Below are 72089 nucleotides of genomic sequence, written 5' to 3' on the forward strand. Positions count from 1 at the left end.
GCAAGAAGTTTCTAATCAACAGAAAAAAAAATTGCTCACTTTCACTCAGATATCAACTTGTCCAATAAACTTGAAACAGTTAACAATGGAATGTGAACTCAGCAAAATTATTTTTCATGATCCTGGGATTTGGTGAAGTTCTCCCTCGTATATCTTCTATACCTTCAACTTGATGTTTTCAAGACTTCATGTCTCACCTCTCATTTCAAACTGAAGTTAAAAATTCAGTACTAGAAGCTATCATAGTCATAGTTATGGCAAAAAATTATTCATAGCTAAATATTAAACTCTGAATAATATGAGGCTGAGGTTAGGACCTGCAGTGAGCTAGATTTAAGCAACTGCACTGAGTAAGAACTAGGATATATTATTAAATTGGGGGTAATTCTTCAACCATCCAGTTTGCAAGGCAAGCAGGAACATAGAAGATGGGTATTATCTGCAAAATCCTGAATCAGAGGCAGTCCCAGACTGCCACACAGTTGATCAGAAAATACATAAACATTTGATTCCTACCATCTCTGACCTCCCTATAAAAGGAGATTTAGAGCACAATGATGAAGAACATGGGAAGTGGAGCCAATTGGACCAACGAATCCTGAACCCTCAAATTTTGGTTGTGGAACAAAAGACAGGTCTTTTGTCTCTCTGAATTTCATCTTCTCCATCAGTGAATCCAGGACAGCATGTTAGCTTTCTGTCACTATAACAAACACCTGAGATAATCAACTTATAAAGCAAAAAGGTTTATTGTGGCTTATTGTTTCAGAAGTTCTAGTCCATGCTTTATTAGCCAGCCCCATTGTTTTTGGCCTGTGGTGAGGCAGCACATCTTGATGAAAATGCCTGGCATAGCAAAACCATTGATCTCAGGGTCAGACTGCAAAAGAGTAAAAGAGAAAGAGACCATGATTTCATAATCCCTTTCAAGGGCATGTGCCCAGTGACAGGAAATCCTCTCAGTAGGCCCTACCTCTTCAAGTTTTCACCACCTCCCAATGCCACCAAGTTGGGACCAAGCCTTTGACACATGCGCCTTTGCACTCCAGATCCCAATTATAACAGATAGTAATAGTGCCTATTTTCTATTAGAGCTGGGTGACAACTTCTGAATCACTGTTGGAAGGTTAAATAAAATCCAGGACGTGCAGAATCAAACAAGTTCCTAGAAGTTGAGCAATGTTGGATTGTGGTTCTTCTGTATCATCTAGTGTAACTCCTACAAATAATCTGCTCCGCATTGTCTATCTGCTTGTTTGGCTACTGTTGCTTTGAATACTTTCTTTCCAGTCTCACAAATTCCCTAGCTCTTCCTGTTCTTCCCTTAAACTCACTTCTTCTATGAAACTTACCCACATTTGTGTTTCCATTATGTGCATCTCTATCTTGACTACCAAATTTGGACATATCATGAGGATAAACAATACCATAGCTTTATTTTAATGACCTTTCACAAGCAGTTCATGAATATTTGTGGTCTTAAGTCCTTAAATGAGGTAGCATTTATGTAGTCTTAAGACTTTACAGAGGAGGCCTCTTTGATTCATAATTCAGAAGTATAAAGTTCAACAAAATTATAAATAATAAGGAATCAAGGAGCAAATGATTTTTATTCAAGTGAAGATTATTTATTTGCAAAGACATGAAAATAGATGATGCCCTGTGGAGATAATTGCTAGATCCATATGAACTTGACTTTCAGAGAAATGGTGTGTGATGTTCTGCTTTTCAGTTTGTAAGTCAATCATCCAAAGCCCAGGAGCATCTAGATAAGTAAAGAGAAGAGGTAAAATGTAATCAAAGCAGGTTACCGTAGCCTGCTTATTCAGCTGTGAAGACATGCAGTAAAATGGATAGTTTTAAATAAAAAGTATGCATTCATTATAACATAAAATGAATATTTTAATTAAAACATGGGTCTTTAGAGCAATAAACTGAGCATTAAGAAATAGAATGCAGTGATATAATTAAGACAAAATGAATATGATCCTTTTAGTCATCTCTAGTTCACTGTAGCCCTCCTACAGATTTCTGTGGTTCACAGAACCTATTGATAAAACAGACCTGCCTCTAATGAAACAAGGAAACAAGAAGGAATGAATCCTTCCTTAGCAAAGAGAAGCATAAAGAATCTGCACTAGGAGACAGGGGTGTAACTCAGTGGGAGAGCATTCACCTATCATGTGCAAGGTCTTAGATCTGATCCCAGCACCCCCAAAATATCTGCAGTCAAGGTCAGAAAATAGAAGCCGTAAATCTGCTTCTGGCCCGGCATGGTGGCGCTCCTATCTAATCCCAGTAGTTTAGGAGGCTGAGGCAGGAGGATTGTGAGTTCAAAGCCAGCCTCATCAACAGTGAGGCACTAAGCAACTGAGACCCTGTCTCTAAATAAATTACAAAAGAGAGCTGGGGATGTGGCTCAGGGGTTGAGTGTCCCTGAGTTCAATCCCTGAATCCACATAACAAAAATTTTTAAAAAATCTACTTCTGATCCTGTAGGGGAGTTTGGGAAAGTACAGCCTTCATGAACTTCATTTCACTAAAATGCAAATGAAGGGGTTGAATTTGATGTCCAATAAGTTCCCTTCTTCCTTCTTCTCAAACATTTAACACAATACTAGCTTAGCCTTGGAAGGGTAAATTCCTAGTATACTATATGTTCAGTTCTAAATTATGAATATTAAGATTACTACATCCTTAAAACATTCTCATTTCATGCATCTATAATGGTTTGACTGATCTCTAGCCTGCTGTAGGTGGGGTTTCACTTTAATCATGACTAAAATCACACTATAGACGATAAAAGTTCTGCAATTAACTTGGAAACAGGCTCTTTGCTAGACTAGAAAATGAACAGAAGCTTCAGAGAAATTAGGGAGTTTGAATAGAAGTTCATTGACCTTGTCTGGGAGACAGGATTCTGAGACTCCACTTGAATAGTGAGAAAGAAGACTGTATTCCTCAGGACATAAGCACAGAACTGGGAGGAAATTAAGGCAAGCAAGTTGTATGAAGGTATATTTACCTGGGTTTTTCAATATTTCATATACACAAATCCCTTTTCTTCATCATATGTAAAATTTTACTTTAGGCAGACTTACTGTTGTTTGACACTTTTCTATAATTGTCAGAATTCCAGTTTGCATATAAGCAACCCTTGAGTCATTCCTATTAAGAACAATTAGAAAAAGAAAGATCTGGATCTAGAGAAGAGGAACAAGAAACATTTTTAAAGAGAAGTAGAATTTTTTTCTGTGTTATCTAGGGAAAAAATATGAATGAACAAATGAAAATGAAATAGTCTTTCTCCAAAACATAAATGTTTATATTTTTAAAAACACCTGACTTAATTTTTAGTTCTGGTCATGATGAAGTTTCAAATATCAGACTCACCCAACAAAATACAGAAACAACAAAACAGGATAAAATACCCAAAGCAACTCTTTTCAGGCAGTAGACCACAGAGAGCATGTGATCTTTGAGGGAAAGGGAACAGTCCATTCACTGTGACATCTTACCTAGCAGCAGCTTCCAAAATGTGGCACAGGAAAATAAAGCCTACACAGATAGCAGTGGTCTTACTGAGCTGAGGAAATAGATTGGTTAAAGACTATTAAGGCAGTTAGATTTGGGGGTGAGGGGGATTAAGACACTGTAAAACAAAGGAGTTTCTCAGAGAAGGACCACCAAAATCTTGGATTCCTAGAATGCCTTAAATCCTTGAGTCTTTGGTTGAAGACTAAGCTCTGCATGTGCAAGGTGAGATCCTCTGAGACAGTGAACAGCTCCTGGAGGTGTCTGAGCAGAATGGAGTTCTCAGAGGTCATGCGGGGCTGGGAGATGTTGGAGTTTCCAACCTGCCAGAGTGGACGGAACTTGCTGAACAACTCAGGCACTTGCTGAACAATTCAGGCATTCCGTTATGAACCAAGAAAGGGCGTACCTAGAACAAAGCCTACTTAAGTCCTACCCTAACAAAACCTAAAATAATTCTCAGGAAATTCAAATTGATCAATCAGTAAATTTACCAAACAGCAGAAGTAAATGTAACGTTCTTTAAAGAAAAAACATCAAAATTCAGCACTAAGTAGCATTCTCGAAGACCAGCATAGAATAAAAAATTGTTAGATGTGACAAGAAGCAGGAAAACAGTGCCCAGAACCAGGAAGAAAGAAAGTTCATAGAAATGGACTCAGTGATGACACAGGCTAGAATGATTAGGCAGAACTTTAAGACAGTATTATAAATTTATTCAAGGATATTAAAGAAAAAATGAACATAAGGAGTTAACATCTCAATCAAGAAATGAAACATAAAATATGAAACCAAATGGAAATTATATATATATCTTGAAAATTAAAATGTATAAAATTAAAAATTTCAGCCAGTTACAGTGGTGCATGCCTGTAATTCCAGCAGCTTGGGAGGCTGAGGCAGGAGGATCAGGAGTTCAAAGCCAGCCTCAGTAACAGTGAGGTGCTAAGCAACTCAGTGAGACCCTGTCTCTAAATAAAATACAAACTAGGGCTGTGGATGTGGCTCAATGGTAGAGTGCTCTTGAGTTCAATCCCTGGTACCAAAAAAAAAAAAAAAAAAATCACTGTATTGGTTTAGCAGCAGATTAGACACTGCACCAAAAATAGGCCAGTGAACTTGAAAATAGAATAATAAAAACTATCAAAACCAGAGCACAGAGAAAAAAAAAGAACTTTGAAACAGACAGAGCCTCAATACCCTGTGGAACAGCTTCAAGTAATCTAATGAACATGTAATTAGAGTCACAGAAGAGAAAGAGAGAGAAAGATAGAAGCAGAAAAAAGTACTTAAAGAAAATAATGGCTGAAAATTTCCAAACTTGTGAAAAAAATTCAACCCACAGATCCAGGAATCTCAGCAAACCTCAAGTAGAATAAACTTCCTGATAACGACATCAAGGATGTCATGTCAAAGGGCTAAAAACCAAACATTAAAATCAGCCAATGGGAAGGGGAGAGGATCTCATTATGACATGTAGTTGAACAAGATAATTGTTGACTTCTCAGAAGACACAATGCCGGCCAGAAGTCAGTGGAGTGACCAGCTTAAAGGTGCTGGAAGGGGCAAAGGGTGGAGCAGGGGACTTGTCCACCTATAATTCAATAACAAATAGAAACATCTATCAAAAATGAAAGTGGAGAGAGACATTTGAAAAAAAGAATGCAAAAACAAAAGCAGAGAGAGAGAGAGAGAGAGAGAGAGAGAGAGAGAGAGAGAGAGAGAGAGAGATTCTGTTTCCAGAAGTCCTGCAACAATAAATGTTACAGAATGTTATTCAGACTAAAAGGAAACAATACCAGTTGAAAATACAAGTCTACACAATGAAATGAACATCAGAAACAGTAAATATATGGGCAAATATAAAAACATTTTTTTTTCTTATGCTGGGGATTGAAGCCAGGGCCTCATGCATGGTAGCATGCCCTCTGCCACTGAGTGACACACCTAGTCCCTAAAAGACATTTTTGTTGTTGTTAAAAAATTTTTTTTACAGGTAAGTTAACTGTTTAAAGCAAAAATAAAGCACTGTATTGTAGGGTTTATAGTACATATTGAAGATGTGTAACACAAAAACACAAAGATGAGAGGGTAGTAAATGGGGGATAGGGTCTAAGATTTTATTGGGAAGTGGTAGAACAGGATGACAAGTTAAGGATGTAATGGTAATCTCTAGAGCATCCATTAAAAATGAAAACAAACAGGAATTACTCAAAAATCTTATAGAGTAGGAAAATGGAATACTAAAAAACAAAAAATTTAATTAAAAAATTAAAGAAGGAGATAAAACTAAAAATACCCAGGTGGAACAAATGGAACACCAATAGCAAATAAACTCCTGAGCCAAATGTAACAACTCCTGAGGGAATTCAGTTCATGTGGGAAAATCCCTTACAAGAACTGTTATATTCACCAAATATCACAATCATGGCAGTGCACAAACTCTGCAGTAATATATATGATAATTCATACCTATTAAGTTAGTCTGAGTTATTAATAATTTCTATTTACTATCTTGTACTCAAGAGAAAATTTTAGAAATTCTACACTCACCAGTTTCAACAAGAGGCTTGGAAAGTCTGCATTGTCACATATAAAATCCATTTTGAGGCTAAGAATTATTTCCCCAGTGATTGAGGTACTTCCAACTCTATGACTGAGAGTTTTACTGTGGCTGCTTGATACAAAAAAGTTTGGGTGTCTCCTTTTATGCATGTCACCTCACCAGGAAATCTGAGGATCTGATACCCAAGGCTCTAAAGGGGACAGTGGAAGAGCTTAGACTTTGGAGTCAAAAAGACTTGCAGTTAGAGTGTTGAGCAACCCCCCCCCCCCCCCCCCGCAAGAACTGTGAGGTGCTTGGAGAGAGAGGGGATGAATAAGCCAGGTGCAAATGTCCTCACTGAATGTGGGAGTGACCTGAAGATTAATGGATGGCAGGACTGAGAAGTGGGTCATGAATACCATACACATGGGTAACCTGATCCTCAAAGCTGCAGGCTGTGGTCCAACAGGTGTTCCAGCAGGCATTCTGGAAAAGGTGATGTGGAAGAGCAGCCATGGGAGGAAGGGTGAATCTGGGGTAAAAAGAAGTCACATTATAAAACAGGACAGATGAATGGAGAAGGCTTGATCCTCTGTTTATTTCTTTTCCCATTTTCTTTTTGCCTTTATTCGAGTATTTTAGGAATTGTTAATCTTTCTGGTCAGTAAATTCGGTGGTTGTCATTGACAACACAGTAGGGGACTGACCACCAGTTTCTCTAAGGGAAAAGGCAAACCCCCATGGGACAGAATTAAACAGGCACATGTGGGCTCCCTCACCCTCTCCAGTCTTGGGTGAAGTGGCACCCCCTTTCTACACTGAAAAGTCTTAACTGGGCCTCTCCAGAAATCTTCACCCAGACTGATTTTAGGACTGTCAGCAAAAGAGTCTCTGCAAAAGAGTTCAATGTAGATAAACTTCCTATTTTAGTGTTGCCCTGTTTTACTTGGCTACTAACAGAGAAGATACCAGCTCTCCAGGTGCTGGGCACCCCCCTTACTAGTTTTTTACAAATGTATCCAGTAGAGTTCTTTGAAGAAATGTGCAAACAAGGCCTCTGGCCTTGAGCTGGGCTTCACAGAGATGTCTACATTTTTAAGATAAGAGAATTTACCAATTGGGTTTTATGGTACAGCTGGCAGGGGGAGAACAGAAAGAGGAGAAGAAGCTCTCCCCTTCTCATGTTAACTTGAAGGGTTAACATGCCCAGAACAATGAAAGAAAAAGCTGCTTTTATGTGAACTTTCGCAGACTGTGAACTTCTGAGCCCCTCCCCTTACATGCTGGGTATAAAATTCTGAAACTCTCTGAACTCAGGGTTCAGGAGATTAATCGATTACAGCGAAAGCTGTGCCCTCTGAACCTGGCTGCAGCCAAATAAAACTGTTTCCTGCTGTCTTTGGTGCCTTGCCTCATTTGTCCCTACAACATGGGGATGTCCTTTCCAGAGCTTCTGTCTGCAAAACACACTTGGAAGGCTCTGGGTGGAGGCAGCTTCTTCTTTTAAAAATAATGTCTCCAATTTAATTCCACTGCTGTTGCTATAATGTGAACAGGAACATCTTAACCGCCACATGGTTCGTTTTCTCCATCTCTAAACATGGAAGAGGGTATTTACAATATACCCAGCTGATGGGGAATCTCATAAAACAAAGTAATTACAAAGACTTTCATGTTGCATGTGATAAAATAGAATTGACTCCATTTCTCCAGCCTTTAAAACAATGTGTAATGAAGTCAATGTGCCATTTTACAATGACTAATGAAATCGAATTTAAATACAAACTTTAGTCACTTGTAAAATTGAAAAAAAATGCAAAGGATTTACTAAATTCTTTAGTCATACCAAATGAATACTATTTTCTTGACCTTGAATGACCTCTTGAAAGTCATAAAAGCCAAGATATTTATACATTGTTCCTTTAGAAATATTTGCTTCATTATCACTGGAACTAGAAGTCAATCAAATAGGCAAAGGCAAGTCCAGTTGTGAGATTGTTTCCTAAACCCCATGCTTCAATGCTTTGTCCTACTTTTAAAAGTGACCAATTCCAAACACCTCTGAGCTCACGAGTAACATTAAAACAAATATGCACACTGAGGGAGAGTGGCAGCAACCCTTCACTAAGAAACAGAACAACTCAATCAAACAACTCAGCTGTTCACATGGCAAAGATCCTGAAAGAGAGACTGCACAAAGCTTTTGAGATCAAGGAACCCAAGGCTATGTAGAAAAATTCATTCTTACTCCCCCACCCATAGTTCTGGTTTTTAAGTGTAAGGGATTGCTCATTGCCTGTAGCTCATTAATCAGCATAACTTTTGATTGCGGAAAGTGCAGTCCAAAAGATAGTACTCTGAGGACTTGGCAGGGAGATTCCATGCCCGTCCCTTAAATGTGCCAGAACACCCTGAACTCTGCCAGCTATGATTGCACTTGGCATTAATTGAAGATGCTGAGAGATATAAGCCTTCCTGAGTTTAGCCACCTGGAGCAGATTAAAATCTGGGTCCTGCCGGTAAGGAGGTCTGAGAGATTGGGAATACAAGGCTGTTTTAATCTTTTCCAAGTCAGGCTGTTTAGAAATATCCATACATCAAATGTTTATGGATCTCATACAATTTCCTTCTCAGGGGAGAATTCAATTACCAGCAACATGAAGTGGGATTAACTTGTTGTGGAGAGCCATCTGGAGAGAAAGACTCACCATTCCCTGTAAATATGTTCAGAGATTTGCCACCATGATTTTGAAGAAGTTGTGGAAAGTTGGTGCTCAAAGCCACAAATAATGTTTCCTCCAAAATTCTGTTCGGTTGACCTGGTAAAATTAAAATGAAACTAGGGGAAAATCTAGACCTCCTCTGTACTGAAATATTCCTGCTAAGAGAGGGTAATGTTCGAGTTTCAAGGAGGAGACATAACCAAATGGCCATTGGAAAGGGTCCTGAAACTGTTGTGATAAGTGAGCAGAAAGGTTCATGGAAAGGCAAATAGGTTGGAGTGGAGACTACAAGGGAAATGACTGAATCAGAATTCGGCTTTCTAGATATATTCTAGAGTGCTAGATAAGGGCTAGCTCTCTTGAGGAATAAAGAAACAAATGTAAATGAACCTCAGAAAGCAGAGGACCCAGAGAAGCACTAGAGATAGAGAAAGCCTTCATATTTTAATGGAAGAAACCCAATTGGCAAAATCTGCAGATAAACACAAGAGAGCCCAGACATGAGCCGAGCTGATGAACAGTCAAAGTCAGGTCAAAGCCAGAGTTTCAGGTCATTCTGAAATGAAGCCAAACTTTAAAGCAATAAAGATGCCAATCTAGAGGGGAACTAACTGCTACTAAAAAGCCTGTACCGATCATATCCATTTGGCCAGGAACCTCTGTGATGTGGGGGCAGAAACAGATCAGAAAAATGATTATTTAAAAATTGGTTACGTTAAATATCTACAATCTTTAAGTTAAAATTACTCACAAACTGTACACCAAGTATCTTCTTTTACTTGAGAATAAATGATGGTACATCCAAGCAAGGCTTCTAGGACATTTGGTGAGGTTAGTATATACTTGATATTAAAACCAGGCAATGGCACTATGAACAAGGAGAGTTACAAACTAAACTCAGTTTTGAACATAAATACAAAAATCCTAATTAAGATATTGACAAACCCAATCTAAAAATTTGTAAAAATAACCCACACACCATGACCAACCAGGGTTGATCTCAAGATTCAATGGTGGTTTAACATTAGTAGAAAATCTATTAATAAAATACGCAATATTGATGTAATAAAAGAAAAAAATCATACAATCATTGCATGGGATGCAGAAAAGGTGACAAATAAAATCCAATATTCAAAAACTCTTGATAAACTAGGAATAGAAGGGAGCTTCTTTAGTATGTTAAAATTAACTTCCAGAAATCTTCATCAAAACATTATATGTATTGGGGAACTGTTTAAAGCATTACTCTGTCAGGAACAAAACTGGTATCACTACTTCTATTCAATGTTTATTAGATGTCCAAGTTAGCACAGTAAGAAATTAAAGGAATACCACAAAAAGGAAGAAACTTAATGTGATGATAAGATTGTTTCCATAAAAAAAATTTCCATAAACTCTTCAAGACAAACTATTGAATGTCAGAAGAGAGTTTGGTATGATTATTAGATGAAAATATGTTGCATTCAAATACACACACAACACACAATTAGAAATCAAATTGTGTGTTATGCTTTAGATATGAGATTCCCCCCCCCCCTCATTTTTCATGGGTGAGACAATATAAGAAAGTTTAGAGGTGAAATGATTGGGTTATGTGAGCTTTAATCTAATCAGTACATTAATCTGCTGATAGGGATTAACTGGGTGGTAACTATTGTTATAGTTAAAGCTTCGTCCCAGGGTTTCATAAACTGACTTCCAGACCACTCATGTATAATCGAATCAAGCCTTTATTAAAGCACACTGGTGGTGGCTGACCAGAACATAAAGCTGTTCCCTTGATCAGCCCCGAACAATTGCAAGGGCACTCCTTATAAGCCTGAAAACTGCAAAAGGGATGTTCGGGGGTCTAGCCAATGCAAGCAAGCCAGGTTACAGAAGCGGGAGAGTGCAGTCAAGCGGAGGGAAACCTAACCAATCACAGTTAGCCCAGTCACCCCAGTTACAGAAACAGAGCCCTGTTACCCTAGTTACAGAAACAATACCCCATTAGGTAGTTTTGTGTTCCTAAAGGTTTCTATAGCAAAAGGAAAAGAACATCTTGCTCCAGTCATGACCCTTCTACTTGGCATGGTTGTTTTACAGGATGAAGTCATAAAACAAAATGGAGTCACATTTGCTCCTACTATCACACTATAAGCAGGTAGGGTGTGTCTGAAGGAGGTGAGTCATTGGAGGTGAGCCTTTAGAATATATATTTTGTCCCTGGTGAATCAAGCTTAGTTAGTCTCTGTCTGCTTTCTGATTGTCCTGTCCTGAGCTGCTTCCCTCCACCACACCCTTCACCATGATGTTCTGCCTCACCTTGGCCCATAGTAATGGAATCAGCTGCCTATGGACTGAGACCTCTGAAATCTTGAGCCCCAGAGTAACTTTTCCTCATCCACATTGTTATTGTCAGGTCTTTTGGTCACAGAGGCAAAAAAAAAAAGTTGACTAAAACATTGCATAATTAAACGCACACACACACACACACACACACACACACACCACACAAAACTTACAAGCAACAAAACTTACAACAAAACTCTATCAATACATCTAACAAAAGATGTGCAAGTCATTTATGGATAATAGCATAAAACTATAGAAAAACATAAATGAAAACACACAAATGAAAGTATTGCTTATTAACTTATTATTTTTATAATAAAAATATAAGAAATAGCAACTGTGTGCCTATTAATACATAAATTCAGTGAAAGTTCAATCAACATTTCAATAGTTATTTTTATGGTAGTAAATTTTATTGAAAGGTGATTCTATGCTTAATTTGATGAATGAAGAGCCAAGAATATTCAGTAAATTTTTGAAGAAAAGAGACTTACGTTACTTACTTACTTACATTATATTGGTAAGTACCAAGGCTTTCAACAATGAAACAATGTAGTTTGGGACAGATACAAATTAGGGCAATGGAACAGAATATACACTTTAAAAATGGTTTAATAAATGGACATATAAGAAGTGGTTCTGAAAACTGGATCTCAAGGTAGAAAAAGGCAAAATTAGATTCTTACCTCCCACTGCACACAAAAATCAGTTTCAAGTAAACTAAAAATTAAAATGTGAAAAGCAGAATTGTAAAACTTCAGAAGACAACGTAAAAAAAATATAACATTAAGATCTATTAAAATTAATAAAATAAAATTTTAAAACAAAATATTAAATTAGAAAAGGAAGTAGGAAAAAGATACATGCAGAATGGTGTTAATAGCGTGTACTATTTGTGGAAAAATTATACATAAACATGGGGATAAACACAATAAATGGGCATAAATTAAAGGTATTATAGATAAAATTGACTCCTTAAAAATTAAAAATTTAAAGCTGTGGCTCAGTGGTAGACATTTACCTCATGTGCTCTGGGCCCTGAGTTCAACCCTCAGCATGAAAAAAATATATAAAATATTTCTACAAAAGATATCAAGATCAAGATAAAAATCCAATGCACATAATGGGTGAGAATAATTAAAACCCATATAATCAACAACTAATTGGATACATAACAATTAAGAATTCCAGCAAGACTACGATAAAAGAAAAAAAACCCCGAAAGAAAAGACATGATGCCCATAATTCACAGAAAAACTTTAGTGGCAAGTAAATGAAAAGATCCTCAATTACATTAATGATCAGAGAAATGAAAATTAAAAATCAAGGAAACACTATTTAGTACCTATCATATTGGCCAAAAGTAACATTGCATACTGGTAAAACCGTGGAGTTGGTGAGCTCACCAGTGGGGAAAGCATTGGGGGAACCCTAGGAAAACTGAAGAGCATTATTCTTTGATCCACTAGCTCCTCTTCTAGGTGTTTCTAGAGAAATCTTGCAGACATAAGAAGATCTGTACAAAATTCTTCACTGTAGCATTGCAGCATGGTTTATTATAGCTAAAGAACAAAAACACCCTCTGGCTCTAAGTAGAATAAGAGATTCTCTGGTTTATTGACACAGTAGATTATAGTCAGCAATTAACGTGAATGAACCAGGAACTGAGGGTGCAGCTCACTGGTGGAGCAATTGCCTAACAAGCAGAAGATTTGGGTTCCCTCACCACAACCCACCTCTAAAAAAAGAATCAACAAACTAAATTATTTTTCTGTCTCTCATGAAACTTTAAAAACCACGATACTGATTGATAAGATCACGTTGCACAAGTATACTGACAGTATGAAACCTCAAATGTGAGGTTTTAAGGTACACTAAACAGCAACGTAAGCTGTTTCAGAATATAATTATTTGCTGTAAAAATACAATAACACATATGGAAATGGAAGAGAAGATGGAGAATGCAAATGTACATGTATCCCATGTTTAGTTTCTTTATAGGGGAGGGTCAATGGAGGGAGACAAAAATCTGAAAGCAAATATAAAATTTTTTAACATTTGTATATAAACATACTCTTCTGGCTACACTGATGTCTGTTACATTGTAATCCTTGTTTTCTAGATATTTTAAGTATCTCATAATTACATTTTTGTATAAATTACATTAAAATTACATTTTGTATAAATACTTATACAAAGATACTCCTGATACATTAAATGAAAAATATGTGTGTAATATTTTGGTTAGACTTATAGGTTTTTAAAGATAAAAGATTCACTTCAAAGTAGCCTTTTTAAAAAGGGGATGAGGAGTTTATAAAGTTAAGTAAAAATCAAGATTTCACCTTTAGGGGCTGGGGATGTGGCTCAAGCGGTAGCACACACACCTGGCATGCATGCGGCCCGGGTTTGATCCTCAGCACCACATACAAAGATGTTGTGTCCGCCGAAAACTAAAAAATAAATATTAAAAAAATTCTCTCTCTCTCTTTAAAAAAAATTTTTTTAAAAAGATGTCACCTTTAGGTGGGTTCCAACAGCTCAAACAATTTCCATGGCTCAGATTCTTCACACTCTGTATTTTCCAAGTTATTGGCTTCATCGTGAATTCTACTTGTGCCCCCAATTCAGCCTCCAAGATGACACACTGTCTTTCCTGGGGCCTCCAGATCTCAATTCTGTGCCTCAAGCTGCACCGTCAGGATAAGAAAGACAAAGCTCGCCCTTCCAGATGGGCTCAGCCAACCATTCCTTGCTCCTTGGTGGCTCTGTCTGGCTGAGTGCTCATCTCTGGTCAAATCCTGGGGTTGACAGTATAGAGGCAGCTCAGTGGCTTATATCCTTCAAAGTCTGTGTCTAGATCAGTGGTTCTCAACCAAGGGTCTTTCACTTCCCACAGAACCTTTGGCATTGTATGGAGACATTTTTGGTTGTAATTTTGAAGTAGGCGGCTACGGGCATCCAGTGGGTAGAGGCCAGGAATGCCATTGAACATTCTACAATGCACAGAATAACTATAGCCGGAATCCCCCTGTTCCCACCCAAGTCCACACCAGTGAATTACGTGGCCCCCAATGTCCACAGGGCTGAGACTGAGAAACCCTGCTATGCTCTATGTCCATATTGTCACATTTCTTACGGAAAAACTATGTCACAATTTCCACAGGCAACGTAGAAATCTCAATCACCAAACGTCTGTTAACTTTGGTTCCTTAAAAATCCATTATTAATGATGTAATAAGTGTGAGGTAATATATTAAGGTATATTCTACCTTATTTACTTTTGGTAGTGGGGATAGAATCCAGGGGTGCTTTACCTCTGAGCCATCTTCGTTTTTAAATTCTGAGGCACAGTCTTGCTAATGGTCTCTCTGAATTGCTGAAGCTAGCTCTGAACTTGCGGTCCTCCTGTCTCAGCCTCCGGAGTTGCTGGGATCACAGATGTGTGCCAACACACTCAGCTATTGAGCTATTTTCATTTGCGATTCTTTCATTATTATGGAAGCTGAACATTTTCCCAAGTGTTTGTTCACTATTTGTATTTTCCCCATGCAAGCCATCTGCTCATATCCTTTACACCATCTGTCCAGTCAGAGATGACTACTGCCCATGTAGATGACATTAATTTTCCTTGTATGCATAACATTAAGTGTTTATCTGTTGTGTTTATTACAATGCTTCCTTGTGATTCTTTTGATTTCTCCAATTTGACACTAATCACCTTTGTTCCTTATTTTGTGCTACGTATATGTTTGTTTGTACTTAAATTTTCATTCCCTTGAACTTGTTTGTCAACCTTACCATTTGTTTATTAGTGTATTTTTGGTCTCTCTGAATTGCAGGATTTTCTGGAGGAACAGAACAACCAGGAGATATAGATTTATAGTTATAAAAGGGGATTTAGGAGATTGGCTTATTAACCATCACATTTAGTAACTCCTCTTGTTGCTACCATTGTCAGAAAATCATTTTTGTTCCAAAGTAGATATGTATAGTGTTGTTTTAGTGTGTGTGTGTGTGTGTGTGTGTGTACACTACATTAAATCAAAATTTCTTTTGGTCGAAGTGGCTCATCAGTCTAAGCCTTAGACACTAAGGTTAGTTTCCCCATATTGATAAATTGATAATCATTATCCTTTTAGGGATTTCATTTATTATAAATAATATTATATATGTGTGTGTGTATTTGATTACTTATTTTTAATTTTTTGTCGTCTGGGGATTGAATAGAGGCAAGCACTCTATTACTGAGCTGTACCTCCAGACCCCAAATACACTTCTTGTCTTCAGTGATTTTGTTTTGTTTTGTTTTGTTTTTTGGCAATGCAATGCCAGAGTACTGGCTCCAGAGTGTCATAAAAAAAATCCAGGAGCATATCTCTTCCACTTCCTTAACATCAGGCTCTGAAACTATCTGTATGTATACCAGATGATCACTAGAGCTCCAGGCATCACGACTGATTTCCAGGGAGAAAGAAAAGGAAAGGCAAAATTTTGGTGGTGAGTCAGAGAGGAGTCACTCACTACTAGTGAACGTTATTTTAATCTTCACTATTTTCACTCTCTGGTTACCAGAAGGGTGTGTATTTCTATTGTTCACCAAAAGTTGTATAATAATAGACTTAAGAGTTTAGATATTTGAGTTTCAGTTATAGGCCACCTCCTGGACACTCATACCATTTCCCAGATGACCAACCCAAGAGCAAGGATTGATTTGCCCAAATACCTATATCCTGTAGGAGAATAGATAAAGATAGAATCCAGAGCCTATCTCCTTCTTTTTCTTTTTTTTTTCCTTCTTCTTCTTCTTCTTCCTTCTCCTCCTCTTTTCTCTTTTCTTTTCCTTCTTATTCTTTTTATTTAGATACTATGGCTCTGTTTGTTTGTTTATTGGTACCAGGGATTGAACCCAGGTGCACTTAACCACTGAGCCACATCCCCAGCCCTTTTAATATTTTATTTGGAGAAAGGGTCTCACTAAACTGCTTTAGGGCCTTACTAAATTGCTGAGACTGACTTTGAACTTGCCATCCTCCTGCCTCAGCTGCCAGAGCTGCTGAAATTACTGGCACACACCATGATACCCAAATATGCTATACTTTTTCTATTAAACCATTTATTCAAGTCTTCATTCAATCTGTCTTTAAAGCTTTACAATTGTCTTTTACAATATTAATTAGATATATCCTATTGGTTTCTAGGAATTGTCCAGATTATGATAGAAAAATGAGCGCTGATGTTTAACTCTGGGTAGACAACAGCAGATTACAGTTCTTCACTGAGGAGAAATTGTGCAAGGTTTATCCGTTCCATACTTTCCCAAATGGTTTTAGGTGGAGAGAAATAGTTCGGCTTTTGAGCTGATCTCCTGTTTTGGAGGTCACCATATCTTATCTTTTTAGGGATTTTACTTCCCTAAAATTTTTTTATTATGCTCAATATTTTTTTCTCATGCTTATAGTTTTCAGAGAAGTACGAGCCAAAGTTACAGAACTTTGTCTTTCTTGAAGATTCTCACAATCAAATGCAGTACATCAGATCACGATATATCAGCTTCACAAAACAGAAAACCCCAATAGCAGTTGTTTAAACAAAATAAGGATGTGTTTTTCTCTTGCATACTGTGAAATCTGAAGGTTGGGCAATTCAGGTGAGTTTATTGTCTTAAAAAACCCAGGCTCCCTTATGTCTTTTATTATGTTAATATCAAGCTGTGAGCCGCATCTTCATGTATACTGTAAGATTGCTAGTGCTCCAGCCATCATGACAAATTTCCAGGCAGAAAGAAAAGGAAGAGCAAAATGCTGGTATTCCTCTCTAACTACTTCCTTAGCAGCATTCCAGTGATGTTCTGGAGTCCATTATTGCCCAGAACTTAATCTTATGAAAACTACCGACCACCAAGGAGCTGGTGGGTGTAAATTTCCAGTTAGGCACATTGTTGCTCTCAATAAAATAAAAGATTTATCTATAAATAAGGAGTGAAGAATGGTGATTATACAGGCAACTAGTAGTTTGTACAGTTGAGTAAATGAAGTTAAAGGTCATTTTAAAATAGCATTTTGTTTAGGCTAAGAACATATGGCCAAGAACATGATATTAGTGCATCGTCTTTCTTACTATGTAATCTGAATTTAGACAAGTGTTGGTGGGCAGAGGGGGCATTTCAAGACCAGAAAGGTGAGGCAAGGGTTCTCATATCAAGTATAAGGGAGAATAGTGGTAGGGAAGAACTTCCTCTGTGTTTGGAATGTCTCCCTGGGAGTATGGGAATACACAAAAATACAGGATGAATTGGTCCTCAACTGTTCACCCAATCACTGTTTGCCTCATTAAATCACCATAGCAATAACTTTTATTTAACCCAACTGTGTGTGCCAGAAGGATTGCTAAAGTCTTAATATATGTCATTTCTAATCCTTACAATAACCCCTTTTCAGGAATAAGGAAGTTGAAGCTGAGAAAGATGGGATAATCCACCATGGTCATGCATCTTTCAGACTGAAGGTGATTTGTACTTGGGTTTGTGTTAGACCAGGCTCCATGCTTATTTTACACTGTCACAATGTTAAATTCATTTCCCATTTTGGGATTGGGAGTGAAGCTGAGGGGTTAGAATTCTGCTTTTTCTTAAAATTTTTTTTTATCCTAAACTTAGAGGGATTTTACAAACTCTTATTGAATAAGAGTTGAAGAGTTTGAAAAATCATCTTCAGCAGCATGATCTTGGACAAGAACAAAGTACTCTTCCTCCTGGATTTGGATTTTTTTTTCTTTTTTTGTACTGGGGATTGAGCCCAGGGAACTTCACCACTGACAACATTCCCAGTCCTTTTTAATATTTTATTTAGAGACATGGTCTTGTTAACTTTCTTCAGGCCTTGTTAAATTGCCAAGGCTGGCTTTTAACCCAGATCCTCCATCCTTCCTCATCCTTGGGAATTGCTGGGATTACAGGCGTGTGCCACCACATCCAGCTTGCATCGATATCCTTTCAACTGGGACCTAAAACCAGACAAATATTACAAGAAAAAAAAAAAAACTATAGGCCAGTGTCCATCCTGAACAAAGATGCAAAAATTCTAAAAATTTTATTTCATAAAATCCAGCAATACATAAAATAAATAATTTCTAACAATGTATAAAAAAGTAAAATTGCCTGCTTTACTGCAGGATTACTAAGTTTAACATTTAAAAATCAATCCAAAAACTACAAAAGAAAACTGAAAAAACAGATAGGATTATACCAGTAGCTACAGTAAAGCAAAAATCCAACATCTCTTCCTGATAAACTCTCAGAGGATTACAAGTAGATGGGAATTTCCTCAATCTGATAAAGAGTACCCATGAAAACGTATAGCTATTATCATACTTATTTGTGAAATACTGAATGCTTTTCCTCTAAGTTCAGGTCCATCATGAGAATGTTCATTCTCACCACTTTTATTCAACATTGGTGCAATAAAACAAACAAAAAAAAAAAGAAATAGAAGTAAAGCACTTCACAGTTGACATAATTGTTTAGGTAGAAAATCTCATAAAATACATTAAAATGTTACTAAAACTAATAAACAAGTTTGGCAAGATTTCAGAATATTAGATCAATATACAAAATCTACAATGAAAAAAATAAACCAATTTAACAGTATCAAACATATAAAACACTTCAGTATAATTTTGCCAAAATATGTGCAAACCCTGTACACTGGAAACTCCCAAACATGCTGACAGATGTTAGACCCAAATGAATCAAGAGACATATCTTATTCAGGGGTCAGAAGATTCAATCCTGTTATGGTGTCAATTCTCTTCAAACTTATGAAAGAGTCAATGCAATTCCAGTTAAAATTCAAGAAAGTTTGCTTGCAAATATTGAGAAGCTGAATCTAAAATTTATGCTGAAATGCAAAAAAACCTAAAATAGCCAAAATAAATTTGAAAAAGGACAGAATTACAAAACAAATTTAGCTGATTCCAAGTCCAGTGATCAGGACATTGTGTTAATTAATTTAAAAACAGACCAGTGGATTAATGGGACTGACCAGGAAGTCCAGAAATAGAACCTTATATTGACTTATAAGGGTCCGGCGATTTCACTCGGTATTAGACTCCGATTTATCTAACTACACTGACTACCTAACTTTAAATCTGGCTTCATTCCCCCCTCTAATTTGGGAACTCCTTACTGCTGTAAGGAAAGGGGGCGAAGAAGATCTTTCTGGCTTCTTCAGGCTGACAAAAGGGGCGATGTTGGGGCAAGCAGTTTGGAGTCCCCCTTTAAAAATATCGGGTCTATCGAGTGGTCCATGCTAAAAGTCCAATTGAGAAGTAATAGGCTGGAGGGCCATTCGAGTGATAGGTGGTCTATAAGAGAAACAAGAGTTCATTAGTACTGGAACCAGATTGATACAGCAAGAAATGCCACAGCACAGAAATATGCCAATGAGTATAATGGCCAAGACAAAGATCAACAATGTTTTCTATCAGGCAGTACCAGGAACTAAGAGTTAAGATACTGTTTCCACGACAATATTGCTGAGGACATGGCTTCCATCTGAGCATGTAAATCTTTAAGGATATTTGTCACATTGTCAGAAATGTCAGGGATGTCAACACAACATTTAGGGTTACAGATGTCTTTTCCTTTAAGATATAGTCTAATAATTTAATGCCATCTGATCCTGCAAAATCCTTTTACTAGTGTGACCTGTGTCTAATAGAGAAATCTTTAATTCTGTTACTTAGGGCTGGATAACCATACTAGCAAACATTAAGCCTACCTGTGTTGGTTAGAAATAAAGGCCTTAAACTGAAAACTACTCTGGCAGTTCCTTTTGATAATTATCAGGCATTCCTGTCTGAGAATCTCTTTTGTAGCCTCTAGTTTACTTATTTATGGAAGTTACATTTAACTATTATTATCATTTAAGATGTCCAGGAACAACTGTGCTTTGGCTTTGACTGTCTTTGCTAAGTGTTTAAGATGAAGCAAGTCAAACTGACTTTTGTTTCAATCTATTGTTAACAGTCAGCTGAGTTATGGGAGTCCTCGGGAACTTCACAGCAGCTTCTTAGTTCTGCTAGTGCCATTTGCGCTAGGATGGGTCCAGGCCTTGCTTGACCATGTGGCTTCCCTCGGAAGCATCAGGGATGTCTCCCTTGTTGATGACCCTCCTCTTCACAGCAAATGCACTGACTGGCTTCCTGTCCTCCACTGGTCTCATTAATCTCCCTGATCGGGAGGTTATGTGGCCTAGAGTTGCAGAGCCCTTTGAAGAAGTCCCTATTCCCTGATTCAGACTGACTCAGAGGGCAAGAGCCAAATTTTTAATTTTAAAACTTAATCTTAAACATCTAGCAAATAAGTCAACAGCCTTATATTAAGGGTGCTGAACTTTTATGTCTATCTCTCTATCCTGTAGGTGATAACTCCTTATCTTAAGTTAACCCAGGTTGTGAGTTCTTAAAGCAGTACCTCTTAAAAAAAAATTAACAGGCAATCCTTAGACCATCTAAAAGCAAACTTCAAAACAAAACTAACTAGGATAAAAACATATTTAGTTTACGTAATAGCTACCTTGAATTCTGGCAGAGTTATACATTATAATCCCCTGTTTGATATCCTGGCAATCGTGACAAAAACCAACTTTTGGGCACAACTTTAAATGCACTGAAATCTGGCCTACTTCTTTCATAGTCACTTTCACATGCAGTGAGTTGGGACATAGAGCCTTATCTCAAGTAAGGCGGGGCTCTTCATTAGTCTTAAATACTATAGTTCTAAAGCTGATCTTTGCTTTTTAGACATCATTTTACAAAACTTACATAAATTGTTGCTCAAGTTCACATGAATATTAGCTAACACAACATAATATCACATCTAAAACATGAATTAAAGAAAGGCTGAAAGCTTTTAACCTCTTGTAGGAAAGTAGCAAAGCACTTTTGTGTTTTACAATAAAACCTTTACCCAGATTAGGCTCTCATTAACTTAAAAATACATTTAAATTGTGTCTCAGTGTAGAAAGCAACATAGAACTTTACATATCTTACTGATAACAAGTCCAGTTATAGAACACAAATGATATAATTGAATCTCCAACATGTTTGTTTTTTTTTTTTTTTGAACCTAAAATTACCATACAACTTTAGAACACCAGCTTGTAAAGCTTCTACCTTACTTGTATACCTGGAAGATATGAACACATTAGTAACATCACAATTACATTGATGATTTTATGCTAACCAAGTTTGGCTTTTAAAGAAATAACATAGCACAATTCTCTAAGACAACAGCACTTGTTTAACCAGCTGCTTAATTTCTTTAAGATTACTTGCTCAAAAACTTACTTATAACCAACTTGCACAGACCTTTTTTATCACTTACTTAAACCCTCTTAATTACTTGATCACATAGACTCTCTTATCCAGAAACACATTTTTCCCTCTATTAAATCCATACCTAGAACCTTCTAGTTTCTCTTTTCTATCTGTTAACTTCCTTCTGTTCACATCTTGAAACAATACTTGTAAACTTTTTAATTTAAGCAGATTTAACATTTTATTAGGGCCTTTTTGAACACCTAGAAAAACTTATAAGCTTAATTTAAGGCCTCCTTTTTTATCTATTTACCAAATTTAAATTGAACCATTTGAATCACGTGAATCAAAGATATTTGGATCCATTTTTAATTTTTCATGAGCGCTCCTCATCTGTCAATTGTCATATCACTGCATGACATATGGACCTACACACAGACATACGGACATACAACACGTAACACAAGTGTAACACATAACACAAAAGGCCTTGCAGCTTTCTCAGGTGAAATCTCATTGCAATGTTTGAAAAAACTCCAGTTGATCAAAAATAGAACTTATCAGAAAAACATTAACTTGTCTGTAGGATAAAAACCACAAGCTCAAAAAAAAATACAGAATCTAAGAAAAAGCAAGAGTCCTAAAAAAAAGATGACTGGCCAGTAGTTAGTAAATACCATACAATTTACTTCTTGGTTTGGCCTAGTTTGAGTTCAGGTAAAAAGACACTTTTACCCCCCCTTTTTTTTTTTCCCCTTGGGCCTCAGATCTGTCTCCTACTGAGTGCTCCAGGCTTCTTCTATTTGCAAATCAATTTAAGTCCTGGCTGAGGTCTGGAAGGAACTGGGAAAACTGGGATTCTGAGCAGAAACTTCATGCCTAAGGCATTTTAACCATAAGTCACAATTTTCAGGTTTGGAAGTTGAAAATATGGTAAAAGTTTAAGATACAATTTACAAAATTTCATCTTTGTACCTTCCTACACTAGAAAAACTTGCTCACACAAAACTGAAAATAGGATCTTTCTTGATAATATAAAAGCCACCATCAGAAGTTCCTTCAGGATCATTAAGCTACTTTCTTTGTTCTGAAGTTTCTAAAGTAGTATTGAGTTACATTAAATTTGCCTAAAAAATTTTAGAAAGAACCACACACTACCATGCATATCTGAAATTAGGCTTTGAAAATTCCCAAGACTGTTACTAATGTCATTTCAATAAGCTAGACCAACGTTTTAATTCAACACTTTTTTTTTCCTAAATCTTACACACAGAGAAACAGATACTAAATCATAATTTACTATCCTTGCCCAAATCAATGCACTGTATACCCAGTGAAATCTCCTTAGGCTACACAGTTCAAAAATTGATGGAAAAATAAAACTGAATGATTGGGAGTTACTTGCCAACTTAGAAGTAGAGTTCTTTTAATTTTTTATCCTAAGTATTTAATTTTCCGGCATGAATTATCTGAAATCAAACTAATCAATTACCTAACCCTAACTTTTAACTGCAAGATTATGCAATGCTTCAAACTCATTTAGATACCAGATATTACAATGAAACATCTTTTAGACACACATTTAGCCTAGATTATCCCCAATAAACAATCTATAATAACCTTTAAAACAGACCAGATAAGGAAAAAAATCTCTCCAGGTTTTGAACTTCCATTTAATTATGACTCCTATCAGTGGCACCTTAGATTTTCCATGAGTGGACCAGATGTTCTCACATAGGGGCAACTATAGGTGTAAAATCAAAGGTCTCAGTGTGACTGACTTTACTGCATTTAGGTGGATTTATCCTTTCAGTGCAAGAAAAAAATGAGGAAATTTCCCCAAAGCGAAAATGGCTCTGGCAGCTGCTGGGAATTCCTCAGTTTTCCCTTTCACTTACAGGATTAGCTTCTCCAGTTTGGTTTGACCTTAGGCACTAGGCATTTTTTTTTTCCTAAACTTTGTTGTAGCCAGCTCCCAAAATGCTCATCCTCTGCTTGCAGTTGTGCTAGGCTTGTGCTAGGCTTGTGGAGACTCCTTAGAAGTCTCCTCGGGAGTGTTAAAATTTGTGACTGAAAATTTGGTTCCCATCTCTAAAGCCAATTAACACCAATTTAATAATGAGGACAGGGCTTTGAGAAAAGTCAAAGCGAGATGTGAAAGTTGTTAAATCCCCAGCAAGCATCTCTATTTGCATTCAAGCCGATTACGGGAGGGAAAGAAAACATTGCTTTCCTAGTCTCAGTATTTAGCCCATCCGCCTTGGGCTGCATTTCCAAGCAGCCCGACTCGAGGAAGACCCGTTCGCTTCTTTGGCCCCGGGATTTGGTGATCACTGCAGCCGGGGAGGGCTGTAACACTCGGGGAGGGTTGTAACACTCGGGGGGTTTGGGGACCCGGTCCCTTTACCCCCATGAGGGAGGGAGAGGGCCGGGTGCCCCCGAGCCGCTTTTTTTTTTGCTCGCCGGAAATGCACTGGTGGCAGCCGGTTGCCGGCAGAGGAGGGGGAGGAGGGGCGGTCCCCCGCTGACCTCACCCCCGATTCTGGGACAGATCCGCAGATCCCAGCAGACTGTGCGGACCCCACCCATGCAGGAAGAGATTCGCAGAGGTCCTGAAAGGTTAGAAGCCATGATCTGGATGGCCATGCGGCCCCTGCTGAAACGCAGAGAGACAATACAAACGTGACACAAACACGGACACACACAATAAACGTTTAACACAAATTCAGAAGCAAAATTTAAAGACAGTGAATTCAACAGAAAGAGTTGCCGGCAAAACCAGACGGGTTGGCAGTAAATACACCGACGAGGGTTCATCCGCCCCTCTACCTGATGGGGAGCACCTCCGTCCCCCCGAGTCCCCCAAAGCGTCCCTTGGGGGCTGGCCTGTGGCTCCCTAGACATGTCTGCCAGCCACTGCCAGGGGGAGCTTACGCTCTCCACTGACAGCCACACACACACATTGCCAACCCCACCCGAGGCTCTGAGAGCTTATGCCTTCTGGGGACTTACGCCCACCATTGAGCAGCCAGAGATCAAACCTGAGCGATCGCACCTGAGAGAAGAAGGAGGGGAGAGAGAGAGAAAGAGAGAGAAAGAGAGAGAGAAAGGCGCCTTACTTACCCCCGAAGCAGTTCGTTTGGTCTCCCTGTCCGGCGATGCGCAGTTCCCGGCCAACGCACCAAATATAAGGGTCCGGCGAAACATCGGAGAAAGAGACCACGAGACTAGCTTCATGCAATGGCAAGGGGGATTTATTGGATCCGTTCCAGCGCACTGGGACTCTGTGCTCACTCAAGAAGGGAGAGCAGCCCAGAGCAGAGGTCAAGCAGAGCTTAAGTACACTTTTTGGAGAGGGCGGGGGGTGGGGGGCTTTGCATACATCAGAACAAATCATCATGAGGCACGGGAAAATTGAACAACAACTCTGATACATGATTAGTCCATTCATTGGCGGGAACAGGCTGGGCAGGGGTGATTGGTCACTTCTAAACTGGGTACACATTCAAACTGATTGGTTCGGGCCCTGTGACAAACTGCACAGGGCCCTAGGCTGAATGGCCAGTAGGGCGTTGTCTTAACTATCTCAGGAATCTGGGTGTAACAGAGGAACTTAATAGTACCTAATCTTTTACATTTCAATTCAAGGTTTCCAGCTTAGAAATTTTACCCTTTCAGACTAAAAAACTGATTTTTGACAAAGATTCAAAGGCAGTTCAGTGGAGAAGGCAAGACTCTTTTCAACATATGGTGCTGAAAAATTAGGCATTGGTATACTAAAAACAGAAAAGAAAAAGGAAACAAAAAATATTGCCATACACAAAAAGTAACTCAAAATGGAATTAATCTAGTAGACCTAGATGTAAAACCTAACGCCATAAAACTTTCAAAATAAAACACAGAAAATCTCTGTGATCTTGGAATAGACAAAGATTTCCTAAATATGATACCAAAGGATGCTATCCATAAAAAAAAAAATTGATGTTGAGCTTCATAAAAATTAAAAACTGCTCTAAGATACTATTAGGCCATCCAAAAGACAAGTGGGGCTAGGCTTTGTAAAGCATACATTTGAGAAGGGATTTGTATCCAGAATATAAAAAGAACATTCAAAACTCAATAATGAATAATCTAAGAATAAATGGGTAAAAAACTTGGACGTTCACTAAAGAAAATATACTCACTGCAGAAAAAAAAAAAATGTTTTAACATTAACGATTAGAGACCATGAAATAAAACCACAATAAGAGGCCACTGTCTAATTATACAATGGCTGCAGTAGAGAAGTCTGAACTAACACTCCAGAGGTAGCCAGGACAGAGAGAACTGAAGCTCTCACATACTGCATGCGGGCATACCCATAAATGGAATACATTTATTTGCCTTTGATCTTGTCATTCCATTTCCAGGTATTCACCCAAGAGAAAAGAACTCACATATCCACAGGGATGTTCCTGTCAGCTTTGGTTTTAATAAGGAAAAACTAGAAGCAGCCAGAATCAACTGGTGTCTGGATAAATACAGTTTGGCATACCCATAAATGGAATACTAGTCAGCACTAAGGTCGAATGAACAATTTGTTGCGTGCAAAAACTCGAAGGCACGTCAAAATAATTGTGCCGACTGAAAGAAGCCAGGCAAAAATCAAGTACAAAATGTAATAATTCCATTTATATATAACTCTGGAAAATGCAAATTAAACCAGATCTTGTTTGCCCTAGGGTCTAGGAGAGTGGAGGTGGAGTGGGGTCCAGGCGCGGGGACAGCGCGAGGAAGAGGAGCAGCGGGTTATAAAGCCAAGCTGTGGAGGAGGCTAGGAAGAGCACAGGGCAGGGCGGGGAAGGTCAGGGACAAGCAGGCTAGGGGCGGGGCTAGTGCGCGGGGCGGGGCGGGGCGATGCTGGGGCGGGGCTAGTGCTGGGCGGGGCGGGGCTAGTGCGGGGGCGGGGCCGGCGCGGAAAGCCCGGCCTAGACTTCTAGCCTGCTGGCGTCATGGCGCGTTTTCTCCGAGCGCTCTGGGGTCGGTCCTCCCAAGAGGCGCCTGGGCTGGCAGTGCGGGGCCAAGAGGGCGGCCCGGGGGCCGGACGCGGGGACGCAGGTAGGACGCAGGCCCCGCCGCCGTCTCCGGCTTGCGGTTTCCTCTCGCGGGCTGTGGCTCGCCGCCTTGTTCTCATCGCCCCGTTTCTCCTAAGCCTTCCTCCGTGCGCCGCTGACGGTCCCCGCCGGTCCCCGCAGTCCCCACGCGATCCTTGCGGTCTAGGACGGTGGTTTGTAAACTTGGGTTAGCGGGAGGCGCCCGGCGTTTTGAGAACCCAAGGAAAGGTCAGACTGTCTCACCAAATGTGCACACAATTCTTTTATTTCTTAAAGTTCATTTATTGCATAACATGTGAGTTCCGAGAGCCGCGGACCTTTGGACTCCAGGTAAAGAACGCGGTGGTTGCTCAGGGGGACCTTGCGCGCCCTCTCCTGCGCTGGCAGTTGGTCTGTTCCACAAAGAACAGCTCTTTTCGCCTGTGAGAAGCCAAGCTGCGCAGACTTTGGATTCTGTGCTCCAGAGTTCGTACCTAAGACTCAGGGAGATGTGCAGGCTAATCATTTGGTCTGGCAGTTTTGTTTGTTTGGTATTAGGCATAGAGCCCAGGAACGTTTTACCACTGAGTCACATCTCCAGCCCTTATTTGACACAGAGGGTTTTTTTTTTTTTTTTTTTTTTTTTTTTGGTACCAGGGATTGAACTCAGGGGCACTCAACCACGGAGTTATGTCCCCAGCCCTATTTTGTATTTTATTTAGAGACAGAGTCTCATCGAATTGCTTAGTACCTCGCGGTTGCTGAGGCTGGCTTTGAACTTGTGATCCTCTTCTCTCAGCCTCCTGAGCCTCTGGGAGTGTGCACCACCACCAGTCTGACAATCATTATTAATGACTTGGAGACCAGAACAGGGAGAATGGCGGGTAGAGTGTCTGTGTTTGTATGTATGTGCTTGCTAAATACCTTTAGCCCTTTTTCAGATGGGGGACATTTCACCAGTTAGGACCCAGTCACTGTGGAGAACTGTTTCAGCTAGCACTGTATTTCACATATATTTCATAGATTTCAGGGAAATTTATTGCTCATGTGGGTTGACCACCTGGGAAATTGCGCAAGAAGCCCAACTGTGCTTCCTTTTTTTTTTTTTTTTTTTTTGCTGTGCTGCCGATTGAACCCATGATCCCTTGTACCCTCAGCCCTGAGTCCAATTTTATGTGTATATTGAATACATTAAGGGATACCTTGGTGAAGGCGCTCCCCCACTGTCTTGACAGGGTCACAGTGAGAAAAAGTGTTGGCAAAGCCTCTCTCCCACTGTCTTGACAGGGTCACAGTGAGAAAAAGTGTTGGCAAAGCCGCTCTCCCACTGTCTTGACAGGGTCACAGTGAGGATGAATGCTGGCAAAGCCACGCTGGTTGGTGGGTAACCAAAACCATGAGACCCTTTTTTATGTAATTGGGACTTTGCATTTTCATGCTTATGTTTCTCACAGGAGGCATGAGTATGTTAAATGCCAAACAAATTAAATTTCAGATGGCTAGAACAGAACAGGTAGTTCATGCCTTGGAGGCCGTTCTACCATCCCTCAGCATATCAAGGACAAAATAAAAGGCTATTCTTCTATCTTAGTACATTGTGGACAAACCTAATAACGGACAACAATCATCCTCTGAAAGGACATGAGAACTAGTGCACCTTGACTAAAAAACAAACTCTTTGAGAACTAGTGTACCTTGACTGAAAAACAAACTCTTTGAAAACTAGTGTACCTTGACTGAGAAACAAAGAAACTCTGAGAAAGCAGCTCAACCAGTTTTATGAGAATAAATTTAGGAATTAATTAAAATAGCTATATAAGACACAGTTTTAGAATAATGTTAGAAATATTATTTTATTTAGATTCTTAAGTTTAGAAATTCTTAAGTCTTTAGTTGTATAGGTTTCTGATATGTTTTAAGGATGATTCATAAACTTTAGGATATTTAAATATAAGATTTAAAGGGACTTTTTTAGATGGGAATTTTAAATTAGAAATAAAGTACAAGTGTACTTTAGGTTAATGATTGGTTAGGAGACTTAGAGTCTGGTTACGTAGTTTGGCATTAGCTAATAAGAAAATAACATATCTTGGGAAAAATAGTAAATCTTGGGAAAATCTGAAGAATGTAAATTAGTGACATATTTTATTAATGATTCTGTACTTTTAATAATTATATAACTGAAGGTCACATCCTGGAAAAATGTAAATTAATGTACCCTCAATCATGGTTAAGGAAATGTCATGTCTTGGCAAAGTTTTAAATTATATAATTAATGACGTATTGTGAATCTATAATGATGAGAAAAATTGTAATAAAAGCAGACCCAGAGAAAGCTGCTTTAGCTCTCTCTCTGGAGATTGCTCGAACAGAACGACTCCTGTCTCATCTTTTCGCCTACGCCACTCATCCTTCAGGACTCCCTGGACCCCGCTGGGGCTGGACCCCGGCAATACCTAACCACTAAATATGTACCAACTTACTTGGAACTCTTTTTAATTACATGAAGTTTTTTCAAAATTTAGTGTTAAATAAATAAATAAAAGCACTGACAATGTAGAGTGGTAGCTGATCCAACAGGACTTCCAGTTATGGATTTTCCGACCCCTTAATGTCTCAGCCAGACTGAGGATATTTGCTGCAAGCCTACTATGTTGTAAGCATTACAGGCAATGGAAACATAATTGTGGGTTTGGAGTTCTCCTTCTCCTCTTGATAGGGTAGTGGTTTCTGTGGAAACTTCTTAATGCTTGTTCTTGATATGGTCAGAAGCAGCCTAATAATTACCCTGGGATTGGAAGTTCTTCAGCCACATTAAAAATTGGCCAGACACCAACACATAGCAGGAGCTATGTAACTTCTCAGATACCCCCTCCTGGGAATTTATCCTAAGGAAGTAATTCAAAAGAAGAACAAAGCTATATGTGCAAAGACAGTTTTAACAGCATTACCCTTAAGAACCGGAAATGGCTTCAATCCAAATCAGTTAAGGAATGCTTAAGTAAATCATAAAAGTTCAATTCAACAAACTGTTAGACATCCATTAAAAATGATAAGCAGGTAATCGTTCTGTGGTTAAAGGCTTGATTGTTGATGGACCCATATTTGTGTCTTGGCTCCCTGTCACTTGATGGCTCTGTGACTACTTGAGTTGCCATGACAAAAATGCCATAGATGGGGTGGCTTAAACAACAGACATTTATTTCTCATAGTTCTGAGGGCTTAGAAATCAAAGATAAAGGTGGCAATGGATTCCCTGTGTCCATCTTCTTGCTTTGTGCACATATGGTCTTACCATGATGTGTGTGCATGGAGAGAGCAGACTCTTGGTTCCCATCCCGATGGCCCCATTCTCATGACCTAACCTACTTTATTTGCGGCACTAGGGATTGAACCCAAGGGTGCTCTACCACTGAGATAACATCCCCTAGCCCATTTTATTTAAAGACAGAGTCTCCCTAAGTTGCTGAGGCTGGCCTTGAACTTTGGATCCTTTTGCCTCACTCTGCCTCTTGAAAAACTGGGAATATGGCATTCCGCACTTTAAAAAGAAGTTCACATATTAAAAGTAAAGGGGGTCTGGGATATAGCTCAGTTGGTAGTGTGCCTGCCTCCCATGTACACGGCCCAGGGTTCAATCCCCATAATGGGATGGAGAAAGATACACTAATACTAATAAAAGGAAAGAAGGAGTAGCCATGTTAGTGTTAGCGCTGACTTCAAAGCAAGTTATCAGTAATAAAAGGGCATTATGTAATGATAAAGGGATCTTTTCTTCAAGAAGATACAACAGTCTTTAATGTGTATGCACCTAACAGCAGAGCATCAAACTTTGTGAAGCCAAAGATAATAGAACTGCAAAGAGAATTCTAGTATCCACTGTCATAGTTGGAGACTTCAACACCCTCCCAGGAAGACAGGCCCAACAGGCAGAAAATCAGTAATGGCATGGTTGAACTCAATGACACCGTGGATGAGGTGTTGACATCTATAGACTACTTCATCCAGAAAGACAAGTTGGAATTAGGAAAAAAGAAGGAAAGAGGTGTTGAAGCAGAGGGAAGAAAACATGGAAGAGACCACAGAAACAATGTGTGGGGGCGGGGTGTGTGTGTGTGTGTGTGTGTGTGTGTGAGAAAAGACTGTGGCCCAGGATAACGAGTGTAGCACAAGAGAGGATTGGAAAGTAGAACCATGTTAGAGACAAGGAGACCTTGGTGGTCACATTAAGAAGTTTGGTTTTGACCTTGAGAGTATCATATCACATTTAAACTATTTAAGGCAGTGAGAAAAAAAATCAGAAATGGTCAAGATAGAAGGAGGATTAGGAAACTTGGTGGCATGGTCCAAGGTCATAGCTGAGGAGAAGTGACAATGAGCAGATTCTGGAGTTCTTTTGGAAAGTTAAGCCAACAGGACTTGGTGTAGGAAAAGGCAACAGTCATGGATGATGGCCCAGACTTCTGGCTTGAAGCATGGTGGATGAGCTACAGCAAATGTAAAAAGCAGATTCAGGTTGGAGCAAGGAGATACATGAGATCCTTTTGAGATGGGACATCCCAGTGGCGATTATGTATAGGACCGAAATAGCAGAGAGATCTAGAATGTAGAGAAAAGTAGATTTGGAGAGGAGGCAGAAGGCAGATAACGAGAAGCCGCTGGGTGGGCACCATGGCCGGGATCACCACCGTCGAGGCGGTGAAGCGCAAGATCCAGGTTCTGCAGCAGCAAGCGGATGATGCCGAGGAGAGGGCTGAGCGCCTCCAGCGGGAAGTTGAGGGAGAAAGGCGGGCCCGGGAACAGGCTGAGGCTGAGGTAGCCTTCTTGAACCGAAGGATCCAACTGGTTGAAGAGGAGCTGGACCGTGCTCAGGAGCGCCTTGCTACTGCCCTGCAAAAGCTGGAGGAAGCAGAAAAAGCTGCTGATGAGAGTGAGAGAGGTATGAAGGTTATTGAAAACCCGGCCCTAAAAGATGAAGAAAAGATGGAACTCCAGGAAATCCAACTCAAAGAAGCTAAGCACATTGCAGAAGAAGCAGATAGGAAGTATGAAGAGGTGGCTCGTAAGTTAGTGATTATTGAAGGAGACTTGGAACGCACAGAGGAACGAGCTGAGCTGGCAGAGTCCCGTTGCCTAGAGATGGATGAGCAGATCAGACTGATGGACCAGAACCTGAAGTGTCTGAATGCTGCTGAAGAAAAGTACTCTCAAAAAGAAGACAAATATGAGGAAGAAATAAAGATTCTCACTGATAAACTCAAGGAGGCAGAGACCTGAGCTGAGTTTGCCGAGAGATGGTAGCCAAACTGGAAAAGACAATTGATGATTTGGAAGATAAGCTGAAATGCACCAAAGAGGAGCACCTCTGTACACAAAGGATGCTGGACCAGACTCTGCTTGACCTGAATGAGATGTAGAGCTCCCCAGTCCCGCCCTGCTGCTGCTCCTCCCTCTGACCCTGACTCGGCCTGAGGCCAGCCAGCCCGAAGCTGACCTTGAAACTGAGGGCTGATCTTTAACTGGAAGGCTGCTTTCTCCTTTCAACACCCCCTCAACCCCCTACCCCCTTGTCTTTTTCACCAAACTGTCTCTGCTTCTTCCCAGAGATTCCAGCTGGGCTAGAGGCTGAGCACCTTTGGGAACAGCATTTAAGGGAATGTGAGCACAACGCAAAGTGTCTTTAAAAGCATGTTGTGATGTACACATTTTGTAATTACTTTTTTTGTTGTTACAGTAACCATTTGTAAAACATTCCAAATAATTTCATAGCTCTGAAGCAGCAATCTAATTCCCTTCTCACTTTTGGAAGGTAACTTTCCAGCCTAATCCCTATTGCCCTCTCCTTAGAGGAGGAAAAGAGGAATGGGCCTGCCTTACTGAGAGCCAAACAGAGCCCAGGGAAAGACTCTACTATGGCAAACCTCATTGCTCTGTGCAAAGTACTAGCCAAACCAGAAAGGTGATTCCAAGAGGAGTTAGCCAAAAAAAAAAAAAAAAAAAAAAAAAACCTTGCTATTCAGGTTTTGTTTTATTTTTAGCTTTAAGGTATCTTTAGACAACTGTATTCTTATTGTTTACTTTTTTTCATCAGAAATGACCAAATTAACATGGTGAGACCTCTGAGACTTTTTGTTTTTCTGGTGCTGGGGATTGAACCCAGGGCCTAGTGCTTGTTCGGCAAATGCTCTACCACTGAGCCATATTCTTAGCCCTGAGACCAAATTTTTCTCCCATCTCTACCCACTTCCCAAGTGTTCACAGAATGGATCATGGGCCCCTTAATCTTGCGTGACCACTTAATTGCTCTCCTGCTTGCTTGAAAAAAAAAAAAAAGAAAGAAAGAAAATTATGTTTTGGCCACTGATTTAGCCATATGAACTCATCTCATCACCCTTTTCTGGGTCTGAAGCTGCTGTATCTAAAAGTGCCATCTCATTGTGCTTTGTATCAGTCAGTGCTGGAGAATCTTGAATAGCTTATGTACACAACTTTTTAAATTTTATATTATTTTGAAACTGCATCTTTGGGGTGGGGTACCTGGCCACCTCGTTTGGCTGTGAGAGTCCTGCAGTCTGGGCTGGCAGTGTGCTGATCTTTCAAAGTTTCTTTCCCAGCCCAATCCCCACTTTTTTAGGTGAGGTTTCGTGAGGTCTGTTAGGTGTACATTCTGCAGCTTATTGGCTTAAAATGTATTCTCCTTTGTTGTGGTCTCTTTGGGGCCAGTTGGGAGAAAGACAAACAATAGTGCAACTGCTTTGATACTGAATATTGACAAGTGTCTTTTTGAAATAAAGAACCAGTCCCTCCAAAAAAAAAAAAAAAAGAGAGAGAGAAAAGTAGATTTGGGAGTCCTCATCATGTGCTGTGCTTTCAGCTACTAAATGGATAAAATCACCCATGGGACAGACCTGGAATAAGGACAGAAGAAAGCCTAGGACAAAAGACCCTTTTGAAGAACATGGGTATTCAAGGATAGCTAGAGGAAGGAGAGTTGGAAAAGGACACTTAGAGTAAGGAAGCACCTGGAGAGGTGAGAGAAGTTGGTGTTGTGGAAATGAGTGTCAGTAGTGTCAGATAGTGTTGAGAAGTCAGTGAGGTCAGGATGAAGTGTTAATGGGTTTACCAGAAAAGTCCATGGCTCTCTGAGAACACATTCAGTGCAGTCATAGGAGTAGAAGCTAATGTTGTAAGGCATGACTGAGAGAGGTAAGGAAATAAAAACAGCTCTTTCAGGAGTGGCTGGAGTGGCCATGTGAGGAAAATGAGTTTTGTGTGAATTTCTTCTCCCCGGAGTTTCAGTGTGTCTAGGTGCAGATGGCAGCCATCCAGAGGAGGGCAAGTTGATGGTTATGAAAGGGAGACAGTGGCTTTTGTCCTTAGGCAGAAGGAGGTGCACACCAGATAAACAGCAGCAGCATATGGACAGTAGGTGGAGGTCTCGTGTTTCATTGCAACAAGGCAAGAGAGGGATGGAGGGGATAGGTGCAAGTAAATGTGGTAGTTGAGCAGCACATTGGAGGGCTTTCCTTTGTGGTTTTTGATCCCTGTGAAGTGGAGTCATCTGTTGAGAGTAAGGTGGGAGGTAGTGGAGACCATGCTTGAAGGAGAACATTAAAGGCTTTAAAAACCAATTGTGGAGAAACATAAAGTGAGCTGGTAAGGAAATACAAAAATCACCATGGTTCATTGAGATTCCAGTGAGCTTAATAACTGGATATAGAGAAACTGTCTTTCACCCAGTGGTTTTAGAATCCCCTGGTGATTCCTGCTCAAATCAGATATTATTTTGGTGGTTGTAAAACCAATAATTTTTAAATTCCTATCATTCCTTCCCCATGATAATTCTCCTGGATGGTAAGAGTTGTCACACAAATATATTTTGCTTTGCTCCCCAAAAGATGAGTTCCTGAAAATTTGGATTAACTGAGGTATATTTTCATAGGAAAAATTTCTGAAATCTGTTTCCATGCTAAGAAGGAAATCATGACTTTTAATACTTAGCAATTTAAAAAAACTTTTCAGAATGTAAACATCATAAGCAATCTACAGTAAACAACACTGAAAATTCATTATGGTATAGTCTTACAAGCTAGTGATAAAAATAAGTCTTTTCTTGCTACAGGATTATTTAGGACATTTTTTTGTGATCAGAAATGAATTTCAAAACTAATTTTATGGCTTATTTGATTTATGGGTGCAGATGTGACAGGTGCTGTTTCTTGTTTGTGCTGGGGATCGAGCTTAGGGCCTCATGCATGCTAAGCTCACACTCTCTACTGCTGATCTATCACCAGCCCCTTCACAGGTATTTGATTTTTCACCTTCAGTGTCACTGGCTGGTTATTAATCCTTAGAGCCTCTGTTTCCTCATTTGTGAGTTGAGAGGTTGGACAGATTATAAAATCCTTCCACATTTTTCATATTGGATGATTAAAATATTTTTATGAGAATTGGGTTTTCTACTTGCTTTAGTGAAAGAGTATTGTCCTACTTATTTTGCTTGTAGTCACCCAAATAAAAGTAATAAGACAGAAACTAAAGGGAATAGAAAAACAAAACATGGACAAAACCCACGAAGCATTATAATATAGACTATGGTAGGTCTCAGTTTCCCCTGGGTACATACAACAGGAGTCTCTTCTCCATGCAAGAGGATTTTTTAATAAAGACCTCCCTTGACCACCAAAGTCAGAGATATTGTTATAAACCAGGAAGGAAGAGGAGTTTAATAACCCACTATCTGAAGGTTCTTTCCCGTCCCATCTCTCCACTGCTCATAGCTGTGTCCCGACAGTAAGTGCTTCTCTGAAAGTTGGAATGGAAGAGAGGATCAATTTCCATCCCTAGGGACCTGGGAAGAATTTATTCCACATTATTTCCTTTTTCTGCTACCTCTTTGGCTTAGGTGCCCCGGTTCTCTATTTATGACTAATTTCTTATTAAATTAAATAATCAAGGCATTTTGTACCTGAGCTTTCTGGTCCCTATGAAGAATGAAGTGACAGAGAGAGGAAGGGACAGGATTATTCCTCTGGGCAATAGTGTGCTTTGGAAGAAAGTTCGAGGAAAAAAATTAATCATGCCTTTTCATTTTAATAAAAAAAAAAAAACCCTCTATTTGATAATACAGAGTCTGTGACGAAATGTGAGCCATGTGGGCCGTCTCTCACCAAGGCTGAGTGGCAAGAGAAACTGACTCCAGAGCAGTTCCATGTCACAAGAGAAAAAGGAACTGAACCGGTAAGCAGATTGGATCAGTGTTCTGGTTAGAGATGCTGGTGAAGTCAGGAGAGATCCAGCTTCCACCTCTAGTTCATCACTGGCTGCTGCACAGATCCTGTCTTCCTCCCTGGTTCCCTTGCTCAGGGTATCACTATCCATCCAGGAACCAACTGCTTCCTCAGACACATGGCCCTCCACTGTCCAGAAGGCCCAGTTTTTGTCCTAAGTAACCTTCCAGTCACTTGAGTGCCCTCTGATGTCCTTGGCTTCCAGCTGTGCCTGGTTACCCCATCTCTCTCTCTGCTTAGCCTCCAGCTGTTGTGAGCACAGCCATTCTTGCTCCTTGCTGAGCCACCTCTGCCTTTCAGCTAAAGAGTCTTTTGAAAACACAGAGCTGGCCATACCACTTCCCAGTTCAGAATCCTGCAGTGACTTCCCACTGCTTTCAAGGAAAAAGGAAAGTATTGAAGGGCTAGTTGGGTACTAAAGTCCCCTGCATCCCATCCCATTCTTAAATCCAGCCATTTTCCCTCTGAGGCCTTCTGTAGCTCTCAAACAACCTGGGCTCCTTTCCATTTTAAGGCCCTTGCATCCTGGTTCCTTTCTCTTGCCCATCACCCCTCCTACTCATTAATTCAAACCTGCCTTTTAACCTTAGTCCACATCTCACTTTCTCAGACCCTCACAAAGTCTGCTTTTACCATGCTTTTTCTTCATAGCATTTGCCATTATTGTTCTATCCTCTAGCATCTAACGTGGTGCCTGACTGTCGTAGGCACTCAAAAAATCAATTTCTGTGAGTGTTGAATGACTGTGGGCTTACAGGTGGAAACTTCACTTAAGCTGCATTCAACAATCTCAACTTTCATTTATTTCCTGAGACAACAGCCCCCAGTGATTCCTCATTATAACACCATTTGTGGTTCTTAACCAGGAATCTTGTTCAGATCCAAATCCAACTGCTGTCAATTACCTATTGAAACTTATTATTAAATATTTTCATTTGTTAAGCAGATTCACAAATCTGTTGAATCTGGACCACAACACTGTGGTTTTACAAGTGTCTATAGAGTACTTACATTTTTACTTCATCAGTACCTACTGCATTCAATCAAATGAAGTACATGTGGCATCATAATCATGGTTGTACCTCAGTTTCTCGGATGCTAAAGACATCAGACAGGCTGGCAGATCCCAATGAATTCTTGAGAAATAGTATTTTCACAACTTCCTGTAGGTGAAGTTTTACTAAAGCCTTCTTTGAGAAAGAGACCACATTTGCCACTTTTGTAGGTGGCACAATGTAGATGGCACACATGATACTCCGTGAACATTCATAAGAATCCCCAGAATGCTCGAAGCAAGCCCTGATTTCTCAGGTACAGAGCCAGGCAGGGTTTGGTATATACATAGAGCCTGGAGACGCACTGCCAGATGTTTAGGAAAATAAATCTGTGGGCTTCTGAAACAGATGGTATGATATACGCTGTGCATTTGGCCTTTTTACAAAATGAGCATCATCCATTATTTTAACTAATGTTATAAATCCCTTTCAGTTGCTGTGTTTCCACATGGAAATTTTTAGAATATTGCAGAACTGGAAGTCTTAGCACCATTATGTTAAGGGAAGCTCTAAGATAGCGACTCCTATTCTGTGACTTCAAATGAAAATTCAGTTACATGTGTTTTTTTATTGGGCTGCAGTAATATGCTAGTGCTCTGCTAGCAACCAACAAAAGAATTTTCGGCCTAATTGAGCAATAACTAAGAATCAAGCATCAACAGAGGGAGGTTTTGTGCAGGTCCTTCTCTGTCTTTTCCTGATCCAGTCTCCATTGGCTTCTCCCTGTTCCAAGCTCTAGGAGGGGGGACTGCTTTCTTGACCTCTGGCTACTGATTTTGTTTGGGCAGCAGGAGATGCCCGGGCAGATCAGAGGCGGATAGAGAAACCCATTTGGATCCAGGGTCCTCTGTGTGAAGCAGCGGGTCAGCAGTGGCTGTGTTCCTCCGCTGCAGGTGGCAGCTCCTGCAGGCACCCTCCCTACACACAGGTTCCAGCAACCATCCCCTTTCTTTGTCCCACAGGCCTAGTGGGTTGTGTCTTCTCACAGTACTCGGGGGTATGTCATCCCCCTGTGTTAGTATCCCTTGACCCTGTTCACACCCCTGTAAACAGTCCCATGTGAAATTATCTGTGGTCATTCCTTTTGAGTGTGTCCTCTTGCCAATAGGTGTGTTGTATTGACAAAATCAAAGAAGGGAGAATTGTCATTGGTTCAGACAGACCTTGAAATCCCAGAGGTAGCTTGAACTTCATTCTGTCTCTGACCCTGTCCCCCTCTCCTGTGCAGGCAGTCATTTCAATTCCCTCTTCTAAATTATTCTTGACACTCTCCTCTTTTTTCAGTTTCCAGTCCTTTTTTTTTTTTTTTTTTTTTTTTTTTTTTTTGCAATGTCAGAAATTAAACCCAGTGACTTGCATATGCTAAATAAGCATTCTGGGCTATATCTCTAGTCCCTTCAATTCATTCTTGACCTGGATGTCAAGTGATTTTTCTAAAAGCTGACTCTGATCATGTGTACACCCAGTGTTCAAGTTTCCAGAGGCTCTGCTCCCTGTGTTTGGCAGGACAGAGTGTCTGCTCTGTTTACTTACAGCCCTTTGTGACCTGGCCTCTCCAGACTTCCCAGTATCGTCTTCTCCATTCTCTACCAGTGTGAGCTGTTCTGTGTCTGAAACACTCTTCCACCTCTTCATCTGATTAACTCTTACTCATCCTTCAAAATTGAGCTTAGCACTTTAGCATTTTTCTATAACAAACATCAATTAGCTGTGCAAAGTCATACTAAAAAGTTAAAAAAAAAAAAAGCAAAAACCTTCCATCTCAGACACTATATTGCAAAAATCCTTAATGGAAACTCCCCCCATATTAAAGGGTCACATGCCACCAAACTCCATGCTAGTGTCTTGCCATGCAGTCATTACATGGTATAACTATCAACTCCCATCTCTTCTAGCCTGGACGGCAAACTCTTTGAGAAAGGGAAAATGTGAGCTTTTTCTAATCTTTGCAGCTTTGACATCCAGCCAAGCACTGAGTACATACAGGGTCATCAACAACTGCTAAACCAAATAAATAAGATAGAAGCTGAATTTAGTCCTAATTAAGTGAGAGGACTTGTATATAATTGGGATGTGGGGAGGGATACATCAAGAGTCAGGCAAGAATCAGCAGGTAGGTGTCATTTTATAAAATATGCTGGCTAAGAATTCTTCATTTGAATTATTTATATTTATTTCACTTATTGTGATAGCAGTGACCGTCTTCTGCCAAACCTTTCCCTGTGATGATGAGATTACATTTTGAATCTTACCAAGCTGTCTGGTTCCTACAGATAGGCTTTTCTAGATTAGCCTTGGGGCTGGTAGCTCTTTGGCATGTGTGTACTATCAGCACAGGTGGGAGGGATGTAAAACAACTTCTTGGTTACAGATGCCCATCAGTGCTATTGTTGAGAGCAAGCATTCATGACGTTTGGCCATAAAAGACCAGATCACTACTGTTAGGATTTCTGCAGCTAAATGCAGGACTTTTTTTTTTGTTCCAAGAATTGAACTTGGGGGTTACTCAATTCCTTGCCCTATTTTGTATTTTATTTAGAGACAGGGTCTAAGTTGCTTAGTGCCTCGCTTTTGCTGAGGCTGTCTTTGAACTCACAATTCTCCTAAATACAGGATTTTTAAAGAGGGAAAATGTCCAAGTGTATCCATGTGGGAGGCTCAGTAGGTTAATTTGAAAATGTCTGCTGGGAATCTCATTGAAAATGGACCATTAGTACCACCCCTGGGAATTTGAAGGTTTGACCTGGAGTTTTTTGAGTTAGAGAAACTGGAGTGGGCAGAAGAGTCCAGCTTATTTCTTGAGTCAACCCTCTTACTTGATAAGCTGTTCTGACCTTGGCCTCTCCATCCTGTGGAATTGGGTAATGCTTGCCACTGGGTGCTATGATGTGATCATCACAGTTTCCCTTTTATAGTTTTCTTTGACAAAGAAGATGACAAAAGGAATTGGACAAAATGGCTCTTTTTTTTTTTTTAACTGAGATTCAGCTTGCAAAATAACATTTAAAAAAATACTGACTCAGCTCATGCATTGCCATAAGTCTCCCTGTATTCCTCTTGGCATAGCTTTACAAACCTGAAAGCTCTTTAAGCCATAATGAATGTAGTAATTTCGTCTAAGCAGTGGCCCTGGCACCCCAGGAACCCGATAAATATGTAGTGTCCTCAGCACCATGTGAAGCATGTGAAAGGCAAAAACCCCTGATCTCACCCAGCTACGCTTCTTATGTATTTTCTCCCTTCCTTCCTACCTACTTTCCTTCCTTCCTTTCTTTCTTTATTTCCTTTTTATTTTTTTTTCTTTTCCAATGCTGGGGGTGGAACCCAGGGCCTTATGCATGCTAAGCAAGCTCTCTACCACTGAGCTATGCCCCCAACCCCAATCTTGTTTTAAAATGTGCTATACCACTTCCATGTGGGAAACCTGCACATGATGTATCTCATTTCCTTTCAGCCTTTCAGTGGAATCTACCTGGACAACAAGGAGTCAGGAATGTATCACTGTGTGTGCTGTGATAGTCCACTCTTCAGGTAAGATGAAGGATTCAGAGGCAATGAGGGAGAGCAAACCTACCTATTCCACAATCCTCATTTGAGGTTTTGGATAAATACATTGCTATTTATTTATTTATTTATTCGTTTGTTGGTATTTATTTACTAGGAATCAAACCCAGAGTCTAAGTGTGTGCTCTACCACTGAGCTATACCTTCAGCCCCCCTATCTTGTTTTTATGCTCTGTTTTTGCGTGGGGTTTTTGTTGTTTGTTTTTGTTTTGAAATTAGCTCTCCCTGGGTTGCCCAGGCTGCCCTTGGACTTGGCAGTCCTCCTGCCTCAGCCTTCCTGAGTAGTTGGGGTTACAGGCCTGTACCTCCTGGGCACAAAGGTTGTCTTTTGATTGTCCTTATCTTTTGGCATTGTTGCATAAAGAGAGCTATTTCTAGAAGATACCTGTCTGTCTTGATTTTTTTTCTCACAGGTAAAGCAGTTAACAAGACTTCTTGGCTTATATTTTTCCTTTGTGTATCCCTGAGAAATACCAATTAAGCTATTTCTTACGATAAAGCTATTAGAATTTTTTTAGAGGGAAAGTATTTTAAAGAAATCTAAACCCTAATAGTATTTGCTCTGGCATGTGATTAAAACTATACCTCTCCCCGGGAAAATGGGTTTATAATTTAATTTAGGAAATGTAGAATTTTATGAGAATAGATTCCCCACAGTGCTTGACAGTAGTAAATACCATGCCCTCTTCTATGTAGCTAAAAGTAAATTTAATTGTCCCTTGATTTCAAAGCCTCTTTTAAGTCAATCAGGATCTAAAATCTCTCAACAAAGGCTTTTTTGTTTAGATATGCAGGAAACAGTCTAAAAAAAAAGGAGATTCAATGAAGAAGAAAGGAAACATCTTTGAAGTCCTGTTTTTCAGAACTTCAAAGATGTTTTCCTTTCTTTTGCATCAACCCTAAATTGGTTTAGAATAAAATATAAATCAAGCCAGCTCTGCAAATCTTCCATTAGGCAGCACTTCCTTCTGTCTTCTGGGCTTTGAGCAGACGGGGTTTCCTGGCTGGCTGGCTGCTAATGCAGGCAGCATTAGGAAGCCAGACCCAGCCTGCAAGGACGAGGGGCATTAGGATCGATTTCCCTTCATGCTTAGGGAAGGGGACCAGCCCTGGTCCAGACGCCTAAACATTGTCTGTGGCTGATGAGGAGATATAGGGAAGGCAGTCAGCCCAGGATAGCTTGTGGGGAGCTAGAAGGAATTTAATTTTTACATAGTCGTGTTGAAAAAACAAACCTTCCTCCCTCATACCATAGCAATCAACACAGGAGATTTTTGTGACCTCCAAAGTCGTGAGGTTTTCTACCCTGAAGCTAGTCAGTTCCATGGTGAGTACCAACTAAATGTCCTCTAATCCAGTTCTCTTCTGACATGACCTACCTGGAGATGGCATCAGGCCCCACAGATTGAGGGGTTGGTCCCCAAGGACCTCCTCTGCTTCAGATGCCAGTTGTAAGCCCCAGATTGTGACCTGTGCTTCTGATCAGCCAGCTATAAATAAGATTTCCTGCAATCCCCTCCCTGGGTTCGACTAATTTGCTTGAAGAGCTCACAGAACTCAGGAAAACACTTATACTGGTGATGACACAGAATGAAGTTCAGGGAAAGGGGTGCATCCTTCAGGAACCTCCACATGTTTAGTTATCAGGAAACTCGCCAGCCCTATCCACTTGGGGTTTTATGGAGGCTTCATGACGTAGGCATGATTGACTAAATCATTGATTATTGATGATCAACTTCAGCCCTTCTTCTTCCCCAGAAGTTGGGGGTGGAGCTGAAAGTCTCAATCCTCTGACCATGCCTTGCTCTTTCTTCAGGGTGACTAGTCCCACCCTGAAGCTCTCTATGGCTGTTTGCCATGAGTCAACTCATTAACATATAAAAAACTATAATTTTTAAGATTCCAAAACTTTAGAAGTTGTATATGCCAGGAAATAGGAGAAAAGCCAAATATGTATTTCACAGTATCACAGCAGTAAAATATAAGAATTCATATTTTGGAGATATTTGTTATTCCTTATCTTTGGTTCTATGAAAGAGGAGAAGTATGAAGAAGGAGGTTCTATGAAGAAGAGTGTTCAGTTGGCTGGCTTGATTTCAGCCAGAGGACCATATTGTGAAAGTATACTTTGTTACTACCTAGTCACCAGAAGATGTCCTGTTTCTATATTTGGACTGTTAACCACTGTGACCACAAAAAATGAAAAGTCATCCTTGTAAGAGTACTCTACTCAGTGTTAGTCTTCCTTCTTCGATTTTATTGCTGTTCCACATCTGCAAAGAGGAGGCCGTCTCATCCCCCAATGTCCTGTCCCCTCACCACACAGGCTGTCACAGAGTCACAGAAGGTTGGAGCTGGGAGTGACCAGAGCAGAAGGCTCTCCAGGAAGACTCACTAGAATGGGGCACATGTTTTGTACCTGCTCTGACTCACTTGGGACTATTAAGCATTGGAAATGTGGCTGAATTATATGCATGTGTGTTATATTAGCACAAAGGTAGTTCAAATTTAGAAGATTAAGTCATCAACTTCAGGTTGAGGAGCTGAAACAGCCAAAACGAATAAGAAAATCAGCCAAGGGGGTGGGGAAAAATTGTTAACCATGAGGCCAGTTAACTGAACTGTCAACTCATGAACTTTAATTATTTCTTTGTAAGCATTTAATTTTAATTAAAAATTTTCCATTTTCTTTTCAATAACTTTTGAATTTCTGTTCTGTCTTCCTGCTGCTCCTGTAGCTATAGCTAAGACTGAGGGAAATAAGAGTATATCCGTGTGTTGGTCAGTTTTCCATAACTATAACAAATTCTGAGATAATCAACTTATAAAGAGAAAAGGTTTATTTTGGCTTAGAATTTTAGAGGTTTCAATCTATGATTGATTGGTCACATTGCTTTTGGCCTGCAGTGGCTCATCTTAGTGTATGGTAGAGCAAAACCACTCCCCTCATGGCCAGGAAGCAAAAGAGAGGAAGGGGCTAGAAACACACCATTCTCTTCAAGGGCATGTCACCATCCGCCTAAAGACCTTCCAGTAATCCCTGCCTCTTAAAGGTTCTACTAACTCCCAGAGCACCAAGCTGGGACCCAAGCCTTTATTTACTTGCTTATTTTTATTTTTTTGACAGTACTGGGGATTGAACCTGGGGCCTTACACATGCTAGGCAAGTGTCCTACCACTAAGCTATTTTGCCAACCTGGCACCATTTTTTCCTCTTTCTATTCTTAAGCTTTTATTATAGGAAGTAGGGGAACAGAAAAAATAATTTCTTAAAGAATTCATATAGAGTCAAAACAAAGTGAAAAGTTGGTCAGCCAGAACTGAATCCTAGTTAAAAAGAAAAGGTACATGCAGGGATCAACTACCTCCTTGCTTTCTGCCCCAGCCAGGCTGCTTCCTACCTGCAGACTCGGGCTGGGCCTGCCTTCCTGGCTCTGCTTGCCCCTACTGTGTGTGATTTAGGCTTCATTTATCTTGGAGCCCAGATTGCTTGTTGAGGCCTTCTCTGATAGCACACGTCTATTTTTGGATTTATTTTTTCTGCTTCAGATTCCTGTTATTTTGTCAGTAGCACACAATCTAGGACTGTGTGCTGTTCTACTGGCTCAAATATTTTCTTTAGTTGAGGAAATAAAACTGACAAGCTCCTCAAGTTCCTTAGCCATTATACTTCTTGTATATACCTCAGGGAGGTTGTTAGGGGTAGAATTGTGTCTCAAGAAAGATACATTGAAATCCTCATCCCTGGAACCTGTAAATGGAAACAGGGCCATTAGTCATACTGGTGTTGGGCAGGCCCTTAATTTGATATAACTGATGTCTTTATAAGAAGAGGAAAAAAAGTCACAGACACATAGAAGAGAATACCATGTGAATGTGAAGGCAGCAACTGGAGTTTATCCGCTTTACAGGATGCCAGTCACTTTCAGAAGCTAGGAAGAGGCACACGGGGATTCCCCAGGGTCTTCGAGGGAACATGGCTCTGCTGGCACCTTGATTTTGTCCCAGTTACTCTCTGGTAATGTTCTGCAGCCGTGCTAGGAAACTGGCATGGTGCTCACCAAGTACCTCTTGACTGGTTGATTAATGACATCTGCTTTAGTGCTTAGCAGCAGTAGCAATATCGAGACTATCGAAGGGTGTTGCAGTGATGATGGAAAGCACCATGGAAATGTGAGAGAAGAAGCTGCAACTTCATGAGCATGGGTTTTTTGTTTGGTTTTCAGTCCTGGAGATTGAACCCAGAGGCACTTAACCACTGAGCCACATCCATATCCACAGCCCTTTTACTTTTTATTGTGGGACAGGGTCTCAGTAAGTTTCTGAGGCTGGACTCAAATTGACAATTCTCCTACTTCAGCCTCCCGAGTTGCTGGGATTACAGGTGTGGGCCAGCATACCTGGCACTTCTTGAGCAGTTAAAGAATTGGGCTCAGTACTTTGTAAATAGTTCTTGCTTTCCAGGATCTGTTAGTACCCTATTTAACAGATGTGAAAACTGACATTTTATCTCTTTAAGTAACTTGCTCATGTTTTCATTCCTTTTTCTATTCCTGTAACAGAAGACCTGAGACTGAGTGATTTATAACAAATATAAGTTTATTTTGGCTTATGGTTCAGGAGACTGGGAAGTTCATGAGCATGGGGCTGGCATCTGTTTGGCTTCTGTGAGGGTCTTCTGCTGCATTGTAACATGGTGGAAAAGCTAAAGGTCCAATAGAGCATTGGAAAGAAGCAAAATGCAAAGGGTGGCCTCATTTTGCAGCAACTGGCTCTTGTAACTAATCCAGTCCCATAAGAACTCCCATAGTCCCTCTTAATGACCTAGTTACCTCTTCAAGGCCACAACTCCCAGTGCCACCACAATGGCAGTCAAATTTCAACTTGAGTTTCAGAGGGGCAAACCACAGCAGTCACATCTCTAGTAAGTGATAGCACTGAACTCATGTTCCACAGGAACCTCTGGGCACGCCCTTCCTCAGAAACAGGGTCCAGCAACAAACCCACCCACACGCCAGGTTCTTCACACCCAGCATTACATCAGACCTCCCGGCAGCTCTCTGTGCTGTCCTTACCTTCATTTTATGCCAGGAAACAGTCTTAGGAGAGTTGACTTTTCCAGAGTGGTACAGCATCCAGACAAAAACCCCAGGCCATGGCACTAGGGCTCTGAAGCCCATGCTGTCACCTGGGTTTCCATCAGCCTTTTGTGCAGTGCTGTAGAACCAGACACCACCACTTTCTGGTGCCAGCCATCCAAATTACATCCATAGGTCCCTGGGAAGATATAACTAGCCTCCAGCAGATATGCCCAGCCAGGGTAAGCCACAGACTCCCTGCCCAGAGCCTCTTTCCCAGACACATCTGTCACACTTAATGTAGTTCCCTTCCTGACTCCATTGTCTTAAGAATGATCACAGTGCACATTTGTGGAGAGCACTGCCTCTTCTAATGAGAGACCACGAGTTGAGGGTTTTAAGGTCATGAATGCTTTCCAGGATGTTACCGCTCCTGAGGGACTCCATACTGTGGATAACCTTGGAATTAAGTGACATTGGCCCCTGTCTGCTCCCTCTTCCAGGCTGCTTCTGGTAGGGTTTATTAAAAAGTTTTGTGAGACTCACATATATTTCTGGTCATAAATCTTAAAACAGGAGAAAACTGAGGGCTAATTCACTTTTTATGTGACATTCTAATGTCCTGAGTAACTAAGTAACATTGGAAATCTCTGATGTGCCCTCTTTCTTCAATTGAATGCAGATTCTTCTAGGACTTTGGGATTAGGGATGTCATTTATCTCTGGTGCCTTTATTGTTACTTTGGGGGCTGTGGAATATCCAGAAAAGGAAGAAAAACAAACCAGATAAACAAGAGAATACCTTCTCGAGTACCTGATACAGAATAGTTTTAGTTTTCCAAGGATGAGCCTTATGATCATTTAAATATGTATAATTTCTAATTAGCATTAATATTTAGGTTCTCGGGCTGGGGTTGTAGCTCAGTGGTAGAGTGCTTGTCTCGAATGTGTGAGGCTCTGGGTTCCATCCTCAGCACCACATAAATATAAATAAACAAAATAAAGGTATTATGTCCATCTACAACTAAAAAAATATTTAAAAAAAAATTTAGGTTCTCAGTCTTAAGTGATATATGTTGACCCTATTATATTACTTGGTAAAATCTCCAGAATCTGCTAATTGCATCAATAAAGGTTTATTGTTTCCCATAAAATGTTTAATGACTTTTTATTAGTCTAAAATTCATTCATTTAAAAAATTTATTATATTCGTAATTCTCTATGAAAATTCCTTTCATGATCAGTAGTTTATATAATGTTGAGGATGGAAAGATGCTGATTAAAAGAGGCTTATGATGTTTTTTCCCGAGACATAGTGGCAAGGAAGATATTTTTGTTTCTTTTTTGCAGTACTAGGGATTGAACCCAGACCCTTGAACATGCATGCCAGCAAGTGCTCAATCACTGAGCTACACCCTCAGTGCCATGTGAATATTTCTGAACTCTCAGAAAAGAGTTGCAAAGAACCCAACCTGAGTGTGCAGAGACTTCTAGTTGGACCCATGGCTGCTCAAATTTATGAATGTCTGTTATTAGTAATGATATTAAAAAGAATAGCTACAAACTCACATACTATGTGTCAGGCGCTGCTCTAAACACACCATATATAGAAATATCTCAGTGAATTCTATCAACAAGCATGTGATTTAATAATACTGTTGCTATTCTGGAGTTTAGGACACCAATTCTCTTCTTTAAAAGATTAAATAACTATTAAATAACTTGCCAAGAGCACACAGATATAACAGTGTGGCTTCACACCAACATCTTTTGGAAGTCAAGCCCTTACCACTAAGGGGCATGCCTGTGGTTCTCAGAGAGGATTCCTGAGGATACCTGGGACCTATCTAAGGGATCTACCAGGTGACCCCTTTCCCAAGATGTATCCATCCACGTGAGACAAAGTCCTTTTGTTTTTGTGCTTGGAATCCAACCTAGGACCGTACACACACTTTACCACTGAGCTGTCCTGTCCCCTTCCTGTATCAAAACAATCTTGCAACAGAATAAATGCAGAAGCACATAGGAAGTTTCAGTTGTCCTTTTCCAAGCCAGACAGTAAAGAGATCTGTAAAATTGTAAAACAATGCAATCCTTCTCATTCAGTGTCTGTTTCATTTTGGAAAACAGTATTGTCATGAAATGTTAATATGCAATGATTTATTATTTTAAAAAGTAATATAACGCATATGTATTATAAAATTCTCAGTTATCATTTCTAATTGGTTATGTATCTGTCACTCATGGAAACAGAAACTCTAGGGAATTCTTAGACATTTGGGGCATGGAGGGATCCCGGGACCAAAATGTCTAAAGCTCACTGTGTCATGATGTCCTCTTCCTAGTGGGTTTTATGTTCTCTGCTCACTTCCTTTGTGTTTAGAGTCAAGAATTCCATTATTCACTACTCCTTTCTTGTTTGTTCAATTTTTGGCAGGGTTTAACTTTCAATTATTTCTTTCTCAGGTGGAGAGCAAGTCATCTCCCTGCCATCTAAAATTTCTTAAAAATCTATTTTCCTAAAGCCATTTGCAAGAGCTTATCTGTCCAAGCTCTTAGAGAATGGGCTCTTTGTTATTTTTTTTTTTAAAGTGGTGCTGGAGATGGAACCTAGGGCCTGGTGCATGCTAAGCAGCCTCTCAGCTGCACCCCCAGCCTTGAGAATGGGGTCTCTGGTGAGCAGATTTGCAAGTTGCTCCTCTCGACAGTTTTCCTGGCCCATTCTGCCTTTAGCATCGTTAGTTCCTGAGAGACTCCCCTGGAAGCTCAGGCTTCACTGGAGTGATTGGCACAGAGTACCTGGGCTTATATATTAATAAAAATAATCATAGTGAGTATATGTGCCTAGCACTACACTCAGTTTATACCATGCTCTTCAGAGCATCCCCTTTGGGATAGGCATGATTGTCCCATTTCACAGATGACCAGGCCTTGGGAGGTTGAGCAGCTTGTCTGATTTCATACTACTAGTCCCCCCAGGCAGGCAGCTCATGTGTTTAGATAACTGGAAGTTCCCTGTGCTAAAAGTGGTTGCTTCTGGTGCTTCTCTGATGTGCCGAGATCCCATTGACCCCCTTTGACCACTGTTGTTTCTGTTTGATTTCTCCTTTTTCTGCATTCAGGACACATGGATTTGATTTGCAGTTTCTAATATGCAACAGAGTTCACAAAGCTCCAAGTGTTTTTCAGGCCTTTAGATCAGACATAGAAAGAAGCCATTAGCATCAAAGGCACAAGACATCCTTTCACTGTGGCCAGGCAATGTTCTTAATAGTGAAGGGGTGCAGTGGGAACAAGTCTGTGGAACTGATGGTCGACCTGGCCAACCTTGCGATCTGACAGAGCAAAGTGGGAATCAGGTCTGGCTTCTTGGAAAAACGAATTAGGGGAAAAAAAATGCTCCTGGTATGTTAATAACAGCGTCTTTACTGGTCACGGTGTTGGTACTGCCTTCCACAGCTCTGAGAAGAAGTTCTGCTCTGGCACTGGATGGCCTTCATTTTCTGAGGCTCATGGCACCTTGGACTCTGATGAAAGTAACAGTGGAATCCTAAGACGTCTAGACACCTCCTCAGGGAAAACTCGCACAGAGGTGGTCTGCAAGCAGGTGGTGTATTGTGCTTTATATTATTTTCTCTAATGTGGCTAAAAGTGCCACAAGGAACTCTCCTGTGCTTGGCATCTGCTTTCTTGTTCCATGGAAGCATTTTGTCATCAAAAGGCATTGAGAAGCGGGCACTATGGCACCTGCCTAGCTACTTGGGAGGCCAAGGCAGGAGGGTAGAAAATTCAAAGCCAGCCTTAGCAACTTAATGAGACCCAGTCTCAAAATAAAAAATAAAAAGGACTGGGGATACAGCTCAGTGATAGGCCCTGAGCTTGGTCTCCAGCATCACAAAAACTTAATAAATAAATGTAGTATAAGAATATATTAGCAGAAACTCATGCCCTTAATGACCGCTCTCTCCCATCATTCTCAAATGGGCTTTCCTGGTTCTCACCTTCCACAGAGATAGGACCAGGGTTAGGGTCTAAAAAACTGGCAGGTCACATTGTTTTGAGCAGGGACAGGCTGCAGGCAAGCCCATGTGGTTGGCATATCTCTGTCTCCTTCCCCACTCTGAAGTATGTCACTGATAGGCAAAGGGATACTCCAGGTGACAACAGCACATTACTCCTTCTGGGAGCCTTGTAGGAGGGAGTGACTTAAATCCAGACAGAAAAATCATTTTGCCAGTTTTGGGTGCTCTCATCTTCTGAGGCCCAGGTTTTGTAAAATGCCAGAAGCAAGTAGATTCAGACAGCATAGTTTTGAGATATATATATATATATATATATATATATATTGATATCCTGTCCATAGCAACATTATTCAGTACTCACCAGGAATTGTGCTGCTGCTTTCTGTACATTGTCTCAATTAATCTTGACAACACTCTATGAAGTAGGTATAATTATCATTCCTACTTTATAGGTGAGTAAATCAAGGCATAAATTTGATAGTTGGCATACATTCTCACTGGTAAAGTAGGACTATTTACTACTATTGTGTCCTGAGTTATTCCATACCTTAATCAAATTCTGATGTGACAGTTTCCCACATACACATACAAAGATGTCAGACTTTGGAGTTAGGTGGCACATGGGGTCCATTTGTCTGGTTCTATGTAAAGGGCTCTGTTTCCACTGGGAGTGATGAAGGCTTCTCTGTCCTGCAGTGTGAAGCTCATCTTGGCCATGTGTTTCCTGATGGACCTGCACCCACAGGACAGAGATTTTGCATCAACAGTGTGGCCCTGAAGTTCAAGCCAAGCGAACACTGACATCTCTAAGAGTCCTCTGCTCGGCTACTCTTCCATGTATATCCTTGATTTTCATAATTCAGGTGGATGGCTTATTTTATTTACTATAAATTAGACTAAGTTTGCTGGTTGCCCAAAGGGAGTCACAGCTTCTCTTACTCACCTGGCATCAACTCAAACCTGACTCAAGCTGGGACTTTGGAATTTAACAAAATGACAGAGGGGCAGCCATTTCCACCAATTGACTTCCATAGGCTTTGGATGGGACCTCAGAGCAGGACTCTTGGGGGATGTCAGGAGGCTTATGGACTTGGAGCCAAAAAGTTCTTTCATGATGACCCTGAACTTGCCATTGCAGTGAAGTCCTTCATGGGACATGTGTAGGTGAAGGATCAAGTGAAAAGAGGAAGGAAAATATGGGATCAGAGGAATGGAAATGCCAGCACTGAAGAAAGAACTGGGTTGAGGAGGAGCTGTGCTTTGATGGTACATGTTGATGAATGAGCTGTTTAATTTTCTTTCAGAATTTTGAGTATCTCAAACTTCTCCCAATCTCACTACCCTCAAATCAGTTCCAATGTGAATTTCTTAGATTTCGGTGATTATGAAGAATGTTCACCTTTATACCTTCTGGCTACAAAGTTCAACCTTAAATGTTCAAATAAAATATTTACTGATACTGATGTTTGTTTTTTGTCTAAGTCTGTGAATTTTTCTCTTTCATATACATGGCTCTAAATTAATATGACAAAAAAGAACCAGAACACACGTTAGTAGGCATTTGGTATATCCAGAGGAGCAGCAACTCAAGTATCTCACAAATTGAAAGTCTCAGATAAGGTATTAGTAAAAGTATTCATGAGATTATCTTTTATATGATTTTATGGGCAAAAAGGAAACAATTATTCCATTTTCTTCTCATTACCTTATTATATAGCCTTTGACATTTCTTTAGTGGCTGCTCTGTAAATGAGAACATGCATCCTTACCTTGTTACTATTAGATGAAAATCATGGCTTTTCCTGGTTCTCCGAGAATGCTAACCTTAGAACTTGAATTCCATGAACACTCTTCCATATTTTGTTTTACTATTTCCATGTATTTAATTTTACACACATTTTAAACTCAGTGACTAGTAATAATCATTACTTAAGTGTAGAGTTGATACTTTCCTACTTACCTGTTTTCCCATTTGTTGTTGTTTATTTTTTCCCAAATTCTATTTTCTTATGGGATTATTTTTTTCTTCTGCCTGAAGAACTATTTTTATTTTTCCTTTAGTTTGTGTTTCCTGGTGATGAATCTTCAGTTTTTGTTGGAGAGAAAATGTCTCTGCTCTCCTTTTACTTTTTAAGAATACTTTTCATGGATATAAAATTCTAATTTGGAAAATTAAAAAAAAAATCCCTATAGATAATCAGTTGCCCAGCCCCATTTCTTGAAATCTTTCTTTCATTTCTTTGGCATTTTTATCAAGACTCAATTTCCATATAAAAAATGTGACTCTAATTCTGAACTCTGTTCTGTTCCATCAGTATCTGCCTGATGGCGCTATACCATGCTGTGTCTACACTGTCTTGAAATTAGGGAGTAGTTTTCTATCTTTGTTCTTTCTTATAATTGTTTGGGCGAAGCTAGTTCCTTTGCATTTTCATATGAATTTTTGAATAGCTTTTTGTTTTTGTGGTGCTGGGAATCGAACCCAGGGCTTTGTGCATGCAAAGCAAGCACTCTACCAACTGAGCTATATCCCCAGCCTTAAATTTTTGAATTAGTTTGTAAATGTCTACAAAACATTTGGCTGGAATTTTGATTGGGATGGTATTGAAAATCTTCATTGATCTGGGGGGAATTGACATCTTAAAATGTTGTATCCCCAATCCATGAGCCTTATATAGTTCTTCATTTCTCCTTCAGTTTTTCTACTTGAGAGAAAAATGTTTTGTAATTGTCAGCATCTGGGTCTCACATACATTTTGTTCAATTTATCTCAAAGTATTTTAATTTTCTTAATGCTGTTTTAAATTGATTTACCTAAATTTCATTTTCTATTTTTTGTGTGTTGCCATTATATAGAAATACAATTAATTTTTGTTTTGAACTTGTGTCCTACAACCTTGCTAAATTGATTTATTAGTCCTAGTCCTGCTCCCCGGACCCAGGTACCTTAGAGTGTTCTGCACACACTTTATCTGCAGATAGTACACTTTTACCGTTCCCTTTCTAATCTGCTTTTTCTTTCTCCTCCCTTAGTTACTACCTGGGCTTTGTAGTACAAAGTTAAATCAACACAAAGTGAATATCTTTGCTTCATTTGTGATTTTAGAAAACATTAAACCTCTCACTCTTAAGTGCAGTGTTAGCTATAGAGTTTTTTTTCATAGATGAACAATCAGATGCAGAGGACTTCTATTTCTAGATGTTAAAAGATTTTTATCATGAAGGAATATTGATTTCTATGAAATGTTTTTTCCTGCATATGTTGAAATAATGATATGATTTAACGTCTGTATTCTATCTTGGTAAATTACATTGATTGATTTTCTGATTTTAAACCAGTCTTATACTCTGAGATACAGTTCACTTGGATATGGCATGCAGCATCCTTTTTACATAATATTGATTTTTATTTACCAGTATTTTTAAGAACATTTGCGTCTGTGTTCATGGGTGATATTGCTCTGAATTCTTTTTTTCATGTGATGTCTCTGATTTTGTAATCAAATTAATGATAAGTTTGGAAATGCTTCCTCTTATTTTCTGAAAAAAGTTTGTGCAAGATGGGTATTTATCTTCCTTCATTGTTTGATGGAATTCATCAGGGAAGCCATCTGAATCTGTAATTTTCTTTCTTATTTTTTAAAGATAGAAAAGAGAGAGAGAGACAGAGAGAGAATTTTTTAATATTTATTTTTTAGTTTTCAGAGGACACAACATCTTTGTTTGTATGTGGTGCTGAGGATCGAACCCGGGCCGCACGCATGCCAGGCGAGCGCGCTACCGCTTGAGCCACATCCCCAGCCCAAGAATTGTAATTTTCTATGTGGAAAGTTTTTAATTATGAATTAAATCTCTAACTTATATAGGGCTTTCAAGTTTTCTTGAGTCAATTTTGTTAACTTTTGTTAAATATTCCATCTAGATTGTCAGACTTATTCCCATCTTATCCTTTTACTCTCTGAAGGGAGGTACAGTAAGACTACTTTATTCATTCCTAATATTGGGAATTCATGTCTTCTCTTTTCTTGATTCATCTAGCTAAAAGTTTATTAATTTTTAAAATATTTTTAGTTGTTGATAGAGCTTTATTTTATTCATTTATTTATAAGTTTAAGGTCAGCCTGGACAACTTAGCAAGACCCTGTCTCGAAGTGAAAAATATAAAGGGCTATAGATGTAACTCAGTGGTAGAGCACTTGCCCAGCATATTAAAGGACCTGAGTTCCATCCCTAGCACTGAAAATACAGAAAGAAAAAGCCAGGTGTGGTGTCATATGCTGTAATCCCAGCTATTTAAGAGACTGAGGCAGGAAGATTGTAAGTTTAAAGTCAGTCTGGGCAACTTAGCCAGACCTTGGGTCAAAAAAAAAAAAAAGGTGGGGGGGATAGGGATGTAACTCAGTGGTAGAACACCCCTGGGCTCAATCCCTAGTGTCTCTCTCTCTCTCTCTCTCTCTCTCTCTCTCTCTCTCTCACACACACACACACACACACACACACACACACATACACACACACAAAACAAAGCACCCTATATGGTATTTGTTATGTTTTTATTTACAAAAGAAAATAGATGAAGTAAAAGATTCAATTAAAGAAATTTTTAAAGAATAATGTATTCTTAAGGAAAATAGGATAAAGACATGGCAAAAAGAGACATTAATGAATTACATAAAATAGAACATTAAAGGACTGGATCTCTGAGAAGCAGTAATAAAGTAGACTTCTGATAATTTTAATCAAGAAGAAAAGAATATATGAATTAAAACTAGAAATGAAATATGGGGTATAATAATAAATATGGAAAATTGTACTGTTTAAATAGAGCTCCATGGAAAAGTATGGATAAAATATATGATTTTTGCAGAAAATATCAATTTATCAAAATTGCTATGAGAAGGGCTGAGGATGTAACTTTGTAGTAGGAAGAAAGCAATTTTAATATTTGGTGTTAAGGGATAGACTATGTGGGCAATGACCAAACAGACTCCATTTTACCCTGAGACTCCATGTTGTATAAGAAATACTTCTCCAATGGGAACATCCCACCTCTGTACCCATCAACAGTTGCTTAGCATAGCATGTTTGGCAACACGAAATGGAAATTCTTATTCAATACAATATAAGATTGTTCTCTTTTTGATTCCTATTTTTCTTGGACAATGTACCCTGTCAGAGAATGATTGTCTAGAGTTTAGTAACAACAATTCTTTAACTTTTACACAACTAGTACACTTCTCCTTCTGTTTATGACTTTAGATCTCATGTTTGTTTATGGTCTTGAATCATAGCAATACTCACTTATCATTAATGTACTGACAAACCTTACTTATGGTATAAAAGGTGTACTCAAACCCCTGGAGGAGGTCAAAGGGTATAGACTTGCAGCCTGCTCCTTGGCCCACCAGCTGGTGTATAAAGATGGTTCCATCTCCTGCTTTAAGATGAAGTTGATAATTTATTACAATCTCACCCTAACATTGGGGAAATAGTTTAACAAATGACATCAAATCCTGTCATGGTAGAAGATAACACAAAAGAAGGGGATTTGAAAGCCAGTTTTGTCTAAGGCCTTAGATGTGAAAACATTAAGCAAATTATTAGTAAAATGAATTCAACACTATGTTTAAAGAATAATTCAGCTTTTACTTTATGTGTGAGTGTGTGTGTATTGCTGGGGATTGAACCAGGAGTGCTTTACCACTGAGCTACATCCTCAGTCCTTTTTATTTTATTTTATTTTTTATTTATTGATTTTATTGATTTTTAAAAAAATAAATGACAGCAGAATGCATTACAATTCTTATTACACATATACAGCACAATTTTTCATATCTCTGGTTGTATATAAAGTATGTTCTTTTTATTTTTATTAATTAATTCGTTCATTTTTGACTCATGGTCTTGCTAAGTTGTTGCTAAGGCTGGCCTCCAACTTATCAAACTTGAGATCTTCCTGCCTCAGCCTCCGAGTCACCAGGATTACAGTTATAAGTCACTGCACCTGGCTCAGCCTTCACTTTGATCAGGACAATGAATTAGATTCTCCAAAGGACTCTCCAGTTTGAAACAGAACAAAAAATAAAACCTGCCTAAAGCAAATTGTCTTTTCTAATTGCATTGCTGGACCTACAGGAAATAAGGGAGCTCTTTCAGGTAGATTGAGGCTGGCAGTGGGAACCTAAAGCATCCTGAGATGCTGGAGTCACTTATTCAACAAATATTTATGAAGCACCTGCCGTACAGGAGGCTCTGTTTGAGGTGCTGAAAATGTAGTGAGCAACACAAGAAAATCTTTTGAGATCCTGATATTATGGGGAACTTACATTCTAGTAGGGGAGAGAGGCAATAAATAAGTTGGGAAATATAATAAAATTTGAGATAGTGCTAAATACTATGGAGAAAAATTAAGCATGGAAAGGTAGGGTATGTTGAATGGATTTCAGTTTTAGATAAGTTTGTCAGGGGAAGAATTCCTTGAGAAGGTTTCCATGAAAAGGCTTGGAGATGCTGGAGCGAGCCAATTAAATAGACAAGGGAAGGACATACCAGTAGAGGGAGCCACAAGCAAAGTTTCGTGGACAGTGTGTATGCAATGCTTTAGGAACAATGAGGGGATCAGTATGGCTGAAGAGGAGCTACTGAGGGAACAGTATTAGATCAGAACAAGTATAGTGACCTATCTGCTCTTTCCAATATGGTGAGCTAAAGGAGATAATTGGGGACATTCCCCCATATCCTTTAAGTATTTGAGGGTGATACCAATTCCTTCAATCGTTTCTCCAAAGGGAGCTTATTCGTTTACTAGAGTAACTACACTGAAGAGAGGAGAAAAGTCTAGAAATTTTTAGTTCTGTTGGATCAGATCGTCACTGATTCCAAGGAATCTATAAGGCATCGTGCTTCCAGTCTTCCAGCAGGGACATACTACACAGAGGCAAATGGCCTGGTCCAAATTCATCTCACAGGGGAGCCATTGAGTCCATGGACCATCCTGTGGTCATCTTGCTGGTCCCTGAGGCCATAGTCAAGGTGGGTGTATTTCCCCACTGGTGAGACCTTACAGGATTTCCCTGACTTGTGGAGTAAGGACAACTGTGACAAGACGTTTCACCAGGAAGCCGCCCAAACGGGTTTCTCCTCAGCCAAGTGAGTTAATGAGAAGCAGTGCAGCATCCCAGAGGGAATGGCAGATATGAGTTAATTTGGAAACAGAGAATTCGGATTTTAAAAATAAAATCATGGAGCTCGGGATGCACATCTGCTAATGTCCTGAGTCACTGAGGTTAAAACAGGTTTAACAGGCACTGGTGTCCTTAAGAAGGTGTAGACCTCAGTCTGTAGACCGGTCAATGGCCCCCAAAGGTGTTCTTCCTGTAGGTATTTCGGAACTCACCACCGTTCTGAGGGATTTTTAAGGAAGTCAATTTTTAAAATGTCCTATGGGTGGGCCTCACAGCTCATCATGTCTCGACTCTACCCCAGAACAGAACCTAAACGTCCATGCCCCATGATGTAAGAATGGTTGAAACCCATTACACAACAGTGACCTCGAGATTCTTCCATCTATCCCAAGGTGACATGGCAGGGTGTCCCTTGAGACACTCCTCAGGCTTTAGGACTGAAGGGAAAGGCATGTGAATGCAGAGTGCATAAAGAATGGGTGGTCCACAGGCTTGCTTTCCACATCTGTCCCATTTCCTCTCCTCACAGTCTCTGGACTTTCACCCACATTAAAACTCACTCCCTGAGGCCCCCAGCCTAGTTCTGAGGAGCAGAGATGGAAACTGGCCTGTGTGGGACCCTTCTGAGGAGGTCCGTCCCTGCAGCCTCTGCTCTGTTCACCTTGGAGGCATCCTCATGGCTGCTGGCCTGTCACTGTGTGGTGACTTGCCTCTGTGAAGTTATCTAATGTGGTCCTGGAGTCTCAGAGCACAGAATGCCCTTAAGTCTGACCCTTCATCCCCTTCCCTTGAGTTAGGAACAAAAGAATAATTCATGTTGCATTTAGATGCTGATTATGGGGCATGGGGGTTGGTAGGAGGGTGGAGGGAATATTCCTTGTAATCGGAGTATTTGCTGATTGGAAACTGTTTACAGACGTGTTTCTCTCTAGCATGTACCCCTTGAAATCATTTTCTTTGTAAATGTTAAAAGCCATATGAAAAAAAAAACAACCTTGATTACTCCTCTTTGTACTTCAATCAGCAGCGTGGCAGCCTCTGAATAAACTATAATTCCTTCACTGTGCCTGCCGAGGAGAACATGTAGGCCACATTAAAAAAAAAAAAAATCTTGGTAGGGGTCTCAAGAACAATTAGCAATTAAAATAATCTATTTTCCACATTTTGCTATAAACATGGCTGCTTGATTGATTTCACAGTCTAGGGTGCTGCTTTGCTCTTGAGCACCCGGATTCACTAATTCGCAGCCCTTAGACTCTTTGCGGCATCTTAAGTGTTAGGCAAGGCAGCTCTCAGCCTTCATTAGTGCATCGTTAACTTTAGAATAGAACTCTGGAAAGCTGCTTCTCCTGAGAAAGCGCTACTGAGGATCCCCAGTACAGCCGTCCCATCTCCAATGCTCAAGACTGGTATCTTCATAAGAACTTGGCCAGGGCAAATGTCAGGTGTGACTGCTTTCTCTCTGACCCCAGCCACAACCCACGATGCACATTGCCTAACGGTATGGTCCAATTGCAGACTCAGATCTATGAAGCAACCCAGGTAGAAAGGGATGAAAAGTCACAGAGCCCAACCTTTGTGGAGTTTGCAGATCGGAGCTAAATCCCAGAGAGCTTTCACTGGCTGATGACTATCATGCACCCCAGGTTCCTAAGTCCTCACACCAGCTTCTCCACAGCATTGTTTTATGGGTAGAAGTAGAGTTAGGTGGTTTCTCTTTTGGAAAAGCAAGCTGTTTATATCTGCAAAACAGTTCGAGTATGACCCTGATTTGAGGCAGAGGAATGGTCTTGATGACTTCTGACAGCCAAGATTCTCTGAGAGCTTTAGAAAACAAGATGATGTTCCCCTTGAGTGGGTGACTGTCCTGCATCACCTCATTCCCCACCTACCTTCCAGGAGCTGGGACACTGGCCATCAGGACTGGGTCCCTGCAGCAGAGCCACCACTAGGATGGGCAGGAGAAACACTCACTCTCAGACCTGAGAGTATCTTAAATTTGGTATCCTTCGCACCTCTTGACTCACTCTTGTCCCCACAGGTGCGTTCAAAGGGCATAGGCACGAAACAGTGAGGGGCAAGGTGGGGATTGGTACTGAGGAACCACCAAGATGAAGTACAATGGAGAAAAAAAAAAACATCCCCAGAGGACACTGAGCCTACTGCTACCGGCCCCCAGGTCTGTGTTAGGAATATGAGGGAGGATCACCTTTTACAAGGTCTACAGTGACAATTTCCACCTGTACCTGAAGACATTTGCCAACCCTGGATCTTGTACTAAATGATCATTCCAGGATGAGGACAATGGATGGATGTCCATCGGATGGACTCCCTGACATCTTTCCCCTGGGATCAGGCTGGGTACCTTGGGCAACAAGGTGGATAGAGAACACCCTGAGGATCCCTTATTACCAAGTCACTTTGGGGATCTGGTTAACATACAACCCTCTGCACCCTTCTCACCAAAATGTCTTCAGTGGGCTGATAAAATTCAGACTGAAATTAAGCTTAACCACACAGAATGCTGAGGTACATGTCACATGATTTTGCCATGGACAATAAGCTACCAGGAGGCAGTTAGTACTTACCAAAAGTGGCTCTGACTCATTAATAAGCAAATAGGTTGATAGGTTGTAACATAGAATAACCAAGTGATGGAGAAGATAGTAAAAAAAAAAAAAGTTTCTAGCAACCTTATGTGTCTTAGAGCATTTTAAAACCTTACCATTGATTTATTTAAATATGGGGAGAAATGGTAACATTTGAGTCGTAGGGCTAATTTCTAAATTTTGTATATTTCTTTAAAATATGTTTTCCAGATTAAGGCATGTATTTTTCAAATTTGCTTAAATCACTGTTACTTTTCTTGCTTAAAGTATTTTTCATGAGTTCTTAATTTTCCTTTTGTTTCTGAGTAAATTTCTGAAAGTTTATCCATCAAAAACTCATCTTTCAAATCCCTACTGTTTGTTTTGTGAACATTTGCACTCAAAGATGATTTTACATTTAAGTGTAGTTTCAAGTAATTTTATCTACTCTCTGCTGTTTTTTCCTCTGCAACTGGCTTAAGTTTAGTTCCTGTTAGTTCCTGCTCTACCATTATCACTTAATTGCAGGCCTGTATGCTAATGAGAGGATCAGAAAGGCCAGAGTGATACTTTGGCTAACCTGACACCTGCTGGTGTAGCCCAGACCCTCTCTCATGACTCATTGTGGTCCTGGGTCTGTTTGCCCCATGAATACCCAGGTGGACTTGTGCTAAATGGAGTTCAGGATAGTGTCAGTTCTCCTCTGGCCCCTTGGATGGGATTTGAGCCAAGGAAATTTTTCATGAAAATCTCTGTGAAATACTGGATAAGAATCAGAAACCAGAAGCAGACAGTCTGAGCTCTTTAGGAGATACTTTAGGGGAATGGGGTAAGGGACAGCAGAGCATTGAGGGCAACCATTCCCAGACTTTTCAGGTGGCCTCACACTATCCCATTATCCCATTATCTCCAAGGATGTTGGCTAGGGTGATAAGCACTGGTGGTCTCTCAGAAGCCACCATCCTGTGGCAGAAGTAAGCCCCATTGAGGCATCCTCAGAGCTAGAGACTCTGCACCAGGGGGTGCTATATTGTAGGGAAGAGGAACTGGGCAGGCAAGTGGTGACGGCTATTCATTGGCTGGTGGTGGCTGCTTTGGGGATCCCCTCTGGAAATCCTACAAACACCTGGGAGTCATATGATAATTGTGTTCCTTTCAAGGTATGTCTATTGTAATTTAATTATACATATGTCTAGGAACCTTTATTTTATTTAAGTATATGCCGTGCTGAGAATTGAACCCAGTGCCTTACACATGCTAGGTAAGAGCTCTACCACTGAGCTACAACCACAGCCCTGTCTATTGTAATTTGGGCATTAACAGTGGGTAGCTGGCAAAGTAGCTCAATAGTAGAGCACTTGCCTAGTATGTGTGGCTCTGGCTTCAATCCTCGTGACCTCTGCCCTCCACCACCACATGCACACACATACACACAAAGAGTAAATGGACTTTCATGTTGTAGCCACAGGCTAGAGAAACCCGGATGTAGCCTGTGTATCTGTGAAGGTTATTTTTGCTTAACTCAAGAGAAAATAAGCCAGACAGAACATTTCTTTTTCTTTTTTTTTTAAATATTTTTATATCTTTATTTTGTTTACTTTTTTTAATGTGGTGCTGGAGATCAAACCCAGTACCTCACGTGTGCTAGGCAAGCGTTCTGCCACTGAGCCACAACCCCAGCCCCCCAGATAGAATATTTCTTACCTTTATTCTAATTTCAATGGTAAAAATTACATTAGGCAAATTGAAATGTCACTGAGATACTTCCCACCTAGGAGGTTGGCACAAGTCTAAAAATCTGCTAACATACTACGTTAGTAACACCAGGGAAAAAAACAGATAACTCCTGTGAATCTCCATTCAGAATACAAAATGGCACAACCCTTATAGAGGGCAATTTCACATCTAGGAGTAGATGCTGAAGGTATTTTGGCAAATTTTTTTAAAAAGAATGTACAAGGGTATATTCATTGCAATACTGTTTGTAAATTTGAAAGACAAGGAACCATTCAAGTGTTCATCAGTAGATTAGCCCCAGATGGAGTATTTCCTAATGATATAAGAAGAAATGAAGGATGACACTATGGAGAGAACTCTGACATACATTGTTAATTAGGGGAAAAAAGGAAAATGGAGATAAATGTGTGTAATATGCTACTATTCATCTAATAAGGAAGATTTGTTCAAATAAACCTTCTTTTGTAGATTTTGTCTTTGAAACTATGGCAATAGTTCACATAATTATACAACTAAATTAAATTTTAAAAAGCAATCCTCAAGCAATAAAGGACAAATACAGTGGACCTAATTCTATATTATTCAGTGGCATAGCCACCCAGAAAGAAGTAATTTAAAACATGGTTATTTGTACATATATCCATAAGGGGTTATTTACCTAGGACAAAAGAAGTACCAAAGGAAAAAAGTAAACTGTTTTCAGTATCATGCTTTTGATGTAAAAGTGATATTTTGGTGTCTTTGTGAACTAGAATCATCAAAATAAAAGAAGATAGATAAAGGTAAATAAAAACACTGTAGTTTTTATGTGAGTAAGAAATAGCAGTTTGTAATGATACAGAACTTCATAAATGCTTTTCTTTAAAAAATTTTCCCCCAACACTGTCCTTAAAAATAAGGGACAATTCTTTGGGAGCTGTTTGTGGTCCCTAAATGTTTCCCATTGAAATGAATCAGGGCTCCTTAAATGGAATGATGGGTGACTCCAGATCTGGGATAGGAAATTCACAAGATGAACCAGGAGTATCTTGTTATTGCCAGGAAGCGAGGGAGAATCACGTCTAAAGGATCTGAGAGGAAAAGGCTCACAGTGACTGGAGATGGGACAATTTGAGAATCACTGCAAGTAGTAGTTACAATAGTGTGAAAAATTGAAATATGTTTAAGTCCATGAATTACTAATGATGAAAATGAAATGTTCATTCTCCCATGTTGTGAAGGTTGGTAAATTAAGAGGAAAAAAAAAACTGAAGCATCATTCTTACCTTTCCTATGGGGATAAATTTGAGGATATTGAACCATTGAGTTTGGATGTTTCTTTTTATTGAATTAATCTAGATAATCAATGGAATGATATAGTGTTGTGTTGCTATTTTGTAATCCCTAATGAAATAATGGCTTTAGGTAAGGAGCATCACAAAAAGACAAGCAGGCATCTGAAGGAGTCTTATTAAAAAACTCCAGATAGAACTAATTTCTACACATGACACAAAAGAGACCCAGATCCCAAGCAGAACATGGTGATTTTGCAGAGCTGAGGAGGCAGAGATCATAATTCAAGACTTGAGTGATCTGAAATGTTTGGAATCTGCAAACAGAAGGGAGGGAAATGTACAAAATGGTGTCACTGAGAGGATGTGCAAAGCACTGCTACCCCATTGTGGAAGCTGGCTTGCTAACTAGAGAGCTGCTCTGTAGCATTGAGGGGGAAACAGACAGAGAAGGATGTGGGGAGAGACTGGAGTTCCAGACATATCAGAGAGGAGAGACTTCCTTACCTGTTGTTAATACCTGTGACATCCAGCTGAGATTCCAGAGAGACCTTGCCTTAGGAATAAGGATGCTTCCTGTCAAAACCCAAATCAACAGGATCCCTTGCAAACTTCAACTGTGAAGGATAAGGAAATGGGATTTAGTAAAAAAGAAGAAAAAAGAAAGATAAGGCCGGGTACGGTGGTACATGCCTATAATCCCAGTGGCTCAGGAGGCTGAGGCAGGAGGATCTCAAGTTCAAAGCCAGCCTCAGCAACTTAGCAAAACCCTAAACAACTCAGTGAGACCCTGTCCCTAAATAAAATACAGAATAGGGTTGGGGATGTGCCTCAGTGGTTAAGTTCCCCTGAGTTCAATCCCTGCTACCAAAAAAAAAAAAAGATGGGTACAGCCTAATATTTAATTTTTGCTGACGTCAGGAAAGAGAGAGTGTTTGTGTTATAAGAGGTGAAGTGAGCCTGAAGAAGGAGGAGGAGGAAATAGTACATGGAAAAGCTCAGGTAGGATTGAGCTAATGGAAGAACAGTGTTTCATCAATACCAAGCCCATATTTCCCCCCATTTCATTATCTTTAAAATTGTATATGTCTTATAATTTTTTCTTAATATCACATAAAATAATTTTGTATCTTATAGTTGACAATGTTTCAGGTTTAATGAAATAACAATGATCTTGCTCGATTTGAGGGAAAAGCACCAAGTAAGAAGCAAGAAGAGTAAAGGCTGAAGAGTTCAGCAGGTGAGCAGATCAGGAAGACTGTGTAGGAATTTGGATTTTGTCCTGAGTGTAATCGGAAACCATTAAAGGATTTTAACAGGGGACTTTCTTGATCATGTTGCATATTTTAGAAAATAACTCTGTAATAACGAGGATGAGTTGGAAGGGAGCATGGGAAGATGATATAGGAGAGTGATGGCATAATCCAGAGGGAGATGAGCATTATCTGGACTGGGGTTGCAGGTGTGGGGTGGAGAGCATGGTACTGGAGAAGTTTAGGAGGCTGAATTTTGATCTCATTGATTGTCTCAATGTGTGAAAGTTGTCACAGGAGGAGTCAAGGATGGAACTCAGGATTATGAACTGGGCAACTGGATGACTGGTGGGACCATTTAAGAATATAAGGAAGAGAGAAAAAAGAGAATTATGAGAAGGAGGAAGATGGTGATTTCTCTCCTGTTTGTAGTTTGAGGAGATACCCAGGGAAAGGTGTCCAACAGACACTTGGACATATGGGTCTGAAGATCAGGACAGAGATATAAGGTGATGCCACAGACATGGGAATCATCAGCACATAGTGGTAACTGGATAACTGAAGTCTGGGAGGACAGGCATCCCCTGGGGGGAGAGCAGATGAGACGAGCCATGGGCAAAAGCTGGGGGTCCTGAACGGTTAAGTGAGGGGCAAAGGGAGGCATCCCACAAGAGAGCACAAAGAACTGGCAAAAGAAGGAGGAGGAAAATCAGGGTAATGTGAGGTCATGAAAGCCATGGGCAGAGGAGAAGCTAGAGAGGCCATAAGTGGTCCCTCTCAGAGATACTGCTTGGAGGTCAAGGTGGGAGGCAAGAAATGCCTCTTGGATTTGGCAAAATGTTTTTATTCAACAGCATTAAAAGGAAAAAGGCAAAATGGGGAAAATATTTATAATATATGTAATTAGTTCTTGTAAATTAATAACAAAAAGGAGAAAATTCAGTAGATAAATAAATAATACACATTAACAAACCCTTCTCCAAAGCCCACCCTTGTAACCCACCCTGGTGCTAGGTGGGAACGATGACAGTAGAGCTGGTCCTCGTACCCAGCAATGGCACCGAGAGTGTGGGTGTCAGTATGTGGACCCCAGGATGCAGGTGCCAGCTTCTGGAGTTCTGCTCATCACTCTGCTGGACCCTCTGTCCCCATTCAGTTAAGTGTCATGAATCAAACATGGAAGGTCAACTTTGCCAGATCATGGTACACACAGTCAAGGCCAAACCCAGAGGGAAACTAGTACCCAGGAGAAAATGGCAAAGTCAGCCATGCAGAGGTAAGACGCCTGTTTTTATCAGCACTTGCTGTCCCCTTGTCTGGCTGTCTCTGTGGACTGGGCCCCATTGCCCTGCTGTCCCCTTACACAGGATTTTTAGGTCACTTGAAATACAAAACCCTAACCCAGGAAACAGCAAGAGGGAGTCTGGGATATCAAAAGCAGTATGCTCATAAAAATGTGCAGAGGGCCCAGACAGAACACAGCTGCCATCCAGGGACTGAACAGCTGAACCCAGCAGCAGCATGCCTCCCCCAGGAGGGCTGGGTCTCACAGGCGGCTTCTCTCCTCTCACCAGCACTAGGAAGGGCTTCTGTTAAGAAGTGGTGGCCAGGACACCACTTCCTGTGCACCTCCCAGGAATCAAAGTGTGCCTGTAGATCACCTTACCCCGACCTTCAGAAAGCCTTTAGTGCTGTGTAAAAGACTTACAGAGTGATCTTCAAGAACAGGATGTGAAAAAAGAAATGAGAAGTCAGCCAAGCACTGCATGTCTTATTCTCTAGCCACACTGGGCTCCTTACTTTTGCCCATGCAGGGCCCCTGCCGGGCACCTCTTCCCTCTCTCTTTTAGGCTAAATCCTCTTACTCCTCAGATCTCAGCTCAACTCATTTCCTTGGAAAAAAACCTGTATCTCCTGAACCAGGTCAGATCCTCCTGCTATCTACCCTGACTCACCAATCACTTACTACACTTGCAATTCATAAACTGTAGTCACTTATTTAACATCAGTCCTCCCTCTTGATTGGCTGTGAGCATCCCAGTATGGTTTTTCAGCTCCTCCTTGGCCAAATCCTCCCCCTCCCCACTTACCAGCCAGGGAGGAGTCAAATGCAGGCATGAATAGCACCACCTCTCACTGGTGGCAGCCCTGGAGTCTCCACAAACAGCGTTGATCCTTTTGGTGGGGGTGATGGGCTCAGTGGGGACCACCTAAGTAATATCATGGTTACTGCTATTTTCCAGGACATGCACTGTGCCTGGTTCTCAGTAGGCACTCCTAAATACTCATTGGATGATTGACCATTGGACAGATGGAAACCTGGGTTATGTACTGGTAAAATGCTTCCAGTGGTCATAGTTAGGACGACTTCATGTCCCTTTGCCTGGGATGATCCTGATCCACAGCAACTGTCTTTTCTCTATCAAGAATAGCCTAGTTTAGATAACAGTTTATTTAGATGCTGTATTAATCTGTTTTTCATCACTGAAAAATACCTTAAAAAAAAGGAGGTGTTGTGGTTTGGATGTGAGGTGTCCCCCCGAAGCTCACATTTGAGACAAAGCAAGAAGATTCAGAGGAGAAATTATTGGGTTCTGAGAGTCTTAACCCCATCAGTGAATTAATCCCCTAATGGGTTTAACTGAGTGGTATCTGAAGTGGTGGATGGAGGAGGTGGGTATGGGGCGTGACTCTGGGGTATATGTTTGTGTCTGGAAAGTGGAAACTCTCTCTCTGCTTCCTGATCATGGTGTGACCTGCCTTCCCTCTGCCACACTCTTCCACCATGATGTTCAGTCTCACTTTGAGCCCTGAGGAGTGAAGCCAGCTGTCTATGAACTAAGACCTGTGGAAATCGTGAGCCCTTAAATAAACTTTTCCTCCTCTGCAGTTGTGCTGGTTGGGTCCTTTGGTCACAGCAGCAAAAAGAGCTGACTAAAACAGAAGGAAAGATTTACTGTGGCTCTTGGTTTCCAATGTTTAAGTCCATGATCAACTGCTCCATTGCTTTGGGCCTGAGGTGAGGCAGGTCATCATGGTGGAGGGCATGTCAGCTGATGGCAGCCAGGAAGGGGGCAGGGCAGGGATGAGGGAAGAAAGAGAAAGAGAAAGAAAGGAGGGGCTGAAACATAGAACACACCCTTCCAGGGTGTGCCCCCAGTGACCTACTTCCTCCAACTACACCCCACCTCCTACAGTGTCCATCACCTCCCAATAGACCATTCAAATCATTAGTCCAGCTGGGTGTGATGGTGCAAGTCCTATAATGGGAGGTAGGGAAGGAGTATCACAAGTTCATGGCTAGCTTCAGCAACTTAGTGAGGCTCTGACTCAAAATTTAAAAAATAAAAAAATAGTGCTGGGGATGTGGCTCAGTGGTAAAGCACCCCTGGATTCAATCCCCAGTACCAGAAGAAAAAAATAATTATTAACCTACCAAATGGATTAATCCCCTGGTGGGGTTAAAACCCTCATGATCTAATCTAAAAGTTCCACCTCTGGGTCTGGGGTTGTGGCTCAGTAGTGTGAGGCACTGGGTTCGAGTCTCAGCACCACATATAAATAAATTATCCATCAACAAAATTTATCCATCAACAAATTTTTTTTTTAAAAAAGAGTTCCACCTCTGAAATTGCTGCATTGGGGACCAAGCATCTAATACAGGAGTCTTTGGAGAAGATTTCATATTCGAACCATGACAGATGCTCTAGTGGAAGTACCTAGCAATCTTCCTATTGAATAAAAACATCTCGATGAAGAAATAAAAATAATTTCCAGATATTCATATTTTGAATCAATTTTTATATGGTCCAGCCAGTAGGGGTTTGGACCTACAGTCTGAGCTAGAAGCAAAGATAAAGATTTTATTCTTTAGTTTGCAGAAAGTGATTTGCCACCAGGCTGCCCTTGTCCCATAAGGCCTATTTCTTCCTTTGTTTGAATGAACCCAGGGGCGCTCTAACACTGAGCCACATCCGCTGCCCTTCTTACTTTTAATTTTGAGACAGGGTCTTGCTAAGTTGTTTAGGGCCTCAATAAATTGCTGAGGCTGGCCTCAAACTTGTGATCCTCCTACCTCAGCCTCCTGAGTCACTGGGATTCCAGGTGTGTGCCACAGTACCTGGTGCTCCAAAGTCAGCACTGACCCCCAAAGTTATCTTTTTGCAGAAAGGTAGAGTCAGTCATAATTCTCTTTTTCCTCCCAACAGCTATAACACTGACTTTTTAAATAGAAAAATTGACTACTATGAAGGGCAGTGGTGAAAATATCTCACTTGGAACTCTAATCTCCTCCCTTACATTGATCCTACAGTCAACAAGAATTTGCATATAAATCACCTTGTTTTTCTTATCAAAGTAAGAGATGTTCAATTTGAACATTTTAGAAATTCCAAGAAAAGTAGATCTAAATTATTGTAATCCCAACCCCCAATGTTAGCCACTGTGAATATTGGGAGACCATTTTCCCCACAAAAGTACATACTTTTGATTTTGTAAAAACGAAAGGACACTTGGGAGGAGATGTTGAAAAAGCTTAATACAGAAAGTGCAGAGAGTTTAACCCACTAGTGGAATGAGTAAATGGGAATGCAGTAGAATATGTGTGTGTGTGTGTGTGTGTGTGTGTGTGTGTGTGTGTGTGTGTGTGTAGGTGGTTGGGTGTGTATTGTCTACATAAACGGTAATCATTGTGCATATTGATCTGTAAACTATTACTTCCACTCTACATTTTTCAGATCTCTCTGTGTAATTACACATGGCATTGACCAATTTGTTTAAACAGCTGTGTGGTGTTTTGTTGTATCAATATATCACATTTTAATTAATTGTCAAAATTTAAGTTTTTCCCCGTGTTTCACTATGACAACCAATGCTGCAAAAAAAATCCCCAAACAAGTTTCCTTCTGTATCTTTTTTTTTTAAGCCTTTTTGGTGCCGGGTTTGAACCCGGGCCTCAGGCATGCTGAGTATGCTCTACCGCTGAGCAGCACCCTCAGCCCCATCTTGAACACTTCTTAAATAAAGATGGGAACTGAGAAGTGAAATTGCTGGGTTGGAGGGCACATACATTTTAAGATCTCCAAGTGAATTTCCAAGGTAATTTTGCCAACACACACTCCCTCCCTCAGGGAGAAAGTCCTCATTTCCACACATCTCCACCAGCCTCGGCATGGTCAGAACATTTCCAAGGCTACTGATCTAATAGAATTGTATTTCACTTTTCCCTCTTGTGGCCTTTTCTGCATAAAAATATGCTGCACACTGTTTTGTAACTGCTTTTTATACTCGTGTCTTGAACACATTCCCATATAAACATCTTTCCATATCACTTTAAGGCATATTATTTTGTATGATTATACTACTGCTTATTCAACAAATGTCCCATCATTGGATATTTCCATTTACGCTTCCAAGAGTTTGCTATTATAGACAGCACATGGGCCATATTACAGCAGAGCAGTGAGGGAGGTGGATTTTATTTTCAGACAAACCCTGGTTTTCAATCAGGAACCCACCTCTTTCCAGCTACGCAGCCCTGGGTTGCTCTTTCAGAGAGAAACAGGATTAACACCTGTCTCATGGTGGTTGAAAGTTCAGCCTCTAAAACCAGCTGCTGTGTAATTTATGATTCTGGTACTGACTAGCTGGGTGACCTTAGGAAGATTCTTTAGCTTCTCTGTGCCCCAGTTCCTTGTATGTAAAATCAAGGATGATGGTAACATGATGGACTATCTCAGATGATTACTGGAAAGAGTATGCAATATAATGGTTGGCTTTAGCACAGTGCCTGAAGTATAATGGCACCTAGGACTCATTATATGCATACTATTCATATCTGGTTGAAACAAAATACAGTACTGAACAGGATCTTTATGATTAATTTCAATTTTCTCAGATGGAGAAAATAAAGCCCAGAGGAATTAGGGATTGACTGAGGTCCCACAGCTATTTGTTGCAGTTGAAGGAATGGAAATAATATGAGAGTGGCCAACAGGTATTTGAGCCCTTGGGGGATGGATGGAAGATGCAATAACAAGGAGGTACACACACAAGTCCCACCCCTTCAGCACGCCCGGTTCTGGACTCCCACTGGACTTCAAGTGCCTACTATAGTAGCATTTTCTGGCTTGCCAGTCACTGTGCTGAATGCAGATTTGTTCCAGGGCAGGACTCTGCTGCCACACCTGAATGCCAGGCCTTGAGGTGTGCAGGCCTGTGTATTCTGCTCTCTGCCAGAAATCTGGAGCCTGCTACCAGGACAGCCTGTCTTCATTTCCTTGTAGGGACCTGATCATGACTGTGGCTACTAAAATCAATGACTCTAATTGTCTGTCAGAGAATCCTCAGAGGGTGATGGAGGGTGGGTATGGTTAAGATATGCACATTGCCCGGCGGTCCCTCTGACTCTAAGGTTTGTTGCTGTTCCAATGATTTATCATCTTACCTACAGCAAGTGGGGGCACACCTGCCCTCCGTGGTCCAGGCCTTGGCCAGGCCCAACATCGGGTACAGCCAGCTGGGTGGGGTCCCCACAGCAGGGCCCTGCCTGCAGCCCTGGTGGTGAGCACCCCAGCTGGAGGTCTTCATATCCTTGGAGAACCCCCTCCAACCCCATTGACTCAGTCTTTTCTGTTTTGGAATAATTCCTGGACTTTTAGCACTGAGATGGGCAACAGGTCACTTCTGAAAAAGCAAAAAATAGAGTTTTGAGAGTAAATCACCCCGTATTCCCAGAACAATATCCAAATATAGGAATATGGCCAATATGATTGAGATTTCTGGAGAGTCTTCTCTATCCTATATCCTTATGCAGGGATATCTAGAAGTGTTCTAGAATCACTAAACTGTGAATCACTAAACTGTTAATCACTGCCAGTGTTCTTCATGGTATAATAGGTGTTAGAACTCATATTGTGATAAATCAAAAAATTCCTCTCCCTTTCAACCTTTTTGGTTGAAATATATGTATTAATATATGTATGTGTGCATAAAATATATAGAGTGTGTTTACTTTAAAATCTTTCTCTCTGTTGGATTTGAGATCAATTTACAACTCAGAGCGGATCACTAAAAATATATTAAAAAGGCAAAATGCTTGATATATCTGCTTTTAGTTTTTAGTGATTTTTAAAAAGAGTCCAATTAAGAGTTGTACCTTAGCTTTCAGCTCGGAGGAGGTCAAGATGCAACTCTCTTTGGTCATCCAGAATCCGGGTTCATCGACACCAGCCACCTCCACCATGCCGCCCAACTTCAACCCCAGTGAAATCAAAGTCATGTACCTGAGGTACATCTGCTGCCGAGAGGACAGTGCCACGTCTGCCCTGGCCCCTGAGATCGGCCCCCTGGGTCTGTCTCCCAAAAAGTTTGGTGATGACATTGCCAAAGCAACTGGTGATTGGAAGGGTCTGAGGATTACAGTGAAACTGACTATTCTGAACAGACAGGCCCAGATAGAAGTGGTACTTTCTGCCTCTGCCCTGATCATAAAAACCCTCAAGGAGCCGCCAAGAGACAGAAAGAAACAGAAAAACATTAAACACAGTGAAAATATCACTTTCGATGAAATTGTCAACACTGCCTGACAAATGCATCACCGATCTTTAGCTAGAGAACTTTCTGGAACCATTAAGGAGATCCTGGGGACTGCCCAGTCTGTGGGTTGTAATGTTGATGGCCGCCACCCTCATGACATCATAGATGACATCAATAGTGGTGCAGTGGAGTGCCCAGCTAGTTAAGAAGTACATGGGAGAATATTTTTTAAAAGGATCATCTGACAACCAGTGGGCTGCATCCTTGAATGAGCTGACTCCTTGCTTGGGTGGTCAATGTGGGCCCCAGTGGCAGAACCTGTAAAGTACTCTGGTAACAAATTCTGCCCTATATGGGATGAGCTCAGAAAAGACACTTGGAAAGCTTGAACAATCTTAGCCAGAAAAAAATTAATTCCACATGGACGTGCGTGGAAAGTAACTCTCTAACCCCCTTCAATCTATGAGAGGGTGAGCACCCCAGCTGGAGGTGGGGCATGGCCCATAAAGTCTTTTTTAGGAATCCTGACCATTAATCAGTTCTCAACTGCTCTTGTGAAAATGAAAAGTCATATTTTGCATTAAAAAAAAAGTTGTACCTTAAAGAAAAGAAGCCTTAGAGTTGGGAAACTGAGATTGAGTAAAGAGGGGGCGTGCTGTTGGGGCAAGTCTGGGTGGGCGAGGCCTGATCAGCAGAAGGCAGAGGCTGGAGCAAGCCGGCTGCAGGGAGGAGCGGAAAGGAGGGCGTGGCCTCGTGTTCGAGCTTGGGAGCCAGAGCTGCAGCTCAGAGCCTCAAATTTCACCCTGGGAAGATTGAGGCGGATTCCTGAGCAGCAGCGAAAGCAGGTCTGCCCTGTACTTGGTGCAGGGGAAGGGATGGAAGGCTCCAGACACATGCTAAGACTCTTTTTTGTTCGTTATAACAAAATTTGTTGTAATAAAAGAAAGAAGGAAAAGAAACAAAAACTAAATAGAGACTCCCAGA

The 72089-nt window shown here is 40.4% G+C and overlaps 2 protein-coding genes and 1 pseudogene across 3 annotated transcripts; all 3 read left to right on the top strand.

Moving 5' to 3' along the window:
• Window positions 1-26398: 26398 nt before the first annotated feature.
• MSRB2 (methionine sulfoxide reductase B2) lies at window positions 26399-50993 on the top strand. The gene is made up of 5 exons (XM_081300459.1): window positions 26399-26553; window positions 35659-35768; window positions 40328-40404; window positions 48974-49121; window positions 50233-50993. Exons 1-5 carry the CDS (start codon window positions 26448-26450, stop codon window positions 50335-50337), a joined length of 546 nt encoding a protein of 181 aa, XP_081156585.1. The 5' UTR covers window positions 26399-26447; the 3' UTR covers window positions 50338-50993.
• Window positions 31159-32821, top strand: LOC308651085 (tropomyosin alpha-3 chain-like; annotated as a pseudogene). Its single transcript has one exon. The product of its transcript is annotated as a tropomyosin alpha-3 chain-like (transcript).
• A 19747-nt stretch (window positions 50994-70740) lies between the features above and the next one.
• Window positions 70741-71332, top strand: LOC308652134 (large ribosomal subunit protein uL11-like). Its single transcript, XM_081299844.1, has one exon. It carries the CDS (start codon window positions 70754-70756, stop codon window positions 71153-71155), a length of 402 nt encoding a protein of 133 aa, XP_081155970.1. The 5' UTR covers window positions 70741-70753; the 3' UTR covers window positions 71156-71332.
• The last annotated feature ends 757 nt before the right edge of the window (window positions 71333-72089 follow it).

This window comes from Spermophilus citellus, assembly GCF_964194105.1.
Source record: "Spermophilus citellus genome assembly, chromosome: 6".
Classification (NCBI taxonomy): domain Eukaryota; kingdom Metazoa; phylum Chordata; class Mammalia; order Rodentia; family Sciuridae; genus Spermophilus; species Spermophilus citellus.

Bases quoted from the DNA above. Each gene is read 5' to 3' on its own strand.
- MSRB2 (XM_081300459.1), top strand. From the start codon at position 26,448: ATGGCGCGTTTTCTCCGAGCGCTCTGGGGTCGGTCCTCCCAAGAGGCG. The intron at 26,554-35,658 runs GTAGGACGCAGG...TTGATAATACAG, and splicing joins GGCCGGACGCGGGGACGCAG to AGTCTGTGACGAAATGTGAG. The intron at 49,122-50,232 runs GTGGTGTATTGT...TCTGTCCTGCAG, and splicing joins CAGAGGTGGTCTGCAAGCAG to TGTGAAGCTCATCTTGGCCA.
- LOC308652134 (XM_081299844.1), top strand. From the start codon at position 70,754: ATGCAACTCTCTTTGGTCATCCAGAATCCGGGTTCATCGACACCAGCC.